The 72,089-nt window shown below is 43.1% G+C and overlaps 1 protein-coding gene across 6 annotated transcripts; it reads right to left on the bottom strand.

Annotated features, from left to right (window-relative positions):
• Positions 1-18,431: 18,431 nt before the first annotated feature.
• On the bottom strand, positions 18,432-67,461 carry SLC25A48 (solute carrier family 25 member 48). 6 transcript variants are annotated; one of them, XR_006581741.1, is made up of 10 exons: positions 67,170-67,461; positions 64,492-64,535; positions 56,550-56,621; positions 53,288-53,540; positions 44,554-44,802; positions 42,158-42,291; positions 37,282-37,411; positions 19,479-19,517; positions 19,336-19,362; positions 18,432-18,550 (listed from the first exon to the last, which is right to left on the bottom strand). XR_006581741.1 is itself a non-coding variant. In XM_045028176.1 (8 exons), exons 1-7 carry the CDS (start codon positions 67,213-67,215, stop codon positions 37,289-37,291), a joined length of 921 nt encoding a protein of 306 aa, XP_044884111.1. In that variant the 5' UTR covers positions 67,216-67,461; the 3' UTR covers positions 34,007-35,071; positions 37,282-37,288. The 6 variants fall into 6 exon arrangements, 2 of the variants coding, with proteins under 2 accessions (XP_044884111.1, XP_044884110.1); XR_006581742.1 differs by lacking the exon at positions 56,550-56,621; XR_006581743.1 differs by lacking the exon at positions 64,492-64,535.
• Between the last annotated feature and the right edge of the window lie 4,628 nt (positions 67,462-72,089).

Here is a 72,089-nt window from a genome sequence, read left to right as displayed (position 1 = left end):
CCTTTAGGGTAGAAGGGGGGTTGCTTGGCTGACAAGCAGGCATCATGTTCTCATTCACCCCACAGAACTAACTGACTTTACTATTTGAGATGTGGTTTCTTTGCGCAGCGCTCCAAAGAATGGATTATTGCCACATGAATCCTCTTGGTTTGGTGTTACTTTAAGAAGGTGCAATAGCACCACTTGGTCACAAGAGGGAGCTCATATTACTCTAGTGACATATCAAATAGTAGGAAATCAGTTCCGTGAAAGCATCAGGTATTGGCTACTGCCAGAGGCACGATATTGGACCAACAGCATAAGATTTGTAATTATCCTATCAGATACATTTATTCTTAAAAATGGTAATTACAAATCTTATGCTTTCATGGAAAAACCCCACCACCACTTACCAAATTTAATGTGTCAATTCAGTGGTACAATACTGGGTGTTTCAATTTCTAATCTAGGAACTTAAATGCTATAGGCAGCATTAACTCCCTTTCATGCCTCCCCCACTACTGGAGAGGGTAGGTAGATCAGAGCCACAAGGGACAGTAACCCTAAAAACAGAGCAGAAGACAGGGCCCAAGATCCATAATATTTAGTTTTGTTTTTCCTATGGATCTGCAGGTCGATCCTCTTCCCACACTTCTTGTCTACACATCTACCCCTTTAGAGGTAAATATATATGAGGGTGCAGAGTCAGAGTAACAGCAATCTAACAATCTCTGTCCAGCAGAGGAGTACCTAGAGGACTGCTCTAGCCAGCATAATTTAGAGCAGCCCTTAGGTTCAGCCCCCAGTTAAGCCAAGGCTCATGTTTCCTCTACTAAATTCAGCTTAGCTATGCCCTGACTATTGCCCAGAATTCCTAATATTCTATTTTATCTCTAATTCTCTTTTATCACTATTAATTGTGTGCACTGAAAGAGGAGAATAAAACATAAATGAAGGCCACCCTTCTCCCAGCTGCTAATGGCAGCTATATTGGCTGAGTTTACTCTGTTTAGGGGACTTTTTTCTAAAATAAAATAAAAATATGGCTCAAGCCCACACCCAGAGCCCTACTCCTACTTCTATCTCTGAGAAACTGAAATACAGCTTCCCTGGTCCCCTCTCTAAGTGATTCTTTCCCACTTGTAAGAACTCAGAGTCCTTGAGGACATAGAATCAGAAGTATCTTTTATTTGGGGAAATGGGGAAAAACAGTAAAAAGACATAGGAGAACTAACTCTCTCATATTCAGGAAGCTGAACAACCCAAAACAGTGCATCAGGAGTTAGGTCAACCTCAGTTCCAAATAATAATCCTCTGATTTACAGAGGTTCAGAACTTAGTCCCATCACAAAACCCATTCATGGGTCCAGTTAGACTCAGTAGCAGTTAAGGGGTAGTTGACCTCTGCCACACTGCTCCAGTTCAGAAAGAATCACTCTGCCAGGTCTCCCTTCTGTATTAAGCTTGAGTTTTGTTGTTACCAAACCAAAGTCCACTACCTGGAAGGTCATGTTAACCCACCCACTCCGGAACACAAATTCCTATGCCCTTTCATCAGAATAGTATTAATAATAGTTATTTATACAATCAAAACAAACAAAATCCAAGCAGAGAAACAAAACTCGGTAGGTGGAATTACTGGTAAGCAATGTTATAACTGCTTTAAATGAAGGTAGCCCCAGCTGGTTTCTTCCTTTTTTTCCCTATAGAGGGAATATAAAGTTCCCTCCCTATCTTCTGGCTCTTCTCTCACTCCTGTAAGCCCCAGAAAGTTACACAAAACCAATCTGATTAACAACTGAATATTCTTGTACCACACCTGCAGGCCAATGTTTTCTTTAACTCCCTGTTGATAAATTTATGTGACAAGATTGTGCAAACAAACTTGTGTCAATCTATTTTAAAAGCTTCTCTATAATCCTGAAAGTCTGGGCTTCTTCTAGGAACACTCAATCTAATGAAGTTGGTCCCCAAGCCAGGTGTGCAGTTGTAAATGTGTCTCATGCTGTTAGGACTCATCAGCATGATACAGTAACCTGGAAATGTGAACAGACACACAATCAGAAAAGGCCTGGAGATTAAAATCCTGTCTATCCTATAACTTTTAACTGAGTTTGAAACCATTCTAAGGCATGGCCAACTCTAAATTTGGTTTGTGTCCTCAAACAAACATGCCTAACGCTTGTTTTGCCCTTGCTGGTGGCCTACGCTAGCATGCGGGTGTCTTCCTGTAACAAGCGCAGCCCACTGATTTTTTGCAGTATAGATAGGACCCCATATCTTAGTGGCCTGGTTGGAACATTTTGGATATATGGAGGACACTCCAGAGTACATTGTTCCACAAGCTGATGTTATTTCATCTCACCTTAACTGATCACTCTCATTAGTGTGTGTATGGTAACACCCATTGTTTCATGTTCTCTCTGTGTGTGTATATATATATCTTCCTACTATATTTTCCACTGCATGCATCCGATGAAGTGGGCTGTAGCCCACAAAAGCTTATGCTCAAATAAATTTGTTAGTCTCTAAGGTGCCACAAGCACTCCTGTTCTTTTTGCATTGTTAGGGTATCTAAAGAGATACTTCCAGGTCAGATTATTCTGCATTAGTAATGAACTTTAACAGCTGTTTCAGTAAACACTGTTCCAATGTGAAAAGACATTTTACATGACAGCACTGGATATAGGGAATTACTAACAAATATCTTGACATTCATTTAGATGTCAGTACTCAATATTCTCTCATGGATGTATCGTAGCAATGCTATCTAATGTAATGAAAATTTTAAGTTCAGCTTGACTTCTTTATACATTTCAGTACTTAGCAGCTGTATTTTTCATGTGCAAACAGACCCCCACACATTCCCCCCTCTGTGCTTACTTTGTTCACCCGGTGCCAATTATCACCACGTTAAGCTACACACCTCCAATGGCTTTAGCCTCTGACCATCGTGCTTCAGTTTTTAACATCATCTAGACCTACAACAGTATTACACATAAAAAAACTACATTAAAAGGACATTAAGGTTGCAAAGTCAAGCACTCCAAAGTTAGGAAATGCCAGAATTAAGGTTGCCTGTGCAACCTTAATACAGCCCCCGTGTGCATATGTATCATGGTACAGTGTCTGACTACATGATCACATACTGCTTTTTCCTGACAGCAGAGGAAGGGTGACACTTGGAAATCTTGGGTTCCATTCCAGGCTCTGAAGAAGTGTGCTCTAGTGGGCTCAGACTCCTCTGCCTCTTCCTCCCAATCTTGACCTCTTCTGCCCAGGCCCTGCAACCTGTCCCCATCCCAGTCCTGTCTTTTCCCTATCTCTGGTTCCTTGTCCAAGTCTTACTCTCTTGACCTATCCAGTCTCAGTCTCCCATTCAGGTCTGGTGTCTGAGTCCTGGTCCCCACCATTACTCCCAGTTTCTCTCCCTCCCCATGTCGGTTCTTAGTGTCTTGCCCCGCTGGTCCCAGTTCACCCCTCCTGCCTGTCCCAATTCTCCCCCACCCCCGAGTTTCTCATCCAATCTCTCTCTCCCCTCCCACTCCACTGATTCCTTGTCTCTCTCTGTCTCCCCCCATCCCTGGCTACTTGTCCCAGTTTCTTTGCCCAGCCAGTCCGAATTCTGCCCCTGCACCACAACCCCTTCTCAGATCTATCTCTCCTCACCCCTATTCCTGCCACACTGGTCTTAGTCCCAGTCTCTTTGTCTAAGCAGTTCCAACCCCCCTTCTTGCCCCCCCCAGCTCCTTATCCAATCTGTGTTCCCAACCAGTGCCAGCCTTTCCCCAGCCCTGGCTCCTAGTATCATTATCCAACCAGTCCCACTCTCCCACTTCCAGCCACTAGTCCTAGTCTCCTTGTTCAACCAGCCTCAGCATCCACAACCCTTCCGGCTCCAATTTCCAGCCTCTCCTGCTCAGCTCCCGGTCCCAAGCTCCCCTCCCCTTTAAATTCCTAATCCAAGTCTTCCCACTAGCTCCCAGCCCCTTACCCAACTAGTCCCAGTCCCTCTCCCCACTTCAGCTCTAGTGTCACCAGACTCCTTGCCCCAATCTAGTTCTTTCTCTACCCCCGATCTGTCTTTTGTCCTCTCTGCATTCGAATCAGATGGGTTCTTACTTCATGCTACCTGGGGTGCCAGCAAGTTGGGAGGTGTCACTAAGAACACAGTAGAAACAGGCTCCCTACAGCCAGTTTCTGGACCTGGCCTGGAGCAGCCCCTCCAAAAGGAAAGTCCTTCTGAACCCCTGTACTCCCTGAGCTGAAGCATGCTCAGTCACTCTGTGAAGGTGGCCCATGCACAGTCCAGTCACATATAGGAGCTATGAGGGGATGAAGCATGCTTAATAAGGACAGAATCTTTGGAGAGTTTAAATGCTAAATATCAAAGAAGTCTTTACTGGGCCTGGGTGTGGGCTACCATTTTTCAAAGGGCTATAACCTGGCCACATTTGCAGATTTGCATGGAAATAAAGGCACATCCCAGACACAAAGGCATCCCCCTACCACATTTCAAGTCCCTGCTCCAAAGCATGAAGGCACTACATCTGTTCAAGAAAGATCAAGAATTTTTTTAAAATAGGCAAAAAAAATGTTTTATTCCGTAGCCTCATTCTTGGATAGGGCTGAACCATTTGGGCTGAAATTTTCCAGTAAATAATCAGCCTGAGGCAGACAACTAGCATGGGAAATTTCAGCCCAAATGCTCAAAGATTTAAGCAACTGAAAACAGGGTCTTATAATGGGTCAACCTTAATAATAGGGGTGCTACCAGCCCTGCCTATAATACTTAAGCTCTGGTAACAAAGGTTTGGGGTATGCTTGTGTGTGAACAGAATTCTTTTCTATATCATTTTACTTCTTCCTTAAGGGGCCTCTTCATCCTCCTCTTGTTTATTCACACTTTATTCCTTGACCTTCTACACATGCCCCTTTCCTTATCTTTTTTTCTCCTTATTCTTCTTTTGCTCTTTTTTTGATATTAGTGTCCCCCCCCCTCACTTGTTAAAACACTCCCGCTGCTGGGCCTGTCTCTTTGTCTGTTCCGTATGGTTGGCCAACCCTGAGCAATTCTCTTACCATGAAGCGTGCTCCACTGTCACTCTGGAAGAAAATGTAAGTATTATTTAATCCAGCACTGGCAGGCATCTCCTACCACCCATGCCTGGAGAAATCTTTGAAGTTCCACCAGCTGGGGAGTCTATCCTCAGATAAGTTCACAGTTTCTTCTGTTTGTTGAAAGAGGTTCAGTTTATGTTTTGACTTCAGTAAGCAGCCCTTGAATCTTTAAAAGAGTTTCAAAAAATTTCCTGTTCGGGTTCTAATGTTCCAGCTGGCTTTCCATTCTGGGGGGTAAATATTTTTATTGTCAGAGTGTTCTCTATGCTTGTAACTGCACCTTGTATACATAAGATTATACATACTGTGACAAAGTTCCTCCTCTACCTTGGTGGGCCCTGCTCTTATTGGCAGATTTGCTCACCTCAGTGATCTTACCTACAGTCTGGATCAACTCCTCCTGTGTCTGATCAGGAGTTTGGAGGTTTGGTGGGAACCCGGGCTCACCCTCTACTCCGGGTTCCAGCCCAGGGCCCTGTGGATTGCAGCTGTCTATAGTGCCTCTTGTAACAGCTGCATGACAGCTACCACTCCCTGGGCTACTTCCCCATGGCCTCCTCGAAACACCTTCTTTATCCTCACCACAGGATCTTCCTCCTGGTGTCTGATAACACTTGTACTCCTTAGTCCTCCAGCAGCACTCGCACTCCCACTCCCACTCCCTCTCAGCTCCTTGTACCTCTTGCTCCCAGCTCCTCACACACACTTCCTCTCCTCTGGCTCCTCCTCCCCTGACTGGAGTGAGCTCCTTTTTAAACCCAGGTGCCCTGATTAGCCTGCCTTGATTGGCTGCAGGTGTTCTAATCAGCCTGTCTGCCTTAATTGGTTCTAGCATGTTCCTGATTACTCTAGTGCAGCCCCTGCTCTGATCACTCAGGGAACAGAAAACTACTCATCCAGTGACCAGTATATTTGTCCTCTACCAGACTCCTGTACCATACTGGTCTGGGTCTGTCACAATACCCAAGTAGAGATTAACGGCATTCCCTGGTGACTCCTTCCTTTCTTCATTCCCTCCCAATTGCTGCTGCTTGCTCATGCCAAATGCATGTAAAGTGGGTGTAAAATGCTACAAAATAAAAATTCCCCATTCAGTTACACTGGTGGTAGTTTTTACCTCCAGTTTGCATGCATGGGACTATTCGGGTAGCTGGGGATTGCTGGAGTGCATATCCTTTGCCCCCCTGCTCCCAACCGTGATGTAAACCCCAAACTGCTCTACACCACTGGAAGTTTCCCCTGTGTAGAGGGGATCCTCAGTTTTCCCACTTAGGGCAATTTAAAGATGTTTTACACGATCAGGAAAAGTGAGTGTGGACAGGTTGTCCTTATGTCCTGGTATTTCCAGTTGCTGGAACAGTCTCTGAGGACCATTAGTTTATAGCCGTGTTGAGGCTTTTCTAATTTGTATTGAGAGAGAGACTGGCCTAGAAGCTGCACCAGCCAAAGATTGTGTGTGGGGTGGAGACACAAACAGCACCTTTGGGCCCTATGGTAACGGACTGTAAATAGGTAATAAAAATTAAAGGACCATCTGCACTTATCTTTCCCTTAGCAACTAACAAATTTGACTCCTAATTGTATTGCTATTCTGACAAATGTCCTATGGTTTCCAGGAATGTTGCAATCTTCACAGTTTGCTAGGATACTTTTTTCCCCCCTGTTGCATTCTCCTTCTTTATTAATACGTGATTAAGTCTTCGGAAGCTTGCAAAGCAAAATCAGTTTGGTGGGAAATGCTTTTTCTGACACCATGGAACATCTGTATAGCCAGATGACTGATTTATATCCTGCCTGAAGTCAAATAAAACAGAACTTATCTACTCTCCCACAGGGTGCTTATAAAGTCAGAAGTAGACTGATTATTATCTGTACCTCACAAGTCATGATTTCCCTTAATATTTCACTCTATTATAATTCCATTGTATTGGGGAGGCAGGGGAAACTCCCATCACTCCTGGGTTTTTTGTTGACATAATATCTGGAAATGAATATTTGATACGAAAGCTTACAGATGAAAAAACCAACAATTATTGACTCAATAAACAAATCTAGCAAAGCTATTTTCCTGTGCAACCTCCTTTCTACTGGTATTCCTCTGCTTGCCTTTGAATTTGTGACAGTAACATAACTTTGTATTGTAAAACTACCAAAGTTTAGCATTTTGTTTACTCCGTGTGATGTTACCACTTTTTCTAGATTACATTCTGATACGAGCTTAGTATTATTTTCTTTCTTGATACAGCACCAAATTTAAGACACCAAAAATGATACTAGTACTGAGAATATGTGTGTGTTTGTGTGTGTTCAGTTTTTAATGCTATGTATATTTCAGAAATTTTTTTAACTCCGATGACAAGGATCAAGTGGGAAAGTGGCAGTATGAAGTATTTAGCAGGATTTGCAACCTTTAAGGCTGATAGGGACCGCCTGATGAAGGGACTGGTTCCCCACTTGTGAGGTACTCCCTTCTCTTCACGTGCCTGCATCTGTAACTTTCACTCCATGCATCTGAAGAAGTGAGGGTTTTTTTACCCACGAAAGCTTATGCCCAAATAAATCTGTTAGTCTTTAAGGTGCCACTGGACTCCTTGTTGTTCTAGTAGAGTAAAGCACACAAGGCTGTGCACAGATCCAAGACATCTGCTGTATGATATAATCACCAGCACTGAGTCGACTGAAATTACAACAAAGTTTTCTTGCTATCATTAAACCCCTAACATTGTCACCCAAACAGACAAGGGTTCAGTTATGGCAAACAAGAGTAGAAAACAACCGTGTTACCACCGGTGCAGATCAGCACTGGACTACATGCTGTTGCCTTAATCGACTCTGCACTGGAGTTGGCTGGTCTAGAGAGGCAACATCATTGGCCCCGATTCTTGTGACTGCAGAAGGGAGCCTGACTGAGTGCAAATGCACTTCCAGTGACCTGGCGAAGTGCAACTTTCTTATATTTGTGCTCCCTGATTGAAATGAATATGGGGAGAGAATGTTTAAAAGTGTTACTGGTTACTAGTTATCCATTGTGGAGTCTGTTGCAGGACATTGTTTGTCTGTATAGACAAACAATCTTGTATGACAAGCATTTAGCCTACTTTACACCCTTCCACTTCCTTTCGAGCAGAGACTGTAACATGACAGATGGTTTTACTGTGATTACTAGATAAAGATATTGGAGATGATAGAAAAGGTAACTTTGTTACAGTAACAAATGGAGACTGTATATGCAAGTCTTGTTTTCTTTTGGCAGCTATGCAGCGGTGGGGGCAAATTTGAGAGAGAGAAGTACCACAGAGAAAGTAGCAGTTTCTCAGGTCTGCACAAGAGGGACAGGTAGGAAGAACCATAGCTGTGAAGTAGAAGGGGAATACACTTCTGTACATGGAGGCTTAGAGCAGAGCCAGCCTTCCCAACAGAGTTGCCTCCAGGCTTGCAAAGTATCCCACTGACAGAGTGTTAGGATCTGCTGGGAAGGTGCAATTCTGCCACTGGGGAAGAAGCAATGTGAGGACACAGGATTAGATTTTGTGCTGCATCCCTCAGGAGAGGCAACACAGAAAACGCAGCCCAGGAAGAGCAAAGGCAAAGGGGTCTTGACATCACGTTTGTGCTGCCTGGAATCTGGATTGCTCTGGGAGCCAAAACTGCCCCAGCATAATTTACAGCAGGCTCCTCATAGCTACCTCTGGAATCCTGGTGGGCGCTCAGCACTACACCCTGGATCTTCTCCTGTCACTTCTGGCCCGACCCTTGGAATTCCCCCTGTGCCAGAGCCTGGGGCTACTTACCTCAGTCCTATACTGCTCCTGTACTGTGAGAATTCTTTTGGGCTCCTTCAGGGCACCTGTACACGGAGTGGTGTATAGGGGCCATACCAGGGACCAGAATCCACTCCAGAGTATGTAGTTTGAAGTAGTGCATTTGAAGAGCCTAACATTTGAGTTTACCTGTCTCAGTGTGGAGGAATTTCTCATCTTTCATGAGCTCCATTTGAAGGAGAAATAGCCTGGATATCCCGCAAGGGTTAGCTTATTGCAAGTGTAAGTGATAATACCACCTTGTGTAAAATTGCTCCTATCACAGTGGTGTCCTGAGCCCAAATAAGATCACAGGTAAAATTTTCAGAAGTGCTTAAATGACTTTGGAGCCTAAGTCCCATTTTCCAAAATGACTTAGGTGCTCGAGACTCTCTCTTGAAAATCACTTAGGTGTTTTTGAAAATTTTACCCACAGCTCCATTATACAAAAACACAAAGTGAGAGACAGTCTCTGCCCAGATGAGTTTACAATCAAATAACACAAAAAAGAGAGGATGGAGAAAAGGAAGCATTATCCCCATTTAATAGATGGGGAAGTCATGTGCAGAGTGATCAAGTGACCTGCCCAATGACACAAGAAGTCTGTGCCCGAGTTAGGAATTTAAGCTCAGTCTAATTTTTCTTCATCAAATGCTTTAAGCACAAAATCATCTTTCCTTTCATAATCGTGGTGTATGACTAAAATATTGCAAGCCAAGATGAAGTAGTAGAAATCTTGCAAACAGACAGATTTTGCAGATTGCTAAATATTTTTCCTCCCTTTTTCTCTCTCTCATTCAAGGAAGTTTCTCATTATGATGTTACAAAGGTAACTTTTCTCTGGATGCAGACTACATTCATCCATTGCAGACATCTGATGGTCAAAACTAAGCTTACCAGCTGTAGCTTGTGATAGCTACAGTTATTGTGAAATCATATGTCTTAGTTCTAATCAAAAGGGTTGTGGGACCAGAAGTGTCAGAGTTTGGATTCCCCTCACCCCTTTATTAAAGTAAACAAGTTTTAATAGTGTATCTGCAATCTTATGATCCCGGAGATCTTCCAGTCATCTATAAAAGTGCATCATTGTTTTGATTTTACATTTGGTTTTATAGAACATGTGTACAAAGTGCCACAATAGCAGGGTGATGGAAATATTAAAGCAATTTAGATGTGCAACTGGAGATACATGCCAGGAATCTATGTATTAGCAGCCAGATGAGGAATACTCAGAGTTCTGCTCAGGGTCTGACACTAGATTGGAGGCCTGATTCAGCAAGCTATCTGACAGCTGTGGAACTACTTATGTATTTAAAGTCAGATGCATGTATAAGTATCTTGCTGACTCAGGGCTTGATGGGGGAATCTGAAAGTGGTTTTGTCATAGGTCTTCTCCCCCACTTGGAGCTGTTGGGTTCCAAGATGGGGACCTGCATGGACTCCTCTAAACTAAAATCCTAGTTTAGATCTGGTTCTCGCTGCCACCAGTCAGTTTTAAGTGTCTGACACACTCCCTGTTCCCCCAAAAACTTCCCCTGGGGAACACAGATTCAAACCTGAATCTCAACACAAAGGGAAACAAACCATTTCCCTCCTCCCCTCTCCTAGTGCTTAGGAGAGATACCTTGATTCAAACTCCTTGAATCAAACAAAGAGGGATTTCCTATCTCCCTCCCCTTCCCCTGAAAATCCAAACAAGGGAAGAAATCAATCAAGTTTTAAAAAGAAAATATTTTATTAAAGAAAGAAAAAAAAGTACACTCTCTCTGTATTACCAGGATGCAAAAATACAGGGTCTAACTTATAAAAACTGGAGAGACTTCCCCCTCCCTCCTCCTCAGAATAATCAGTAACAGCAACAGAAATAAAGAATTTCCTTCAGCAAACACACAATTGCAAATGTAGAAATCAAATCATAAGACTAATTCGCCTTTCTAATACTCACTATACTGGATAGTAGGAAACACTCCAGGAGAACTTGGAGACATGTCTGGCCTCTCTTAGATCCAAAGAGAGCTTGTTAACCCTTTACAGGTAAAAGAGACTTTAACCCTTAACTATCTGTTTATGACAGGTTTATTTGGACTATTTGGTATAAATTTATAGAAGAACACAAAGATTGTATTACTTCCTGATTCCAGCTGTAGTGGGAATACCACAAGAAAAGAAAAAAGTCTCTCGTGGTATTTTGCTACTCCTCATCTTGCCTGAAACCCAAAGGCAAAGAAACCCAAAACACACACACAAATACATTGTATCAAGAAGTATACTTGGTCTAAAGCATATCCCATAAAATGCAATAGAAATTTAACTAATACTATACAGTTGTATCAAGTGCATTTTTCTATCTGTAATTCCAGGCTCGTTTAGTCATGATTGGTATTTATTCCTATACCAATGAAAAACTTAATGATATCATTCCTGCTACCATGCTGCATGTCTCTGGTAACCCAGTGCCCAACCTCATTACCAGGAGGCTTTATTTTGAAAGAAAAAAAAAGTGGGGGGGGACTACATCTGTGTCTGGGACTCTAGGTCTGGTAAAGCCTCTGTCAGGCTCCAGCTGAGATGGTGAAGAACTGACTTCCAGGAGACTTTTCCAAGCTTCTTGAAACTCTGAAGGCCCTGGATCAGATTTGTGGCCTCACTGCTCCCCTTTTGCTCCACTTTGAATACACAGTGGGTCAGATTTCATCCCTCTCTCTCCTGTTTGGGATTCCCCAGTGGCTGGCAGTAAGGTGGCATAGCTGGTTCCTATGTGACCTTCCCTCCTGCCCCTCATGAAAAGGTATGCTGGGGCTGGTGAGGTCTGCTGAGTGGAAGCTTGGTGCAGCAGAGAATCGGGCCCTAGTTCTCCTCAACCCATGCAGGATAGAAATAACTCCCATGAAAGTCAATGGGAGTTATATCCTGAGAAGGATGAGAAGAAAAAGCCACCTCAAACAGGGGCAGTTCTAACTTGTGCACTAGGATCTGATTCAAAGTCCAATGAACTCAAAAGGAGTCTTCCATTGACTTCAGTGGGGCATTGAATCTGAATTTAAGTTGTGTTAATTGCTACTTTGTCCCTTAATGATAACAACCTCCTTTTTAAAAATAAAACATAACACGCTGTTAGCATAAGGAACTCACTGCCAAAAGAGATTATTGATGTCAAGCACCAGATTGTTAAAGATATTTAAACACCTAAAGATGCAGATAGGTGCTTTTGAAAATTCCACTGCATCTTTAGGCACCCGTATACTTTTTAATATCTGACCTTAAGAGCCCATGATTTAGAAAGGACTGGACATGTAAAAAAGGGAGTCAACAGCTTTAGAGGATGTGGAGGAATTGGATCTTCCTTCATATATAGTGAGAATGCCCTATGATTATAGTATTTGAGGAAAACAGACTGAGTTTAAGATGACTAAAAAGCTAAGCTACCAAAAGACCCAATGGTGGTTCTGTCAGGTTACAGTCCAAAGGAGGTTATTGACTTGAGGAAGGTATCGTGGGATAGGTACACCTCATCAGGGGGTGTCAGATTGTGGGGGTTGTTAAAAATGGTTATTTGGTGGCCCAAGTAGCCTGGATCTAGATGATGGCCCTGCAGATCAGGAGTCTGCAGCACACATCTGCTGTCATCAATGGCCAGCCCAGACTGAGCTGAGCTACTCCCTTTTATACCCTGGTGGTCCCTGTTGGAGCATGCCCAGCAAGGGCAAGGGGGCGTGGTTTCCTCAGCCCACAGGGTATGGTTAAGACCTGCTGAACTGGTGTGGGGTAGGTACACCCTGTCACAGAAGGACTCATTGGATATGTCTATGCTGCAGTTAAAAACCCACAGCTGGCCAGTGTCAGCTGACTTGGGGTCACAGAGCTCAGACTAAGGGTCTGTTTAATTGCACTGGAGATTTTTGGGCTCAGGCTTCAGCCCAAATCTGAATGACTACACTTCAATTAAACAGCCCCTTAGCATGAACCCCAGGCGAACGAGTTATTTGCCACAGGCAAGCCAAGGATGTCTAATTGCAGCATAAACATACCCACTGATTACATACTTACGACTAGCAGCCTATGTGCAATAGCTCATTTTTGGAAATGTACAGATTCCCCCAACATAGTGTCATGGAGGAACAAAGTATATGAAGTCTTTTCAACCACCACCACCACCAGACATTATACCAGTATCACATCAATTTTATAATGTCTGGGTACTTTTTGGGAACAGAATAAGAGGTTGACCAGACACAAATAGATCTTTTAAAAAAGGTAACAAATATGAGTTATGAATAAGATTTGTTAATACTTGTATTGAAAGTTCATGTATGTTAACAATGAACAAATAAAAGTAAAACAAAATACAGATAACTGAAGTGGCATTAATTTTCTGCAGTTACTGAAACTAAACTGGATGTCACAAATGTCAATCAAATAAAGTTCCAGGAAATGTGCTGTTTTTATTGAGCTCCTGAGGAGGTTATATTCATAACTTTGTTAAACAGTAAAAATCATGGACTGAGTAAAGACACTGGATTTATGGCTCACTACAAACAGTCTATAATTCACTAACACTCCTTTGTCGTGCAACAGCAGAGATATGAACTGCCCATTTCACCTTCAATGGTCCCTTAGAATGTGTTAATTAATTTAGCTGTTGTACTTAGTACCTTTCTCAGACTTGAAGAAGAGCTCTGTGTAAGCTCAAAAGCTCGTCTCTTTCACCAACAGAAATTGATCAAGTATGAGATATTACCTCGCCCAACTTGTCTTTTTTTTTTTTTCCCCTCCGGGGAGTCAACCATGCTTGGCAGTCCTGGTGAAAATCTGCAGAGTCCTGCTACCATGGAGCCAAGAGGAGACCATGGGCAGTGTCCCACAGATGCCTTGAATTCCTAGGAACCACTTGCATCCAGGGCCGGCTGCAGGCACCAGCGGAGCAAGCACATGCCCGGGACGGCACATGCTAAGGGGCGGCATTCCGTCCATTCTTGGGGCGGCAGAGTCCGGGCAGCTTTTTATTATTATTATTATTTTTGCGCTTCGGCAGTTTGGGTGGCGGCAGTCTGAGTGGTTGGGGGTTCTTTTTTTCTGCTTTGGCAGTTCGAGCAGCTGCAGTCTGAGCGGTTTTGGGGTTTTATTTTTTGCGCTTCGGCGGTTCAGGCAGCGGCAATCCGAGCGGGGGGTTTTTTTTGTTTTTTTTTTCTGCTTTGGCAGTTCGGGTGGCGACAGTCCAAGACGCTTTTTTTTTTTTTTGCTTGGGGCGGCAAAAATGGTAGAGCCGGCCCTGCTTGCATGCAGAGAGATCTTATTAAAAAGATATTAATATGCATATACAGTAGCTGCTTTAAAATCTGATCCTCCAAAAAGCTCAGCGTGTGCAGACCCATATTAAAATCTCTGTATTTGTATGGCACTGTCCCTCCAAGGATTTCAAGCTGCTTTTCAAACAGTGCCATTATAATTTATTGTGGAAAACTGATTTTTGTTTTCTATTTGTAAGTACTTTGAGGAGTGAAGTTAGTGGAGCATTTCTTTAACAACTTCTGCAAAGAAGTGTTCTCTGACACAAGCAGTATGAGAGCAGCACGTCATCAGTGTATAAACAGAACAGCTTTATCACAGGTAAGAGTGGTTTTTCCCCTTGATTCCTTGGCCTTTGTCACAATCCCTCAACACCGCCTTGCAGCTGGGTGAAGTAACACAGGATTGCCATCTCAGTTTCTTCTCTCGGGCTGCTTAAAAACTCCACCACAAGTTCTCTTGCATCTGAGATTACCGCTGCCCAGGATCAGTTTATTATCCCACATAGTGCAAATAGTCCTTGAAAGCTCAAGACAGTAAATTTATCCCACACATAATGCACATAGTCTGTAAAATCCCAAAACACAGTCCAAAACCACACTTCACTTCATACTCCTACTCTAGCATCTTCTGGATCTTCTTTGGTCCCTACCTGGTATTTTACTAAAAGAAGCCATTCTAGACCTTCCAGCTGGAGTCCTTCCCAGGCTTTTTTCTGATTTGCAAACCTCTGCCTAGGAAAGGTCAGCAGACTAGCCCTTCTGCTGTTTCCCTTACCTCAGCCTTCTTCAGGAATGCTATGCCTCTAATTCTCTCCAGAGGTCTTCACCCCAATCACAGCTGTCTTCTTCTCATTTATTTACCCCAGATACCTGTTGTTTTAATCAGGTCAACCCGGGACACATCTGTGCTGGTACAATCACTGCAGACACATTTCACGGAAAGGGACCAGCAACCCTGTGACAACTATCACAAACTTTCAAAGTATTATTTTACAGTTTCTTTTTTTAACTAAAATGTCACATGACATCTGCAGCACAGGTGTGCCAGGGTTTGCATTAGTTTCCTAGTTTTGAATGTAAATGACCTTTTTATGTCCTTCTTTCTACTGGAAATTCAGACAACAACTCTCTGAACTATTGTTTCAGGCAGTCTGCGGTTTCAGACATCACTATTTTAATAAGTTTACCTTTATACAGTCTAATTACAGCCATAGGCTGCTCTAACTCATGCTAGAGGGTGGTTCAGCCTCCAGACTGGAGAAGGTGGAAAAGTGATTTAGAACTACCTTTTCCCTCCCTCTCACCACCACCTTAGCTGTGCTGAACATTAGCTTGGTTTAGCTAAGGATCAAGGATTCTATTGATTTCAATACAAGTTAGGAGCCTAAATAGTTTTGTGGATCTGGGCCCAAGCCTCCATATGACCAGACATAAATTCTTTTGTACCACTGGGGAAAAAAAAAGTATAAAAAAAGGATGCTTGAAAGTCATTGGTGCTCATGTAAAATATAATTTTATTGTTTTCATTCAATTACTGTCTTTTATGTTTTATTTAGATAATAAATACAATAAATAACATTTTTTTCTCCTTTGTCATTTTTTCCCGCTTTTCTCTTTTCTCACTTGCTGAAAGGTTGTTTTGACGAGTGTTAAGAATTTCTCTATGTTCCCAGTGGAATTTGTGTGACAGGGTCCTCTACAGGTTAGGAGCTGTGGTAGAAAAAAAATAAGACAATTAAACAAACAACAAAAAATGGAAAGAAAAAAAAAGTCCCTACCTCAACATTGTGGGTTTAAGTGCTTAGGCTCTGAATAAAGACGTGTAATAAGGGTGGCTGGGTTGAGGGTGCAGATGGTGATGGGTTCTATCACAATGTATCACCTTAATTCTTTCCGCATCTCCCTAAGGCCAGGTCTACACTACAGACCTATATGGGTATATCTACATCACTCAGGTGTGAAAAATCCACACTCCGACCGACATAGTTATACCAACCCAACTCCCCGTGTAGACCATGATATGTTGACAGGAAAGCTTCTCCTGTCGCCATAGCTACCACCTCTTGGAAAGGTGGATTAATTATGCTAACAGGAGAAGCTCTCTAGTCGGCGTAGTAACGTCTTCACTAAAGCACTACAGTGGTGAAACTTCACCAGTGCAGCTGCGCTGCTGTAGAGCTCTACGTGAAGACAAATCCTAATTCTTCTGGCAGTTTCAATGATTTGACCATTTCCTCAACTGATGTGTTCTAATCTAGCCACTATTTTTGTCCTATGGATACCAGTGGATTTTTAAAAATTGTATTTATGCAGATATATTTACTGTGAGCTTCAGATCAACATCTGGCTCATGACCACAAATCAAGTTCAGATCTTGAAATAATTTCTTTCCCTCAATCAATGTCCTACGACAACTATTCTTTCTCCTGGACATCCATGGAAAGCTATTAGCAATCTAATTATTTTCACATTAGAACTGTTGGAACTATTGATTTAATCCAACAGAGTTTCCAATATCCTTTTTTAATGCTGCACATTACTTTGGGTTAAACTGCCATCACTACCACCTGAGAGACAAAAAAAGGTGCATCAGTGCAGCTACACTGCTATAAGCTCTCTAGTGTAGCCATTGTCTCTCTAAGCCTATGTCTACACTAGCACTTTTGTTGGTAAAACTTATGTCACTTGGGAGTGTGAAAAAACCCATGCCTGACCAATATAAATTACACTGACAGAAGCACCTGTGTAGACAGCGCTATGTTGGTGGAAGAGCTTCTCCCGCCAACATAGGCTACCGGCCATTCATTGTGGGTGGTTTAATTATGCCGGCAGGAGAACTCTCTCCCATCGGCATAGAGCAGCTACACAGGAGATCTTACAACTGCGCAGCTCCATCAGTACAGTTGTGCAGCTGTAAGGGCCCTAGTGTAGACATAGCCTAATTACCAGGGACCAACACAGCTACAACTACACAGCATACAGCTAAATACAAGATGGAACAGATTGTTTAGCATAAGTAGTTAACACACATTTCAAGGGACCATTCAAGGTGAAAGATCATAGGGAGGAAAGGAATGGGGGTGGTGGTGGAAAGCATCTGTGGGGGAGCTGTTAGTGGGTTGTAAAATTAATGTTAACTTCACCTTGAATGGTCCCATGAAATATATATTAACTATTTATGCTAAACTAGCTGTTCAATCTTGTATTTAGCTATGACACTCTGAGTAAGTTTCCCAGACCTGAAAAAGAGCTCTGTGTAAGCTTGAAAGCTTGTCTCTCTCACCAACAGAAGTTGGTCCAATAAAATATATTACCTCACCCACTTGGTCTCTCTAATGTCCTGGGAATGACAGCGCTACTGCATATTGTTACCATCTGTCATAAATTTCAGATTGGCCAGCCGTCTACAGACAGAAGCCCTTTTAACCAACAGTTGGTTCATGAATCCTGAGTTCCCAGGATTTTTCCCTCTGTATACCCTTCACCTACTACTGTACTAAAAATGTATAGACCTCATTGGGTGCATCTACTCAGCAAGTGGCAGCCTGTGGCAACAAGTCTCAGAACCCAGGTTGACAGACTCAGGCTTGTGCTATGGTACTAAAAATATCTAGGTAGACATTTGGGCTCAGGCTGGAGTTTGGGCTCTGAAGCCTGGCCAGTAAAGCTGCACTGAACTGTTTTCAGAGCTCTAGTCACACTGCTCCCGATCATCCGGGAATTGTCAGTTGAACTGTCTAAGTGTAAATCAAAATCACAGCAAGTTTTTTTTTCTTTACACATCAATACTTTAAGAAAGGATTTAAAAATCAAATTGCCAAATCATCATTGAAATATATGCCCAAATTCTGGCAGGCAGCAACTCCAGGGGTATTCCCAGAACCATGAAGATTTGTCCTTTTAAGAGCCTGAAAAATCTATATAAGGGCCCATGCACAGATGTCATTGTTGAGTCAGGAGACACATGCTCTGATATAGGTCACATATAGGTATCACTCCAGAACACCTTTCTGTGCCTTCTGTCAATGAAGGACCATGTACAATCCTCTCTGTGGTTTTGAAAGGGGCCAAAATAGGGGCTGCCAATTTTCACACCTCTTTCCCACACCTATGCAAAGGGTTTGCTATTCTCTGGCACAAGAAATTTAGTCAAACACTTAATTATAAAATATTTAGGTTCAAAATCTCTTATGTAAAAGAGAAAATAATAAAAGAAATGTTTACATTTTTGCACGTTTTTTTCTGCAGTAGCGAAAGTGATCGATGAACGTGACGAATCGTATCCCTCACGTCGACACCTACTTGCAGTGTTTCATTCATTCTTTTAAATCCATCCACAAAGCACGACAATTCACAACCAGTCTGGTAAATGAAGAACGTATTATAGAAAACCTAATGTAGGCTGGATTACATTTACTTTAAGCTATACTCATCACAAGAAAGGAGAAGCGCTAATTCATTAACATAGCAGAATGTCACAACTGAAGTAATTAAGGTTCCATTATATTGCACACTGATTGAAGAACTTTGGCTAGTTTTTAAAACAGAAAAGCATCCTATCTTTAGTAAGAAACCAGTGCCACATTTCACTTAAGAGTTGGATATCTGAAAATGTAAGATATATACACTCAAACGTAATCCAGGCTAAAATCAATTTTTAGCATATCTGTGGATATTTCAAAAATATTGAGGCCTGGTGTTGCAGCTTAACCCTCACATCAGGAGTCTCGATCTCTAATCACTTAGCCTCTCTCCCAAGATTTACAAAGGTATTTGGGCACCCCAACATTCAGATAGGCACCTGGTAGGATTTTCAAAAGCATCTAATAGGATAGGCATTTAACTCCTATTGAAATTTCAGATAGGTTCCTGTCTACATCCTTAGGTACCTAACTACATTTGTAAATCTGGCCCATAAAGAACTTTTAACTGATTATGCACCTGATCCAGCTCCACTAACATTAGAAGAGCTTTTTTTGCCATTTATTTCAGTGAAGGCAAGATCGAGCCTTATATGTTTCATTGTTGCTCATATATTAAGAAACTTCACAAACTTTTAAAAACCAAGAGAAAGCAATTGAAAACATGCCAACTGAACACTTTACACAGTTGCAGTATTTAAAGAGAAATCTGGTATATTTACTTACCCAAGAAATGGGAAGACATAAACATGACTGAAAATGAAAAGAATAATCATTACAATTCAGTATTACCAGTCTAGTAAATATTTTGCATGCACATTGCAATGGAATTTTGTAATTGATTTCAAAGAGAGAGTTCAGCCACTTACATTAGTCAGACTACAGTCGCAGGTTTCAAAGTTTTCTGCCTAAAATGATAATGAGTGAAAGATCCACAATTACTATCATTTTATAATTTGAAAACATCTATTTTTACACAACATACTAAATAATCACATCACTTACAAGTAGCTCATGCGTATTCCTAATAATCTCTTCGACTCTGCAATACACGTGTGCTTGCACACAGAGCAGGCCACAACAGAAGACGATGTATGACAGCATTCTGGTGTTCAGGTGCAATGCAGTCTGATGGTTGACAGAAGAGCAGGCAGACTCTCCTTTAAATTGAGTCTTGCACAAAATTCCCTTTCTAATGGGGAAAAACCCTGCTACTAAACTGATACCAAGTGCCCACTATTTTTCCCTCTAAGTTTGGACTGCATTTGGAAGAATCAAATACGTAACTGAGTCACCTAGTGAAGTGGCTTTTCCTTCATGGCGGGGAAATTCGTGAATGCGCCTCTGAAGTGATTAATTTTTATCATTGTTTTGTCAGACCACAGCAGGAAACAAAGGTTGAAAAAAATCTTCCACAAAAGCATTTTTTTTGTTCAGATGTGGATTTTGCCTCTCACGGTAGTTCAAGTCACATACCATGAAAGCAAATACAAAACAACATTCCCCAATGCAAAGTGTCTGAGGAGACAGTCCAGAGGGACACAGGCTGTGGCTTTTCCCCTCAGTCAAAGAACTTTTCTGTAAGAGGCAAAAAGGGCTGCAGGATATTGTTGACAGCAGCAAGGCAGTAAAAATGTCCTGTCTACAGGTTCCACAGTGAACTACAGCTGCAAAGCTTGTGAGTGCCTCCTTCAGACACTTGAATCTGACCTCAGTTTCATGGGTGCAGAACTCTGACATGACCGTCCCTTTTCCACTCTCTGCCTGAGCAGGTAGAAAAAGTTGGATACAAAAACATGCTCAAACAGGGATTAGCCTGCAAATCCAGAACAATAGCAGAAGTTGTGAATCAGGCTGAATCTAATAGGACCACGGCTCCTGGGGCATAAAGACCCTTTCTTCAAACTGCACTCATTGGCAGTTCCAGAGTTAGCTCCCATCCCTTTTCCTTCATAGGTGTATATAGGTTTTTTAAGTTTCCCCCTTCTGTTATGCAACAAGACCTTGAATCCTCCGCTGGTCAGTCTGAGTGTACTCTGAGTAGAAATTTTTTGAAGATTGTCTTGAAAAGAAATGATCAGATTCCCATTTCACAGCTACACTTCTTGATTACAATATAGACTGTCTCTTGAGGAAAGAGCTTTCAGCTTAGGAAGAGCAATCAATGTGCCTCTCTCTGTTTCTTTGGACAGTACTGCCCCACAGCAAAATTCAGTGGTGTTGGCCTGAACTATAAATCCCTTAATAAAATTGGTGTCATGTAACATTGGCAGGCTACTCAATGTCTCAGGGAGACGAAAAGGCTATTTCACAGATTTTCAAGCAGTAAAGTTGTCTGGAGGCTTTATTCTGGGTAAGGTTCACAGGGGAATTGCTGTGGTGACAAACCCTGGCATGAACCTTCAGTAACAACCTGGGAATTCTATATCTGCTTTTCTGTGTTCAGAGAAGGCATGTGCATTAGATTTTGCTCACTGGCAGCCAGATTTGGCCTTTTCCAAGGGGATACCCTAGGTAATAGGTTTCATGCTTTCTGATGGAGTATTTAGCAGGGTTTGCTAGTAGGTCTACCTCCGTTAGGGATTGCAATATGGTCGCTATCTCCTGTAGATGAGTATCCAATTCAATGCGTTAGATGTCTATGTCATCAAGGTATGCAACATATATTGGTTATGAGGCTGAAGGATTTGATCCATCATCGGTGGAAATTTGGGTGCTCCATGAAAGCCAAATGGCATTGTCCAGAAGAGGATCTATTCACAGAGTGTGGAAAAAGCATGTTTCTCCCTGACTCCAGGGTAACAGGAGTCTGCCAATACCCTTATGTGGGATCTAGCATAGTGACATAATGCATCTTTCCCAAGCTACTTAAAAATTCATCTTCACAGGACAGAGCGTATAAACTGAATGTGTACCCAGGACACAGAAGCAGGATGTTTCTGTGCATGGAATGGGATTATGTCCATGCCTGGATGGCACAAAGTCAGAACAAAAGAAAATAGCTGTTAAAATGCAATATTTTACTCTAGGTCAATGGGACTGTAAATGGGTCCCATCTCCAGTCCTGGCTGGTAAGTCCTCCTGGTGATTAAACAGCATGCACACTCTACCAGAGCACCCACACCAAGTATCTTTATTATTATATTCTTGCCTCAGGCTCCAGAGACAACAGAGTGTTGCAGCAGACGGCAAGGGCTTCCTTCCTGCACCTTGTCTCAGTCTTTGATGCTGTTTGCTTCCTTCTCGGAGCTATCTACCTGGTGACCTAATTACCTCATTAGCTCATCAGCCTCTCTACAGGTACAAGTGATCTCCACTAACCTTCCAAAACCAATCAGTCTACGTATCTCCTTCCTACTCTAACTACCCATTGCCCTGTTCAAAGTGACCAAGGTGCTGCCTCCTAAAAGGGGCTCTCTTTACAGCTGCTAACAGCACCCTCTCACATACCTCTCCCCTTCATGTGTTTTCTCTAGTTATCTAGGGTCCACCCTTTCCACGGGGGCTCAGTTTTTCCCTGCCCATGCTCTGTCTTCCTTGTAGGGGCAGCAAACTCTCACCACCATAGTATGACTTTTTGTGGCCCACCAGTGAGGCTCTTCCATTCTCCAGCCACAGAATAAACACTGTTTAGGTGTTTTGGCCCACAGGTCATCACACAATGGACATCCTGCAGTCTTTTGCCCTAGATCTATCCCATCCTTCTCAATGCTCACCAGGGCTCTTCCCCAACCAGCACCTCACAGTCTGATGATCTGTGTTCCTCATAGGTATTAGGGATCTCTCATGGATCTCTCACTCCTCTGAGCCTTCTAACTGGGGTATAGTGGGCTTGCCTTCCACTCTTTCTTCGTGTTGTTTTTGTACAAAGTGACCCTTGCTCCTTCACTCATGTCTCCTCCATGCCGGTATTCTCCACCTGGGCTCTGCTCTCTCAGCCTGTTAATATCTGTCTAGGTTGTACTCTCTACAGCTTTTCCTCTGCTTTGGCATTTCCTACTTGGGCCCCACTTTCTTGGCCTCTTAGTATCTATCTAGGATTTACTTATGGGATCTTATTTTTGACCCTAGCCCCTGCTTTTTCTGCCATCCATTGAGGTTCCTTCCACATGGCCTCCCTTCACCTACTTAAAAGGAATGGGTTCCAACCCTAAGACCATGGGATAAGGTAACGTTTTCAGAACTCCAACACTTTTTCACCTGAACCTCCCTGTGCCTCTCATGGGACTAATTATTTTATTCCCTTGTATGCACTCAATGCCTAGAGTTTCTCTTTCCCATAACCACTGCCGTTCAACCAGCCTGCTCCACAGGAGCAAGCAGGCAGATGCGGTGCATAAACTGTTCTAAGATTATGGCATCCATGACTGCTTCCACATCCTGCCTCCTTAACCTCAGCCACTGGTTGACTCACTCAGTCAACTTCTGCGTAAAGGTTCTAGACTGTACCCCATAAGTCCACCTGGTGGTCCTAAATATTTGTCTGTTCCTTCCAGCTGACAAGCCTGCATGGTCCAATATAGCAGCCTTTAACACATTGTAGTTCTTGGCGTTCTCCTTGCTTAACACCATGTAAGCAGCCTGCCGGATAAGGGGCTAACCATAGGGCCCATAACCTTTTATCCCAGACCGGGCCAGTAGCTGTTCTCTCAAAAGTCAGTAAGACTGCACTGGTGTCATCCCCAGGGCTCATTGTACAGAGCTGCAGCCCTATCTCAGACTTCTGTTCCCCACAGTAGGACTTATCAAATTTTGTAAGTGCTGCTGTACTGCGTCTCTGTCTTCACAAACTCTTGAAACGCTCACTGCTCTGCCTGGTGCCTGCCATCCCAGCTGTCTGCCGGAATGCCTGCAGCATCCTCTGCATCTCTTTCTGTTGCTCAGCTAGCCCCTGTATCAGCTCCACCATCTTTTCTTGGGCTCCACCTGTCCTCATATTTGCCACTTCTCAAACTTTCCTGGCTCTTCCTGTATCACAGACAAGCCTCTGACTTGCAAATAGGTTTCCCCTCCAGCCTGGAAACCCTGACTCGTAAGCCCTTCTGGTGCCTAAACAGCACACATAGTCTACCAGGTACCTTCATCAAGTGTCTTCATTATTACCGTATTTCTTCCCTTAGGCTCCAGGTCTAACACAACATAGCTGCAGATGGAAGGGGCTCCTTCCTGCTCCCTAGCTCAGTCTTTTTTACAGCTTGCTTCCTTCTCCCAGCTGTCCAGCCAGTGACCTAATCACCTCGTTAGCTCACCAGATTCCCTACAGGTGCAAGTGACCCCCCACTAACCTTCCAAACCCAACTTGCTCCTACTTGGACTACCTAGTGCCTGGTGTGTTCTCAATAGGTGCTGGCTCCCAAAAGGGGCTTTATTTATAGCTGTTAACAGTACCGTGTCACAGGGACCAAGGCTGAATCTCTCGTCGGGGCTGGGCGTATGGGCAAACTTTAGTTCAACCACATTTGGTAAACCATAAAGAAAAGACACATGCTGCACTTTTGGTGTGGGTTCAAAAGTAAAACCAGAAAACATCAGTGAGAATGAAAGGAAATGACCAGCAGCATTGTCCTTCAAAGACACCCCAGCAGTAAAGGGTTGTGAAATATTTTGGACAATAAGGGCCTAGTCCTGCTCACAGTGAGGTCAGTGGCCAAACTCCCATTCAGTGCACAGCCTAGGTGAAACCGAGAAAGTTCGGTGCTTTCTAAAAAGCTGCGTGGTGGGGAAAATGACCTATTTTGCCCCATGCTTTTTGAGGAATATCTCCATTAATTTGCATAGAGCCAAAGTACTCATCACTTCTGAAACTGCATCACACCGGAGGAATGCGTAGAGGATAAAAGATACTTTCTCTTTTCATTTATGTGTTCTCAAGAGAAACTTTATCTACCTAATCTGTAGCATTCAGTCACTCTGACAGCAGGAGGTGGGAGGCTGAGGGTTAATCAGCAGGAAAACCTTAGAAATACACTGTGCGCTGAGAAAGATGGTTTCAAAAACGTTCAAAGAGGACAGGTAATTACTTCAATTAGATTGTATTCGTTGCATCCAACCCTCTTGTGTCAGGAGGGGCCCTGTACTGAGACTAGAGGTGAGTAAAAGGAGGAAGATGGAAGAGGATTCTGGAAGGTCTCCCTCCAAAAGGATTTTAGACAATATTTATGGTTTGCATTTCCTTTGTCCTGCTGTGAGAAGGGGAGAGAACCATGGAGGGTGAGAGAGAAATTAAAATACATCACCTGCCACCTGAGCCACATGACTCCTCCCTTTAAACTGCATTTGTTGGGAGTGCCAGGGCTATTGCTACATCTTTTGGTTCTTTCTCCCCTTCTGTCACTCCATGAGATCCTTGTCATGTCTGATTTGCAGATAAATCTGGAGCAACTACCATAGGTGCTGGAACTCTTGAAGCAGTAATAACAACCCACATACATGGTTTCCGCCTACAGCACCCCCACTATAAAAATTGTTCCAGCACCACTGGCAACTAATTTACACCTGAATCAGGTTCCTTATATCCATTATCAGTCAAGTTGGCACAGACGAGATATTCTGCTTGCTGTTAAAGTAACTGAACAGCAGTGTACTAAACATTTGAGGCATTGGCACTATTAACAACACGTTATATCAGGGGTTCTCAAACTGGGGGTCGGGATCTCTCAGGGGGTCACAAGGTTATTACATGGTGGGGGGTCACAAGCTGTCAGCCTCCACCCCAAACCCCACTTACCTCCAGCATTTATAATGGTGTTAAATATATAAAAAGGTGTTTTTAATTTATAAGGGGGGGTCACACTTAGAGGCTTGCTCTGTGAAAGGGGTCACCAGTAAAAAAGTTTGAGAGCCACTGGGTTATATTTTATCTCTTGAGCCCAGGATTTTAACTTCAGTTCAGCCATTAACTGCCTGAAGTCAACGGGAGCCTTCCGATAAACTTCAGTGAGTCTTTGGATCAGGCCCTAATTATTAGGGCTTGTTCACACTGTTCCTAAGGGTACATCTATACTTCCTGCCAGATTGGCGGGTAGTGTTTGACGTATCGGGGATCGATTTATCATGTCTCATCTGGACGCGATAAATCGATCCGCTAATCGACACCCATACTCCACCTTGGCAGAAGGAGTAAGCGCAGTCAATGGGGGCACCGTGGCAGTCGACTCGCCGACATGAGGACAGCCAGGGAAGTTGAACTAAGATATTTTGACTTCAGCTACGCAATTTTGTAGCTGAAGTTGCTTATCTTAGTTCAACCCCCCACCCCTCGCTAGCGTAGCCCAGGCCTTAGTCGACACCCATAGGAGTATAAATTCTAATGTGTACCAGCATACCCACGAGGACCGTGCTGACGCAAAGTTCCCCAGTGTGCATTACCGTAGCCCCATTTCAAACAGTACTGTGTTAACGTGCATTAGGGAACTTTTAGTGCACACCAGCAGGGTCCACGCTGGCTACTTAATGCACTACGCTCTGGTGAGCACAGGAATTTACACCCCTCTGCTGTAGACTAAGGCACCATCTAGACAAGCCCTTAGTCTTTTGTATTATTATTCTTGTTATTATTAGTAGTATCATAGTGCTTAGGAGCCCTCACCACGAACCAGGCCCCCACTGTGCTAGGGGCTGTACAAATACAGAACAAAAAGACAGTCTCTGCCCTAAAGAGCTTGCAATCAGTTATTAAATCTTTGTACTCTTTTTTTTTTAGAAAATCCTTAAGCCTCTCTCATTAGAATAATGTTGTGAAAATTAGTTGAGTAAATGATTCACAGACTATATTCTTTTCAATGACCTTCTTGAACTGGGCCTGATTCTGACCTTGCTTATACTGTGTAATGGTAACTTCACTGAACAGGAGAATTGCATTGAAGTTTTATTGTACAAACATTGGGTGTGATTCTTATCCTTTTAAAACCAATGATTCAGATTTTTCTTTCACCCTTGTTAAATGAACTCCACATTTATACTGATGTGAAAAAAAATATCAGAATCAGGCCTAATGTGTTTAAAATAAAACTCCCATATAATTATTTTCTGCATTGTTCCATGTTCTTTCTCTCTCAAAGCAAAAGGCTAGACCTTTGAAGTCATGCTTGAAACATCTTCCTGTGATGTTTGAAAATCCTTAGCTTTTGTATCTATCTATCTATCTATATATATAATCAAATAGGGTAGAAGCCCTTTACTTTGGATATCAAGTCTTCATCTATTTCATTCCCTTGGCATTTCTTTAAATAAAACATGCCAAAATAGATTGAGGTATTGGAAATTTGTGTATTTCAACACAGAAAAGGAAAGTGAATTCAAAGTAAATTCAGCATTCAAGGTGCTGTGCTCATCCTGCCTTCTGTCTCTCACATGGCATCACCATTGTTTCCAGGATATCCAGAAATACAGAAGTAGCAGTAGAACTATACGTTACTTTTGTTTAGGCAATGTCATTTCTGGCAAATGCCATCATTAGCTAGCAGAGTGCAATGACAGGCAGGTTACCGACCCAGGTTCAATTTACAGAGTAAGACTGGGATTTTTCAAAAGAACCCAAGAGAGTTAGGCATGCAAATCCTATTGAAATTCAGTGGGAACTGGGCACCTAACTCCCTTAGACAACATTGAAAATTCCAGCCAAAAGGTCTTTGATGTTCTGGCTTTATGTATCAACCCTAAGCAATATATTTTTATGACGACGCACAATACTATATGAATGTGTGCCACCATTAATATAGAGAATTGTAGGCCTAACATATCATGGGAAGTGAGTTTTCCAGATCAGTCTTTTAGGCTTTGGCTTGTGGATAATCAGGATAAGCATCCGGACTTTGGAGTGCTTATCATTGAAGATTACCTATCACCAAGCTTCTAAGAATATTCTTATAATTCTTTTCCTATGCAGTAGAAAGATTCCCTACAGATGGAAAACACCAAAATGACATGCTGTCTTGTTTTAAGTATCAAGAAAGTTTACGGTATACATTTATCAAGATGTTGCAGAGAGCATGCACTTTGCTAACCACAAATAGGACATGATAGTGTTGAATAGTTTACTTTTTCCGGAGATAAAGCTGCTTTGCCTTTATTTGTACAGTTGCAGCAAGGTGGTGGCACATGAGTTGGCGTCAGCTAAATGAAAAAAGTTCAAAGAGCTATACAATGTTTTCTCCACCAAAATGTGACTCACACATAACTAATGCTGAGATTGGCTGTGACTCAAAGTGACAAAAAGCAAGAAAAGCCCAAGTAAAACTCCCACTCTGCCTTTATTTCTAGACAATGAAGTGAGAGCTTACTATGAAGAGCATCTCCAGTTCTAATCAGTCACGTCACGGTCACTGGAGAGATCCTTAGAATTGAAATCATCTCTGTTGGTTTGGTGCCCCAGAAGCCAATTACTACTGATCATCAAATCTTTAGATATTATGAATAAATAAAGAAATAAATAGTACTTGAATTGGTCAGAAAAAAGAGGTGTTTTTTCCCAGCAGAAAATTTTGCCTTTTCATTGAAAAACTGACCTTCCCCACATTTCTAAGTTCCGACAAAACTAAAAAATTTTCAAGGAAAACATATTTTCTGTGAAGATTTTCATTGAGTCAAACCCCCAATTTTCCATCCATGAACATTTTTTAAACCAGTCCTACACAGCATAACTCCTCTTTTGTGGCTCCCTGGGCACAGGGGTCAAACCCACAGGGGCTGCCCTGCTAGGAGGCACAGAAAGGAGCAATGCCACTTCCACAGCATCATTCTCCCTTCCTTTGCTGAAGCCTCTTCACTGGGTGAGGGACCCCTGCATGGGGAGAAAGTGGGCTATGGGCGAGCGTGCATCATTCTGCACCAGTTCCACAGAGCATCCTCATAAAAGTCAATACTCAGTAGTAACATCTGTGCAGAACTTCTCTCTACAGCGAGGAACCCCCCAGAATGGTGTCATTCTAGGACCGACAGCAGGGATGCATCCCTTAGGGACTCCATATATTTCGAGGGGTGCTTAAGACTGTTCTTTTCACAAGTGGAGGAAGTGGGGACAAATCCTGTTTTCCTTGAGAACAAACTGGTAAGGACACCGTCGCATTTCCAGTTCCCTATGCAGGTCATTTCCAAAATACATTCAGATCTAAGTCATCCAGGTCTCACTTAACAGAACAGTAGAGGCCAGTGCAGTGACAGAGACCCTGAGGTCAAGCAACATTGCAGGTGATCCATTCGGCCCGTACAGCAGTCACAGGTCTGGTAACACTTGCGGCATTGCAAAGTATGAAGCCCTTGGAGCAATTAGCTTCCTCTACTGGGTATTTTGTTGCAAGAGTATCTCACTCCCAACTGACTCCAGAAGCAGAGGAAAGCAGGGATCACCAAATCTCACATTTTTTCTTATCTTTTAAGGTTTTCCTTTTATCATTTTCACTGCCAGCATCTGCTGTCACAGGAAGGAGTCCCGTGATGGTGGAACCTGCTCTTCTCATGCCTGAACCTAGATCCCAGATCACACTAGTGATTAAACAGGATTGTAGTGGGGAAGCTGCCCCACTCCCACAGAACAGGGGTTAAAAACAGCCCTGGAGAGGGCTGTGGCTGGGATCAAAGGAGTGAGAGCAGCTGAGGCAGTAGCTGACTACAGGTGTGGCCAGCTAAATCAGGGCCCAGCTGGCCCTGATAAGAGGGCTGGGGGCCAGGAGCTGGGAAGTCTCTCTCCAGCCTTGGAGGGAAAAGGACCTGGCTGCCTGAGAGAAAAGAGTAGTGTTAGGGAAGGGCAAGAGGAGCTGGGGAGCTCCAGCCTGGCAACCCCCCAGGCTGCAGGCCTTGTTAAAAGCCCAAGGCAGGTACTGGGGCTAAAGAGGTGTAGTCCGAGAATAGGCAGAGGCAGCTGGTCCAGCCTCCTTGCCAGTGATGAGTGGCCATTTCAGACTGCAGTTTGCCCCAGTGAATGGGGGCTAGATGATGACTGGCAGTAGCCACTGAGGCAAGGTGGGGTTCCTCTGGGAGGCGAGACCCAGAGTGGAGGTACTGAGGAGGGCAGAACCCTGAGGTAGAGGGCACTGGGGTCTGGGAGGAACACGGGGCCTGAGGCAGGCAAGACAGCGGCTAGCAGTGAGCGCTCCGGAGCTGGAGTTGAGCTAATTCCCAAGACGGCCAGCAGGAGGCGCCTCACCAGTGAGTGATCGATCTGTTACATGGATTAAACAGTTTTCATTTAGGAAGCTCACGTTCATCAGGCCCAGTTCTTACACTAAGGTTGGCCCCTGTCATTGGAAATCTCTTGGTCCTCTTCAGAACCAGGACGGTGTGGTCCAGCTAGTTGCCCAGGCATGGTCTTTTTCTCTATAACTCGAGAGCCTATGTATGTTATCTCTAGGAACTTGATGATCTATACTGAACCCTTAATACCCCACCTGCACTGCAGGATTTTGTTTTATTTTTTTGGCTTAAAGAGTCAATTACATATAAAAACCACTGAGTTCCTATTAAAAATGACATTCCCATTCTGCAGGACATGTGGATCTTAATAAGTCTTTTGCTCCTTTAACTTCTGATTCCAGAGTTTTCTTAGCAGATACAACTGCTGAAGAATTTCTTTGAAAATTGCAGTAATTGATGCAATTTTCTCTAAGACTTGGATCAAGCATCCACTGAACACAATGGCAAAATTCTCATTGTCTCAAAATATACATATAACACATTTATTTAATTTGTATTCTGGGGAGATGGGGAGGGGGCAGTGCATGCATATGTGTGTGCTTGTTCTGTATAATTTTAACAATTAAGATTTTTTTCCCCCACTTCTTACTCTGGAGTTCATTATTTTTTCTTAGAATGCACTTTTATTTTTCCTTTATGGTTACAAAAAGTCATTTGATGTTCTTCGCTCAAATCAGTGGTATGTTAGAGATGATAACTCTCTAGCTAAGCAGAGTGTTGTTTGCTATGAAACAACATGCCTGGATATTCAAAGAAACTGGGAAGATGACATTTCACTCTGAGTTGTAGAAAAAAAATTCATATCTTCATTTCTGACAGATTGCTTTTAAACCACAGATTATAATCTCAACATAAAGATGTAATGGGAGAGAAGATCAAATATGAGACACATGGTAAATTAATTTCATCACAGGGAATATTGGTTTATGTGGTGGTCTTGAAGATGCTAGAGATAAGAATGTAAAGGGCGTCATGCTATAGAATCCGTTGTTGAAGCTGTTTCATTTTGGTTACATAATTTGAAAACAATGGGCCAGCTTTTGGTCTTTACTGTGGTGTTTTTATACTGCTCTCTTGGAACAAAAGGGCCACCCAGCTGGGGATTCTTTAGATGTGGAAGAAATCCCTGGCTGGTGCAGTGCCATCATAGCTATGATTTTAACAGGATCTATAAAAATCACTAGGAGCCAAATTCAAAGGTGTTGTGCAAGAAGGGAATAAGTAATGGGTAGGAGCCAAAGTGAGTTTCCATAAGTGAATTTCAGTAAGAAGATCTCGAAGTGTCTATGTTGACGTATGCAGCATGGCTCTAAGAAAATGTACATTATACTACATTAGATTGTATCTAAACTCCCCTTGGATTTGGCCCGGTGCTTGGGCTGCCCCTACTGGACCTGCAGCAGCAGTTATCCCAGAAATACTGGCCTTAGGTCAGTCTGGAGTACTGCCTTAGTCACGTGGTGCACATGGTAACAGAGAGAGAGAGATGTAGGCGCAGAGGGCAAGACGTCCTATTGGCTGGCAAACAGGCCAGTCCAGGACCCCAACCAACTCACCAGGAATGGACTACTTTGAGACTGGTTCAGAGGACTTTGGTTTAACAAAAGTTTTACTTCAAGTCCTGAGTGATGACTAGAGGTGAACTTTGGGGGCTGGTCTCCAGTGCAGTCAATGGGAGTAGTACCAGTGACTTTGCTGGGAAAGGGATCGAGTCCATAGGTCCTGGATGTACCCAGCTACCGCATGGTAGTGCAAGTAGGGGCTGGGAGTTCATGAACCCCTCGCATTCTATTGCATCCCTACTCAACAGCTGGGCCCCGCTCCCTATGCGTACCAGCGAACTCCATAAGGCACAATTTGCCCCAGCCCCCAGTAACTTTTTAAAAGACAGAGTCTTTAAATTAAATATCCAGGTCGTTAGGGAGAAATTTGGCCTTGCTCCTAGCATCTGTGGGAGATCAGGCCCTTAGTTCAAAAACACACGAAAACAAAGGATTTTTTTCTCATTTTAAATGGGGTGGGGAGTACAGCAGCCTATGAAATGAGCATCCTCAAGCCCCTGCACAAGGACTTCAAAAAGATCGTGAATGCTGATCTGCAAGTAGAGTTATAACTACCCTATGCTGCACCCACATCATACCTTTCAGCCAGGAAAGCCTAAAATGGTCAGGAGAAGATAGAAAAACAAGTATCTGGGAGATGTTATCATCCAGAGAAATTTCCAATCATAACGTCAGATACCGTAACTGGACTCAATTAAAAAGTGAGAACATTTCGATCACTCATTTTCTCTACTTCAGTCAACTACAACAACAATAGTAATATCTTAACCATTTAAAAAAAAAATCAACTCACGACATGTTTTAAGCCCTTCATTCTTTATTACTTTGAAGACAACCTTTAAACCGTTTCGGAGTCAGTCTCCATAGACTTGAAGGCCAGCAGGTACCATTATGATTATCTAGTCTCATCTCCACAACCAAGCCGTAGAACGTCACTCCCTAATTTCGGCATCGAGCCCATCGCAGAACCGATGCTTTGGCTGAGACTCAAAGCCAGACCACCTGCATGGCTGACAAGAATTCTGTCACTGAACCACCAATGCTGCAAAAAGTCCGAGCAGCGTGAAAGTGTCATGAAACGACACTGCAGTGTTTTGCTTAGTTTATGGTTTTGTTAAACTCAAGCTAAGCTCATCAAAAGATTTGTACAGTGCCTGCAAATGATTCTGTCAAACTGGGCCACGTTTTGATCAGACCTGTTTCTTGCAAGCCTGGTCAGCATTTTGAATGAAGCCAGGCAGAGTTCTGTGTGTTCTCCTCTTGCAGCTATTTTGTAATAAGCTGCCTTTTTCCATTTCTTATGACAGGGTATGGCGCCATCATGTGGTCAGTGCTTTCACCTGTTTAATATTTTACTTTTTTCCCCCACCTCGTCTCTTTTCTGTTTTATTATTTAACTTTCTCTCCCCTCGCCCTTTGCCACTAGGGTAATATGCTACTATGTTATGGCCCATTCCTGCAGGCTTCTGTTTAATGTGAGTTTGGCTGAGTAAGCACTGCAGGACCTATCTCAGGCCGGCTTATATTGCTCCAAATGGAAAAACACCAATAAAAACAACTGTGAGAAACCCATGTTGTTCTCAGTGCTGTCTATGCAAGGAGGACTGAAAAGAATAAAGCACAAGAACAAAGGATTTTAAATACACATTGATTAGCACTTTTACAAATGTTGTAATACAAGGAAATTCTATAGTGAGATTCTGTTCCCAAATCCTCCCATAGGCCCCACTCCAGCAAAGCACATAAACATTTGCTTAATTTTGTCTTAAATGTTTTTGCTGGATTGAGTCTTTCCCCTACAATAGCCCCAACATTTTTAAAATGCTTAGCAGTCTCAGGGGACCTGTGTCCTAGCCGAAAGTGCCTATTCCACTTGAGTCTGTTTTTTTTTTCTTAATTGAACAATATTATCCATACACTAAAAGGCCTACAGCCTTAACATCCCATCTGCCCTGTAGGAGATTTCCCGTCGTGCACTGCTTTCCAGGAGCACAAGTGGCTCCAGGATGTACCTTTCATAAACACGTAGAACCTATTTCTGCCTACTTCCTCATGCGCTTATTCAGACATGTAGTTCCAATGTAGGGTTGCCAACTTTCAAATGGCACCAAACTGAACACCCCTGCCCCTCCCATTCCCTCAGGCCCCACCCCTGCTCATTCCTTCCCCTCTCCCTCTGTCTCTTGCTCTCTCCCACCCTCACTCACTTTCACCAGGCTGGGCCCAGGAATGAGGGCTTTGGGATGTGCGAGGGGGCTCAGGGCTGGGGCAGGGGGTTGTGGTGTGTGTGGGAGCATGGGGTGCAGGAGGGGAGTCCAGGCTGGGAGAGGTGTGTGGTAGGGGTTTCAGGGTCCCAGTGGCAGTTACCGCAGCTCCCAGGAAGCGGTTGCCATGTTCCTGCAGCCCCTAGGCACATGGGTGTCCAGAGAGGCTCCAAGCGCTGCCCTCACGCCTGCAGGTGCTGCCCCCACAGCTCCCACTGGTTGCAGGTCCCAGCCAATGGGAGCTGCGGAGCCGGCACTGGGCTAGGGGCAGTGTACGGCGCCTCCCTGGCCACCCATGCACCTAGGGGCCCCAGGGACCTGGTGGCCGCTTCTGGGAGCCGCACAGAGCTACGGCAGGCAGGGAGCCTGCCTTAACTCTGGGCCCCTGCTGTGCCACTGACTGGACTTTTAATGACCCAGTCGGCAGTGCCTGGCAACCCTATTCCAATGGGATTATTCACCTACTCAGCATGAAGAAAGGTGGCAGAATCAGGTCCTTAACTGATACGATGCATTAAAAGAAACCCTAAGGCACAGTGAACAGATGTAATAACATTGCAGATATCAAGCAGTCTTGAGCTGCTTGTATTTCTTAGCTCATAAAATTCAGTTCTATAATGCACTGGACCTGAGGCATGTTCATACATCATTTCTATCACAACTATTCACATTTTTACACAAAAAATAATCAATAGATACACACATCTACTCTACAGGATGAAATGGAATATCTAGATACATTCGGTACTTTTTACAAATTGTTTCTCTATATAGCTAGGTGAATAATTGTTTGCTTTTGTTCTGTTTATTTTGATCTATATTTTCGTCTTTCCATTAAAAAAACGTCCCTAGAAATAAAGAGTTAAAGGCAGAACATCTACATTGCTCTCTGCAATGCCATGTGTCAGAGCTAATCACATGTTAATGTGCAAGCTGCTGGAAAGCGCAATTTTTGGTGCCCTCCTGCCGCTTCCAGCTTTGAGTTAATATTTAGGCCAGTGTTTCTCGAACAGGGGCTGGTCTTCTGTGTCCAGTCCTGGAATAGTACTGGGAGAACGTTGGGGATGGGAGCAACCCTATCCAGCCGTCCTTGGCTGAAATGGCACTACAGGAATGGCCAGTTACTGAGGCTTGGAGGGTGAAATAAAGGCGACAATAGGGAAATCTTGCAGGGCAAACAAATGTGAAGGTTTTATTGGGATCCAGCAGCAAGAGTAGCTCCAGCCACATGGATCCATGACTAGACTGATGGTGGAGACATTCTTCCTCTGGTAGAGATGCGCATGCTCAGACATGGGGATAGCAGGCAGCATGTTCTGCTCGCTCGTCCCCGTTTCCTCTGCCGGGGCTTGATCCTGTGCTCATTGAAGCCAATAGTAAAGCTCCCATTGACTTAATGGTGCAGGATAATGGGTCTAGTTTCTAAGTCTTCTGTGCTCCTTTACTCTGTGCTTGGAAGAGAAGGGGAGTGTGTTGGCTTATTCTTCTCTTTCCAGAATTTTAGCAAATAAAATCAAAGTCTGGCTGTTTAAGGCACAGATGCCATGCAGGGCAGAACAATTCAGACACACAGTTCATAGCAAATCTTCCCTTGACTTTCCATTTTAATTCATTCATGTTCCATTTTATACAGAATCGGCAAATAAATGACATAATTTAGTTTGCATTGAAAAGGAAATATTCCCAACTGTCATCCCAATGGGCTCATGCAATATTGCGTCCTTGGATGAGAACGATGTGTTTAAAAGTAGGTAATGCAGAGAGAATGATGCTTTGAATGTAATCAGTGATGTAAGGACTTTTGCTCAGAGGGTGCGTGCACTGGATGTATTTTGTTATTCATTTATGGAAAACTGACTGCTCTGGTTAATCTCAGCAGTAGCAAATGCTAGGCCCAAGAGCAGGCAGCAAATGAGCATCCTAGCCCAGATAGCCACCTCCCAGCCTGGCTGGTCCTCAAGCAGAGTGAGACTTTGGCCTTTCTTCTGTTCCTCCTTAGGCCCTGTGGTAGAGGGACCCTCTTGGCCCCACTCCCCTTTTGTCTTGGGCCCAAGGGGAAGGACCCAATTCAGTCTCAGGGCATAGGGAAAGCCTCCTAGAGCCCACATGCTTAGCAGCTCCTTTCTGGGTTTAGGGGTGGGACATTTTGGCCCTGCACCTAGTCACTGCTCTTCTAATGTTGGAGGGAGGGACAGAGGGAGGCCTGTAACTCCCTGTTTCCTTCTTCAAGCTCGGTGGAGGGGAGTGGGAGCACCCTCCTGGCTGTTACTCCATTCCCTTCTCAGCTTGTCTTCAGGACCCACAAGGAGGGGGAACTTCTAGGTATAGTTGCTCCTGTTGTCCTCTCCCCCCCCCCCAACTCATGGAGCAACTTGAGGGAGGGGACCAAGGGGACTATATCTCAGAGCTCCCAATCTCCGCTCACATAATGCACTGTCCTGCCCACTATGCTTCTGGCCCCACAGCCCTTCCCCCTAGAGGCACAGGACCAAAGTGGGTCCTATTTACTCCAACCTATCACCAGAAACCTTGCATCTGCCTCTTGCTAGCCTGCACCAGACACCTGCCCCTTAGGAAAGGTAGCATGAAGATGTTTTTAAAAAGTGTAAGCAAGGGCAGTTATGGTGACACAAGTAAGCTAAAGGCTCATGGGACACAATAGATCAGATTGAGATCTGATATGAGGAGGTTCTGCTCCATGGATTTAAACGGGATTACAGCTACGCGCACTATGTTTGAAGCTGAGCCATATTTTAGAGCCAACATTTTGGGTCTACTGGGAGTTTTGTCACCTAGACCAGTGGTTCTCAAACTAGGGCCACCGCTTGTTCAGGGAAAGCCCCTGGCGGGACGGGCTGGTTTGTTTACCTGCTGTGTCTGCAGGTTCGGCTGATCGCGGCTCCCACTTGCCGCGGTTCACTGCTCCAGGCCAATGGGGACTGCAGGAGGCGGCGTGGGCTGCGGGACATGCTGGCCGCCCTTCCTGCAGCCTCCATTGGCCTGGAGCGGTGAACCGCGACCAGTGGGAGCTGTGATCGGCCGAACCTGCGGACACGGCAGGTAAACAAACCGGCCCGGCCCGCCAGGGGCTTTCCCTGAACAAGCGGCAGGCCTAGTTTGAGAACCACTTCCCTAGACTGTCACTTAGGCCAAGGTTTTCAATGCTGGATGGCTAAAGTTAGGTACCTAAATCCATATTTAGGCATCTTAGAGTACATCTAGACTGCAGTTGGGAGAGTCCTTCCCAGCATGGGTAGACAAGCCCTCGCTAGCTCTACTGAAGCAAACATGCTAAAAATAGCAGCATAGCCAGGATTAGCGTGGGCAGAGGCTCAGGGCAGGTTTGTACTCAGGCTATCCCAAGCTGCTGCTGTGTGACTCTAGGCATGTCACTTATCCTCTCTGCACATCAATTCTTCATCTGTAAAATGGGGGAAATAGCCCTTCCCTACCTCACAGGGGTGTCATGAGGATAAACACATACAAGACAGTGAGAGGCTCAGATACTATGGGGAGGGGGGCCACGTAAATACCTTAGATAGAGGGTTTTCAGAAGTTCTGGGCAACCACAACTTCCTCTGATTTCAGTGATGAGGTCTCTATTTTTAATAGCGTTGGCAGCTGTGAAAATCAATAAAGATCTTTGTGAAGCTGACCTGGCTGTTAAGGATTGGTCTCAGCTTGGTCTCCTCTTAGTGCTTTGCGTGAAAGTTCATATCCAAGAAACATGGCTGCACTCATCGGGAATCCTCGCACTGCGTTGACTGTGATGCCCCTAACAAAGACCTGTTCAGGACGGGATAGATTACAGCAAAGGAACAGATCAGATATTTTCATGAAGGCAACACAGAGCTAAATCATAGTGGAAATGAGAATAAGAAAACATGGTAAATTGTGATCTGCTCATAGACATTTTGTGAGCTGGAGGAGTTATTGCCTACCTCCCATCTCATGCATCCGTGCATTTTCTATCTGAGCACCAGAGAGTCAAAATACAACAGCAAGTTGCTAGTTTGACAGGGCTGCATACGTATTCTGCTGTTTTTATAGAATGCCCTCCAAACAGATACATTAGCAGCAGTGAGAAGCAGGAGGAGTCTCTCAGAAGTTTCTTTTCCTGCAGTGGGTTAAAAAGTTGGCTAACTAATGTGTGTTTAAATCTTTGCGACCAGAAAACAGGAAATCTAAATCTTCTTCTTAATCTCCCCTCTCTTATCTGTCTCTCCCTTCCTCTCTTGCATGTGCATTGAAAATTATATTGAATGAGCTGAGAAAATGAAAGGCAAGATTGCAGAGCCTCTTGCCTTTGCAAATGAAGTGCTCAAACTTTATGGGCTAGTCTTCGGTTGCACCAGAGTTCTGCGTGAGACAGCTGGGACTTGAGGAGAGAGAAGAGGAGGTGTTACAATCTGGGTTCAGTCTCAGCTGCAAACTGGAGAAGCCAGAGGTTTCTTCCAAGGATAGCTGCAGTGCCCCTCACCTCTCCTATTCTCAGGAGACATGAACACACCATCCATCCACATAGCAGGGAAGCGCAGGTGGCATAAAACCAGCTACACTGGCTCTATAGGACTCTAGGAACATAGAGTTTTCCTAGCCTGGCCCTGAACGCAGTCACTTATGACGGGGCAGTTCCCAGTTTCTCTTTCATGGCAGCTTTAAGGCCCTGACCCAGTAAAGCACTTTAGCACATGCTTAAAAGTTAAGCACATGAATAGTCCCATTGACTTCTGTGGGGTCACTCGTGGATTTTAGGTTCAGTGCATGCATAGATGCTTTGCTGGATCAGGACCTATATCCCCTTGTCTTTGCTAAGTGTTCTATCTTAGTGAAAGTAGAATATTTTGCAGTTTTCTCTTCTTCTTTCACAAAACAGTTTCCAATCTAAGGAAAAATGTATGATTGTTCTGTGCCTTATTGAGAATTAGTTCACATGACTCCAGAACAGACTTAACGGCAATATTTCATATAGGCCAACACTTCCAAATCTGATTTCCTAAAGTCAGGGGCCTGAGTCCATATTTAAGCAACTCTTATTTGGGTGACTAAATATGGATTTAGGTATCCAGGTTTGATACTTTTGGTCATCATATTTTGAATTGATGATGTGTTTCTGAGAGTGAAAAAGGATGCATTGTTTGATTGCTTGAACAGTAAAGTGGAATTGTATTAATAACATACTTCACTTCTAGTGCTAACTTGTTTCCTGTTTTAAAATTCTGCCATCCCACATAGCACTATTGCGTAGTGCTCACTGTACTGAAAACCAATATCAGTTTGATTTTACGAACATTCCATTTAACTAGTGACGTTTTAGTGGAGTTTTTCAGTTAGCAAGCGACTAACAGAATCATATTCTTAAATAAATTCTTAAATCATATTCTTAAATAAATTCACTGATTAAATTCAGATTATTGAATTTTGGAATAGGAGTGGGGACTAAAATAATTGAATCATAGAAGATTAGGGTTGGAAGAGACCTCAGGAGGTCATCTAGTCCAATCCCCTGCTCAAAACAGGACCAACACCAACTAAATCATCCCAGCCAGGGCTTTGTCAAGCTGGGCCTTAAAAACTTCTAAGGATAGAGATTCCACCACCTCCCTAGGTAACCCATTCCAGTGCTTCACCACCCTCCTAGTAAATAAATAGCCAACCTAGACCTTCCCCAATTCAACTTGAGACCACTGCTGGTTGTTCTGTCATCTGCCACCACTGAGAACAGCCAAACTCCATCCTCTTTGGACCCCTCCTTCAAGTAGGTGAAGGCTGCTATTAAATCTCCCCTCACTTTTCTCTTCTGCAGACTAAATAAGCGCAGTTTTCTCAGCCTCTCATAAGTCATGTGCCTCAGCCCCCTAATCATTTTCATTGCCCTCCACTGGACTCTCTCCAATTTGTCCACATCCTTTCTGTAGTGGGGGGACCAAAACTAGACGCAATACTCCAGATGTGGCCTCACCAGTGCCAAATAGAGGGGAATAATCACTTCCCTCAATCTGCTGGCAATGCTCCTATTATGCAGCCCAATATGCCGTTAGCCTCTTTGGCAACAAGGACACACATATCCAGCTTCTCGTCCACTATAATCTCCAGGTCCTTTTCTGCAGAACTGCCGCTTAGCAGTCAGTCCCCAGCCTGTAGCAGGATGGAAGAATCCCATGCACTAAGTACAGGACTCTGCACTTGTCCTTGTTGAACCAGATTTCTTTTAGCCCAATCCTCCAATTTGTCTTGGTTACTCTGGACCTTATCCCTACCCGCCAGTGTGTCTACCTCTTCCCCCAGCTTAGTGTCATCCGCAAACTTGTTGAGGGTGCAAACCATCCCATTATCCAAATCATTAATGAAGATGTTGAACAAAACTGGCCCCAGAACAGATCACTGGGGCACTCTGCTTGATACTGGCTACAAAATAAATGCATTAAAAACATCCTTCAGTCCTTACAAAGGGAAAACTTACAAAAGAAAAAAGGATTTTTGCCTGATTGTAGTCCAGTACTAGGAAGTCTATAATTTAAAATAACTATCCAGCATTTTCTTTGAAATTCAGAAATTTGCTAATCAAATAATAAGGACCCAGGGACTAGAACACAGCTTTGCAAAACTCAGAACAACCGATAATCCCACAGTGCCACCAGGAGGCCAAGCAATGATACATGCAGAGAGCAGTATGCAGAGTAGGCCCTGCAGGATGTACTGCCCAAGAGACCCAGAGTGATGGTACCCTGTGGCCCTCCGAGTGGCCAAGCGCCCTGTTTAACTTCAGGGGTTGCCCCAGGAAGTTGTCTAGACAAGCGCATAGACTTTGGCCTGCTGCCACACCAGACTTTGCTTGATCTCCTAATTTCTGGTCTTCAATTCCAGCCTGACCCTGACCCTGACTCCGACTCCTGCCTCTCAATTCTAGCCTGGGACTGCTTCTGATCTCCAATCTTCAATCCCAGCCTGACTCCTGTTTACAGAACCTGGCTCTTGCGATTCCCCCAGCTCCTGCCTGGCAGCTACCGCCCATGGTGGGCAGACCTGAGCCCAGCTGGAAACGCTAGGCCAGAACACCTACACCCCAGTCCCTTATGCCACTGAAATGTACGATAGAGCATCTAAACATGGTGGAGTTTGTAATATGGGGCGGGAGAGTTGTGTGTTTTGTTTTTTAGAGATGATGGAATTTTTATGACAAAGGTGTAACTCTTGTCCGCATTTTTTAAAAGTCACATTCAAGGACAAAGGTAAATATCAACTGAGATTTACAGAGAAAGGCCTTAGGACTTTATCTTCTTCTATTCAGAATGAACACACAATACTGAGTGGGCAAAGGGGCCACAATTCTTTCTTGTCCACTCTGAGGTTACTTAGGGCTTTAACAACCCTGTTTCTATCTCCCCTAATACAAACATCCAAATCAGGGTTCAACATCTCCTAGCAACGCTCCGTGACTTTGGTTTCACCCAATAGGAAACTGACGTAAATAGGTTTTCCTTATGAAACTGTCCTTGTATTCAGCTCTCTGGCGGACCTGCAGATTCCCTTTCCCAGCAGCACAGCCATGACTGGCTGCAGACTCTGTACATTGAAATTTGGCTATTGGAGGTAGTTGGGGTAAGATCAGAAAGACAAAATGCTGATGTCCCGCAGCCCTCATTCCTGTGAATATCCAATCATTGTTTTATATAGTTACTTGCTGCATACTTGTCCATGCCCCATACTCCCCTGTGTCATATGAGTGAGAATAAAAGGTGGAAACAGCCCTCATCTGGGAAAAGGGTCAGACTATGAGCTTCTGTGGCTGTTGGTCTGACCTATTGGCATGCTGCAAAAAAATGCCAAATATTTAACAGGTGACAATTGCAAATTTGCCAGTTATTTTTCTTTTTATAATTGTTATTTTTCCTCTCAGAACTTGGAATTTAGCACTCTTTAGTTATGAGTTATATAATGTTTTGGTGAAGGCTTAAAATGCACCTGGCATTCAAATGTCAAAGACAATGATGCAATGTTCAGGCATCGTCGGTGTATAATACAATAAACCCAGTGGGCTTCATTCTCTGCCATTCCGATTTAACAGCTTTTTACACCCACTTTGTCCTTGTGTGAAATGACTGTAGGTGCTAAAGGGCACCAGAGAAACAAGACCTATCAAATCTTATCCAGGAATAACTAACTACATAATAATTCTGGGTGAAATCCTGGTCCTAGTGAAGTCAATGGTAATGTCCCCATTGACTTTAAAGGAGCCAGTATTTAACCTCATGATGAACAGCACTCTAGTCTCAGTTACACTTTTTTATTTCAACAGTGCTTCCCATGGAGTAAAGTACTACTCAAAATGGGTAGCAGAACCTGACCTTATATCATTTAAATCTTTGGTTCTTTAGGACGTATTATTGTCATCAATATTATGACTTATAATTAATTGTGCTGGCTTTAATTATCTATTGTCTACCCACAGTTTGGATAATAACAGCCATTACATTTTTCACTAAAAATTAATGCCTAGTAGCAATTTTTTCTCCTTGCAATACTACTTACTTTTAAGCCCTCACTATGGTAACTCTGGGAGATACAATCAATGACTCCTTTGTATTTGTTTAAATAAACCCCATCAGCTTGAAGTCGACTTTTCACAACATCCATCGGAGTAGCAGTCCCCCAGGAAATTGCTCCTAGAAATAAGGAAAAGATAATTCCTTCGTATACTGATGCTGTACAACTGTGCTGCAGTGATTATGACTGGAGATACGTAGGTAATAATATACTCTCTGCTAGTGCATGCCTGTACACACCCTTCCTTAACCCCAGCCTGCTAACCCCACTCATTCACCTCTCACCTAGTGCATCCAGTTGGTGGCACTTCCAGAAAGGATGAATACACTGGAATGATAGTGTAAAGTAGCATTTCTGGCATCAACATGACATTTCTGGGGATAATGTACCACATTTCTGGACAAACTGTTAGAGGAACTGCTTTTACAGATCCAGACTAACACGGCTACCCCTCTGATGTTAGAGGAACTGGTTGTCACTGTAACACAAGTAAGGAACAAGATAGGTAACCAATTACAGGCAGATCAGAAGTCCCCTGTGTGTGGATATACTGCTGCAGTGCCCATGACTAAGTCTTGAGAAAGTATCACTTAGTATAAGTTTGTGAAGAAAGGCTCTTCCCTGCCCCTTCCCCCAACCCCAAAACTTCCCGGGCTCCACAATCGACAAAACTACAATTTCCAGCATGTTGCTAATAGAAGCAATTTAAAAATAACTAGAACCCTGGGGGGTCTATTGAAAATGAGAGCATTGGGTTAAGAAGATGTGTGTGGATGAGGTACTGTTTCAATCACATGGGGATGGACTGAATCTGAGTCCTGTTGATTACTCTGCAATCGGATGGGATGTTTTTCCTGGTTGCAACGGTCAGTGGGGCTTATGTCGCTTACGACTGAGGTCTTCCAGTTACTCAGGATCTTGCTCACGTATAGAAAACCTAGTCCTCTATTTGCTCCCTTTTTTCCTCTGGAGTGTGATGTTTCCATGTTGAGAGATGTAATGGTTTGAGAAAGTCTCATGCGTATTGATTCGGTATTATAATGAAACCTCTGGTCTTTCATGCCAGACAGTGACTGTGTGATTAGGTTGTATGGGGGAGATGAATGAAAGGAACGTGCCTAGAGCTGTGCCAATGTCCTGACATACCAGAGAATTTGTTCAAATCAACCAGTGCTCTGTTTGTCTGCAAGTGAAACAGAGCCAGTGTGTTGTAATCATTACCCAGGCTAATAAGTAACTGTCTTCATTTGGGATCCAGAGTTTAGGAATTGTAAATAAATCATTAGCTAGTTTAAGGGCAATTTTGTGGATCTAAATGTATATATAAAAGTGGCACAGGCCAGTATAAACAGAGAAAGCCGGCTTCAGCCTCCAGCACTGAGACAAGATTAACGATGACTCTCTTGGTTTTGTGGCTTCTCCTGCTGTGGATGCATGTTTATCTTTACATACAGGGTAACATAGTGCCTTCCAGGCTTATGGGCCATTCAGAAAGCTGAAAGGCAAGAATGAACTGCAGTTCACTGACGCTGATACACCTCTACCCCGATATAACGCTGTCCTCGCGAGCCAAAAAATCTTACTGTGTTATAGGTGAAACTGCGTTATATCGAACTTGCTTTGATCCGCCGGAGTGCGCAGCCCTGCCCCCCCGGAGCACTGCTTTACTGTGTTATATCCAAATTCATGTTCTATTGGGTGGCGTTATACCAGGGTAGAGGTGTACTAATTACACAGGCTTAGGGCCTGATGCAGAGCCCACTGACATCCCTGGGAGTCTTTCCAGTTATTTCAATGGGCTTTGGATCAGGCCCTTAGTGAGAAGAAAATAAAAACCTGAAGCCCCAATCTTGCAAGTAGTTATACAGGTGCTTAACTTTGCTCACATGAGCAGTGCCACTGTACACAGAAATCCTGTGAAATCCTGGCCCCACTGAAGTCAAAGGCAATATTCCAGTTGACTAGAAAGGGGCCACGATTTCATCCTTAGTTCATAAGTCACTGCAGCAAAAGTAAAACATTAAAGGCCTGAATCTCCAGGGTAATTCCACTGACTTCAACAACACAAGGCCTGATTTACAGCGATGTAAGTGAGAGGAAAATAAGGTCTTAAAACAGTGACATTTTATGATTCAGATTGATTTTTGCAGAAGATTATCCAATGTATAGGTACATATATTGTGCCTAATACGCAAAGACTAAACCCAATAAAGAAATCTTACCCGGGCAATAAAATTAGTGCTTTGGCTGTTCTGCTTTTCACTGGTTTGGGGCATGGCTAGGATCCAACTATAGGATCCGACCACTATAAAGTTTCTGAAGTTTAGACTAAGCTTCATGTTAATTTGTTTCCCAACCTTGTGAAACAAAAATGACCATACCTGCTATACCTCCTGCCATCCACACAGAAGAGGGACTAGGAGATATACATCCCTCGGGAGTAATCCAGCCACAGAGAACTGAATAAGGGATGAAGTATAGGCAATACCCAGGAACATCCCTCAGAAGCATTGCGCCGGCACCTCGGTACATTCCGGCCAAGCCCTCCTGCCGAAGGATTGAACTAACACAGTGAATTGGGCCTCTGTATGCGGGAAACCCAAGTCCCATGTGCTTTAAGTTTATGTTTGCTGCAAAAACAGATACAAATCATTTTAACTATACATACTTTAAACAAACTAAAATGTGAGAATGCCCAACTTCCCTTACGTAGTTGCTCCTTTTAAAATTAATCCCTTGAAGTCTTTTTTTCCTCTTTATTATTTGAGTGAAATGTGAAAACCACCAGTGGGTAAAATTTTCAAAGGTGCCTAAGTGACTTAGGAACCTAAGTCCTGTGTTCAAAAGAGACTTAGATATTCAGGGCCAGATTTCAAATGTATTTAGACACCTAAAGATGCAGACAGGCATCTAGTAGGATTTTTAAAAATGCCTAAGAAAATTAGGTAACTAGGTACCATTAACTTCAACCCCACTCAGCACCTACTGACATCTTTAGGCACCTAAATCTGGCTGTGCACCATAGGCAGTTTTGACACCGAAGTGACTTTGGCGCTTTTGAAAATGTTACCCAATTTTTTAAATTAAAGCAAGTATGTAACATCTTGTAGTTTATATAGTATTGCTAATTAAATACCAAAAGCCCCCTTAATATTTTAACAACAGGATAGTTATTAAAGAAGCTGACAAAAGCCAGGAAATCCCAAGATGCAGAGTGCTTTGCCCTCATTTTTGGGTGTGTTTTTTATTAAGTATTTTTTCCCTCAAATCAGAAATTTGTTCTGTATTGGAGATCAGCAATATAAATCTCATTGAATCTCTACCCAAAGAAATGGGCTCATTATTATGCTGGCCTAGGCTAACTTGTGCTTGCCTGTGGATGTTGTGCCTTGGGTGTCATTTCCACCTTGTAGAAAATGTATTCACTTTAAAATTTATTGCTACAGCTACCTGGGCAACTATTTTTCAAATATATTTTTAATGTCACCATTCATTCCACTTGTATACAATGAACAGAGATTGTCAGGAGACCAGATCTCTCTAATGTGCAAACCTTTTGTGGATAAACACTTGAAATCAATCCTATAGGCAGTGATATAAAGTTATAAATGCATCTATCATCTATCAGGTACACATATGTCAAATATTGGTATTCTATCAGAATGTTTATCATTCCCCCTAAGGTCTTACAGTATCTCTCTTTGGTATGTATATGTATTTCAGTGAGATTCAGTAGAACCTCAGAGTTAGGAACACCTTGGGAATGAGCAAAAAGAACAGGAGTACTTGTGGCACCTTAAAGACTAAGTCTTTAAGGTGCCACAAGTACTCCTGTTCTTTTTGCGGATACAGACTAACACGGCTGCTACTCTGAAACTTGGGAATGAGGTTGTTCCTAACTCTGAACAAAATGTTATGGCTGCTCTTTCAAAAGTTTACAACGGAACGTTGATTTACTACTGCTTTGAAACTTTACAATGTGGAGAAAAATTCTGCTTTTAACCATCTTAATTTAAATGAAGCAAGCACAGAAACAGTTTACTTACCTTGTCAAATCTTTTTTTTTTAAACTTTCCCTTAATTTTTTTAGTAGTTTACATTTACCACAGTACTGCACTGTGCTTTTTATTTTTATTTTTTTGGTCTCTGCTGCTGCCTGTTTCCGTTCTTCCGGTTACAAATGAAGTGTGTGCTTGACTAGTCAGTTTATAACTCTGGTGTTCATAACTCTGAGGTTCTACTGTATAGATACAGATACTCTCTCTATCTCTCTCTTTCACACATCCTAATGAAATATATATACCTATCAAAGAGAGACTGAAAATCTTATATTAAAAGGAGTACTAGCAGCTAAAGATAAGAATTTTAGTAGGACACTAATATTTAGCCTTTGAGTTCAGAACTCACTACTTATAATCAAAATCATTGTCAGCCATGACAGCTTTCCAGGAGCTCAAGCGACGCTTTTATTTTCTGTCTCAGCTGTCAGCATTAATGATGATTCCAAATAGCTCTTCATTACAATAAATATTAGGCCAAATTCTGATCTCTGATACACCGGTGTAATTGAGCAACAGAGTCACGGATGTTATTGTAGTTACTCCAGATATACACTGGGATCAGAGAGATCAGACTTTGGACATTCTATAGGAGAGATTAGCTGAATCAGTCTTCTCGTACATCTGAACCTGAATGTTTGTTTGCAAAGAAAAGTTGTGTCCATGTAATTAGAATGATGAGACAATACATTGCTGGTTGTGGACTTTTTTTCAAGTATTCCCATAGGCTCAGCAAGAAGGCAAAACTATTGCCTATTCTTCACATGTCTATTTGGGACCTTTTTCTTTGCATTTTATACAGTATGTCAGGCGTGGTCTGTCTCTCAGCCTATTACCAGTGGTCTCTGGTCTGGAGTAAAATTCAACAAGTTGAAAGAGAGAAAGAACACAAAGGAGTGAATTAAAAGCTAATATTTTGGGTGCTGTTCCTGTAAGAGCCAAAGGTTCTAGAAAATCAGTTACAATTTTTAGAGTGCCATGTTACTGCTGATTAACCCAGCCACACTAGGAAACTACCCAGAAGAAGCCCACCTTCTAAGGAAAATCGTTTGTTAGTGCTGACTCAGACAATCAGGCAGCTGACTTACGTGACACAGCTGAACTTCTGCCTCCAGTTAAAAACAGACAATACAAGACAGAAAAGACCTGTGGTCTCACCCAGCCCACCTCCTGCTCATCAGCAGTATGCCATAAAGCACGTTTTCTATTAGTATTTTGTCCAGGCTAGTATTAAATGCCCCAAATGAATGCCCTTTAACCATCTGTTGAAGTGATGGCAGCACTATGTTCCAGAAAAAGTGATTTAAGTCTCATGCCACCATTGTATGGGAGACAATTCCACCACCTAGTGCATCTTCTTCTCAGGATGCTTTGCCTGATACCAGCTCAACTTTTCCCCTTCTGAATTTCATCTCATGAAGACTAGGAATGGTCTCAAGTGCCATGCTATACATCGCCCAGTGTTTATAGAGTATCAAATCCCTACTTATCCCTAAAAATCACCCTGTGATGCCCAGAAAGTAATGCAATGAAGCTATACTGATTTACACCAGCAGGGGAGCTGGCTCAAGAGTCTAGATGCAATTGTTCCAGATCCAGAGGGAGGAGGGCTCCTTTTGGCTGAAACGTGGACTTTCAGAGTCTGAATTCAGCGCTAACCAAATTTAACTTCAGGAAGATGCTTACGGAGAGTTCTGGTCTTAGAATTAAAACAATGTTTCAGTGATTCCATATACCCAAAGGCATAAAGCCATTTTGACCAACAGTTACCTTCATACGAGAACCTGAAGCCTGAAATCAGATTCCTGATGTAAATTCAAACTTGCCCTTTAGAATACCTAGTTCACTGTGATAGCTCATTGGTCATTTGCCTGAGCTGCGTGCCTAAGCAAACATATCCCAATACTGTACAGTTCCATCACATCTTTGAGAGATGACTAACCTAATCTCTAAAACATCCGTGGGCCTGAAACCCAAAATTTCCACATTGTTGACCTTACCAGGGAAAACATCAGGCTGCATTTCTAAGCTTTTCCATGCCTCAACAATATAGTTAATATCACCTAGGCTACTCATGGGCATTTGCCATTATACTGTCATTTATAGCAAAACATAATACAATTAATATAATCCACGACCACGGCTTTGATGTCAGTTAATAGATAGACTGTAAATATTTTAAGTACCACAGATAGCCAGAGTCACTGCTGGACTCATGAAAATAATATTCAGTTTTCAACAGCACCTCGCTCTTTTCTCCTTTTTGTTTTTAATCATCATTTGTATTTTGGTAATGCCGAGGCACCCCGGTCATGGAACAGGACCCCATTGTGCCATGTACTGTACAAATACAGAACAACAAACAGTTCCTGACCCATACAGGTTATTTTTGGTGCTCAAAAAGTTGCAGGACTTACAGTAGCTGAACCCTGTATCTTTGAGGTTTACCCTGCTGACAAAATGCCACCTCCCTAACACAGCAACCTCCTGGACATGGCAATAGGTTTCCTTTTATATATAACGCTTGTGTCAGATGCCAAGTACCCACGTGATATCTTGCCCTAGTTATTCCCAGGTTAAAGGGCATGCCATTTTCTCTACTCCTCAGTCACAGCCTCCTCTCTGGCCTATTGCTCTGTGATTTGCTAGAGCAGGGGTAGTTACAGAAAAACACCACTTTTTTTTTTTAAACCTAACTCATCCGTCTGGAACTCTCATACCCCTCCCCACAGCCCTTAGTCATTGACTTTGAAACCTTTATTTACTTGGACTGAGAAAAACAAGAAAAGAAAAAAACAAGAAAAAAAAGGAACAAACTGTTTCTGTGTTTTTTATATATTTCTTGCCGCCTCTGGTCTCCCTCCTCCTCCTCTGTCACTCACACAATTTGGGGTCAAGGTGCAGGGCTCTCTTTTTGTGTGTTCAGACCATGCTCATTTTTATGAGAAACAGTTGACTCTTCCCTAACCAGGAGCATCTTTTAAACCTCTTTAGCCCGTTAAACATGTATCCTCTTAGGAAACACTTAGCTCCTTTATCTGGGGACACACAGTACAGCAAATGTTTTGCTCCTGGGTGCCTGCCCTATACACTGCTGGAACACACTCAAAACTATGATCGAACAAAAACCACAGTTCTGCTCCCCTTCCAACACTAGCTACCCTCTAAATATGGAAGTAAGTCTTCAAAGAGACCTAATCACTGCTTCTCTCTGTGTGTCGACAACCCTTATATTTAAGCTCCCCAAGTTTCTATCACAGTTTTGCCTGCTCTCCCCAGCATACATAGAAACAATTCAAGAAAATAACCCTAGAAAATAACCCAGTGTCCTTTGTATTTGTCTTTCCAAATCTCAGCAATCCTGTATTTGCAAAGCCTCACATGCCAACTGAACCATCCTGGAAACAGACAGAATCTGGTCCAAGATTTTTAGAAATGAGTCAAGTTGTCATGGCTTTTATACCCAGTTTTCTGTTTTTCATCATTTCTGATATCTTTGTAATTTCACAGCAATGACCGATCTCAGCACCTCTGTGCTCGAAGGTATTAACTGTATTAGACACATGGTCTCACCATTCCTAAAACATGCCTTCCCTCTCTGTGATGCATAAGGGTTTGGAATATAAACAGTAATGTAAAAATAATATAATGAAAGAGTCAGACAACACCCATACAATGGGATTTGCACAGTCATTGGCACTATGATTCCTAGGGACCCAAGGCCAAATTAATCGAGCTATTACAGTTCCTACAGTGAGAATGGAACACCAACAGTAGCAATTGTATTATCCTAGTCTAGAACAATGAATTATGAGAAGTAGGAAAAGTTAAATAATTCAGAATTTTGGCAGTACCGAAGTCAATGGAAAGCTTCCAATGGACTTCAGATCAGGCCCTTAAGCAGTGTATTTCTATAATGATTTTATTTCTCATAAAAAAATCAGGACATTCCCCTTTAACCTAAAAAAATCTTGCAACTGCCTGCAGTGACGGAAAGCTTCTGACTGTTGAAGGAATGAAAAGAGGTGGGAATCATGTTTATGAATCATGTATAACCAGAAATGCTCAGGCCTTTGGCAGGTTGCACATGGCAGCTTTTCAGGACCAGACGCATCATCATCACCGCTTTTGGTTTTGAGAACCAAAAAAGTTTCTATATATAAAGAGCTGAGGGGAGGGACTGGGACTTTGTCCTATATTGGGGAGGAATGCCAGGCAAAAATAGGCCAGGTGGCTGTATTCCACTGATGGGCAAGTGGGAGAATTTGCTTTTTCCCTCAGATAGAGAAGTCTGTTTACAGATAAGCTCAGCGTCAATATTTCATGATGATCAGCTGGCACAAGGTTTTGCTTCTGAAAACTTTGTGTAATGTTAGATTTTGTAGAATGCCTTGGGACTGAATAGTCCGGGGTAGCCAACCTAAGCCTGAGAAGGAGCCAGAATTTACCAATGTACATTGAAAAAGAGCCACAGTAATACATCAGCAGCGCCCCCCCCATCAGCTCCCCCACACTGCTCCTAGCGCCTACCACCCACGGACAGCCCCGCCGATCAGCACCTTCCCCCTCTCTCTCCGCACCTCCCGATCAGCTGTTTCATGGTGTGCAGGAAGCTCGTGGGGGCGGGAGGGAGCGAAGGCACGGCAGGCTAAGGGAAGGGGGCAGGGCCTGTGGCAGAGCCAGGGGGTGAGCAGTGAGCATCCCCTGGCACATTGGAAAGTTGGCACCTGTAGCTCCAGCCCTGGAGTCGGTGCCTGTACAAGGAGCCGCATATTAACTTCTGAAGAGCCGCATGTGGCTCCGGAGGCACAGGTTGGCCACCCCTGGAATAGTCTATGGGCAGAGGGATCAAATAGGTCCAAGGTTTCAAAGCGTTTCCTGCTTTGAAATAAAAAAGGGTGAAGCCAAAGGAGTGGAAATAGTGCTAGAATTACTAACAGCTACAATCTGAAGAAGAAAAGAATCTAGGTTCATCAGTCCCTTAGGGCAGCAAGCAAAATTTAGTCTCGCCACCTCCCTCACAGGAAAAACGGCGTCACTGATATTCTGGGCAAGCGGCAGGATTCAGCAAATACAAGTTCATTTGGTTTTGATTCCCCATTGGGCTTCTGTAAGAGACGTTCTCTGACATGCACAGAAAAGTGGAGCATCATTAAATTCAGCGGTGGTTAAAAATATTCCACTGGATAACCGCCATACCCACTTTGAAAAAAAACATATGTTAAACCGAGGGACTGCAAAAATCTTGTTGTACCTAGTTGGTCCCAGGATATGAGAGAGACAAGGTGGGTGAGGTAATATCTGTTCTCTCTCTCACCAACAGAAGTTGGTCTAATCAAAGATAATTCCTCACCCTCCTTGTTTCTCATAGATCTTGTTGGTGTTTGTGAGGGATTGTACTTAACTTCTGCAGGAATCTGACTCAAGAAAACAGCTCCTGACTGATTTGATTGGAAGTGTGTTGTACTTGTTTTAAAATGCTCAGTGGCAGGACAATAGCATCATTTGCTGCAGATGAAGGACTGCACCTCAGAACATCCCCCACTGCAGGGTGGGTGTAATACCCATTGGGGCCAACAGACAGGAAATTCAGGCCTCTAGCATTGAACTGAGGTGTCAAACCCTAAACCATGCATACATTTTGTCTCCAGAAAAGCTGCTTTTCTACAGTCCCAGGCAGGAGTAAGCTTTCCTGAGAGAGGTGGAGTGGTGAAAGTGGACAAAGAACAAACTAAATTTGTTAAAAATGCAGTTAGTTCCTGTCCAAAGTTTTAATGTAAAGGGGGCTTCTGTGCCGATAATTCACTAGGACTTTATTTTTAACAGTCAGATGCAATGCCTCCCAATTTCATATCTTTGTCTCCTTTGCAGACTGTGTGTGTCATCTTTATGAGTGCTCAGCTTTGGGCCGACTCTACTCATTTTGACATCAATTTATCAGTGACTTCAATGGGAGCAGAGTTAGGCCAACAAGGAGCACTTCCAAAAATCCCACCTTGAACTGCATTAAATGTGAACTAAATAACTGAGTGGGTGGCATGCTCTGGAGATACTTTGTATTGACCTAGCACACAGCATTGACCCAGTGACAGAACTGAATTAGAGAATTCTTTTACCCTGAGTGTTCTGTTTTCCTGTAGCCTAGATTCTAAATAATGTGCTTGAAAATGGAGAGTTTTTTTAATCCACTCGATAAGCATAGTTGCTCTTTTTAACATTAATGGAAGTTATATGAACACAGAATGTTTGAATATTCTCTTGCTTTCTGTCCCTAGAACTCCTACGGACATTAGAGGCAGTTTTTGCCTATGGAACAAAGGATGAAAATGCCCATAAACTAGACTCCATCTTGCAGTCTCAGTTGCATTATACAATGCGTTCTTGTGTAGCAAATCTATAGGGAAAAATATAATAATTCTGAACAATGTGGATCTTAATGATAAATGGTAGGAAGATACCACCAGCATGAGCCAAGTACTGTAGTCCATCATCAGTGCTTATTCAGGCAAAATTGCAATTGAATCTTGAGTAAAGACTGCTACATAAGATTGTCACTTGCTCCACAAACAAACATAAAATCAGACTACAGTATTACTGAAAACAGTTACCCTGTGTCTTGGGTGACTGTGCTTTTAGTGCTGATCACCTCTCTTTCAAGGCCTGGCTGGTGCAACAGCTGCAAATTAAAATCTTTCTGGATTCGTTGTGGTTTATGAGAATCTTATGGCATACAATTTAATTTAGGGACCATGGACCTGATTCCCTGTTGCCTTGCATCTGGCATAGTCATTTATGCTGGTGCAACGTAGTTGTAGAACACATCCCTCGCTGTAAGGGCCTGATCCAGAGACAACTGAAGTCAATGGGAGTCTTTTCAATGGTTCCAATGGCCTTTTGATCAGGCTCTGGGGGATTGGAGAATTCTAATTGATAGTGCGTTTGCATAAGTGTCAAGAAGCACAATGGATGCAAGACGGTGGAGAATCCAGCCTTGAATCACAGCTTCAATTAATCTGAATAAGTAGAAAAGACTGAAAAACAACCCTTGCCTTCTTACCTTTAATTAATGGCTGTGTCTGCATCTGTAGTCTTATCTTTATCAGGTCCACAGGACCACCAATTCCTACTGAGACAACCCCTGCTACCATGCTGGCAACAATCAAGTCCGAGAGTGCCGGGGCATGGTTAGAGTCTCCATAGCGCTGCTGGCTAATAAATCTTTGAGTATTGCTGAAGACACCAAATGTCACCGAGCTGTAGACAGCAATGCTGGCCAATGGGAAAGACATTCCTTTAAAGAATCCGACAACCTAACAGTGAAATAAAGCAAGAGTTAAGGGAGATGTATCAATTTGATTATTTTTCCTAGTTGGTCACACTTCACAGTAAACCTCAGAATTCTATAGTCTCTGTGTGACACATGACCAGAAATGATTAAGCATCCTGCAGGCTAAATAACCCAAATTCAACCCTTAAAAACATATGGGTAGATAATATTTGTGTTTTTGTGTATTTACATATATATTGGTAGAGGTCAACAATATAATCAAACAGTCCCTGTCTATGCTGTATTCTGTTAATTCAGAGATTAAAAGGACATCTTAACATTTAAATGAACTGTAAACATAGGATATCGCTGTATTCATCTCTCTTTGAAATGTATAGCAAATTGTCTGCAAATGGTGGAAAAACAGGCAATTGCTTTATGTGGATCTGTGTAAATAATTACCGGTGACTACTCAGGAAATGAGTGTCTAGTGTTTGCCGAGGGACTCTGAGCTGTCATAAGAGGGCCTGAAACTGAATAAAAAATGGCTTGGGTCCTGATCCTGTCATCTCAGATCTGCTTGAGGCTTCATGCAGATGAAGCCTAAGCCACAAGGACTGAGATCCCAGTGCTGACTGGACCACCCTGAATACAAACATTGACTATAACCTATGAACTATTTCTGACAGAACTCTTTGCATCTACAAAGCTCAACATCTCTGCTGTGAATCTGAAACTCAAGATTGTACTCATGTCTGTATGTATACTGATCTTTTAACCTATACTCCCCTTCTTTTCTTTTTAAATAAATTTTAGCTTAGTTAATAAGAATTGGCTGTAAGCATGTACTTGGGTAAGATCTTGAATATTCATTAACCTGGAAGGTAATGCGTCTGCTCCTTTGGGATTGGTAGAACCTTTTTTATATGATGAATAAGATTTTCAGTCATCTTCATCATTTTTGACTTGGGTGTCTGGGTGTAGGCCTGAGGCTGGGTTACTTTAAGGGAATTGTGTTGTTGACTTCTGAGTAACCAGGGAGGTATATTAGAAGCTGATTTGTGCTGGCTTGGTAAATCTAAGTATTGGAATACCCACCAGCTTTGGGGATTGCTTCCCCCATTCTTTGCAGTTCACCCTAATTGAGTGACCTCAGCTGGCTCCCCTGGGATTCTGGTCACACCCTGCTATACTTGACTTTGCATATCTCCACTTCAATTCAGTTCCCCAGGAATTATAAGTCTGCTTTTGTACAGTGTGGGAAATTGATCACTGAATACTTCTCTTGTTTTCTTTGATCCTTTCATAGAGCTAATTGGATGTGAAATGTAATGCCCTAAGTAAGTTCTCAACAATTCTTTAACTAATGTCATGTCAGGCTAGCTAGCTAAAACCCAAGGTGGATGCCAGACCAAAAATGCAAAAACTGAATAGCAGATGTTTTGGAGCAGAGCAGTTACACATTGTAGTTGAAACAATACACGTAGAAAATGGAAGCAAGTTTAGGACACTGAAAAATTACGTTCAGTGCTTTTCATAGATTATGTAGCATAAGGGAATATTCTTAACACAGCAAAACTGGAGACATAGGAAAGTACTATAACTATTTAGGGCCAAATTCTTTCCTGGCATCACTCCACTGGAGTCAATGGACTGACACCAGCAGAGAATTGTGCCTGTAAAACTTCAAGGAAGAGGCACCGCAGCTTGCAAAATGGTGAACAGGGGAAGCTGAACCATGCACGCAAGAAAAGAGAGTCATGAATAATGATATGTTAACTATGCTGTACATAGAAAGCAGATGGTGGTACACTGTTAGTTCAGCATTATTAACCTTTCATTAGGTTGCCCCCTCCTCCCTCATGAATTTATTATCATAAATTATACAGGTCGAAAACTTGCCGATATCCTAGGCCATATCCTGCCACACTATTCACTAAGGTGAAACTCCCATTGAAGTGGATTGGACAGCACACTGAAGGTACCGCAGTGTAACGTCCAAGGTAACCTTATTTCTAATAATCATTTGGCTTAATGTTTAATGGGAGTTTTGCCTGAGTAAGGAAGGTAGCTTCAGACCATCAGTGACATAAAACCTAAATCTGTGTCATGCTTATGAGCCAGTTTCTGTACTGATTTACACCCAGGCCATTCCTTTCACTTCCGTGTTGTCACATGGGGACTAAGTCAACACAGAACTTGGCCCCAAATTATCTTCAGCAGGCCTGGCTGGCTGTTCTAACAATGCAGAATCTGAACAAGAGGGCGCCACAACTTAGGGCTTGTCTACAGGGCGCAGTACGACACACCAGGGTGACGTGAATTCTAATGCACACCAATATGTTGCATACTCACTGGCCCACGCAGACTTGACTGGCACAAGCTAAAAGTTCCCTATTGTGCATTAAACCTAGTATTGTTTGAAACGTGCACTAGGGAACTTTTAGTGCATGTCAGATGGGTCTGCATGGGCCAGTGAGTGTGCAACATGTTGGTGCGTATTAGAATTCACGCCTCCCAGGTGCGCATTAGCTCCCCATGTAGACAAGAGTTCGGCTTAGGAACAACTTTGGGTTCCTCGGTAAGAGTAACAAGAAAGGTGCTTAGTTTGCTCCCAGTGAAGTCCAGGGACGCTCTGTGAGTGAGGTCAGTAGGAGCAGGATTGGGCATAAAGTCACAGTCCACTTCTGCACTTCCAAAGTTTAGGCTCTAGGTCGGACCTGTGTCAGAAAAGGTCGTTTGCCCTTCCACTCACAAGCAGGTTTATTCTGGGAAAAACAGTGTTCCAGAAATAAAAAGGAAATTAAAAGTCATACACGCCTGTATCCTGCCCACTCAAAGGGGCCCAAAATCCTTAGGCACTTCCTTGAGGAGGACGAGGAATCTCTCATAGGCCAGGGTTAGCTGGGGCAGAGGAGAAGGACAGATGCTTGCAATTCTTCACATAAGGGCTTTGAATGCTATTGCACTGAATGCATGCTGTTTTGTAATCACTTATAATATCTTTTTCATTTTCTGTTCTGGCATGTTATAGACAAACCAAGGTACTTACACTTTCATTTCTGTACACGGTAAGGATACAATTAAGTGTATTTCCATATCCTTGTCCGGCTTGTAAACGAGTCTGCAAAAATGTATTGATGAAATGTAATTGAACCAATGCGTTTTCAGTTCAGTGGAAGCTCGTGCTATGCAAACAATGCACATTTTGATTTGAGAGTAAATTAAGGCTTTGCTCCTAGGACAAATGGGACAGTAAAGTAAAATAAACATGCAGCAGCCCAGTTTGCACTGTGCCAGTGGCAGATCCAAACAGAACCTCAGACATTCGGGGCTCTTTGCTTCATCCAGAATCCATGATTGTCCCACTGGTTTGAAATATAGAAAGGCAAGGCCTCCCAACTCTGCACAGAATCATCAGTACGTGTTATGCAGAATAATCTCATTTGCAAACGAGACTATTAGCTACCCAGGAATGCAGTGGATTCTCTGTTACTTGAAGTCTTTAAATCAACATCAGATAGATTTCTGAAAGATTACTGTATGTCAGCCAGAAGTTATAGCTTTTATGCAGGAATCACTGGCTAAAATTCTATGGTCTGTGTTATTCAGAATGACAGATGAGACCATAATCGTCCCTTCTGGCCTTACATTCTATTAATCTAATGTCAGTGGAAGCTTGACTATGATTTTAAGCCTTTTTTTATTAGACTTCAGGGAGTGTAGCAGGTAGTTCATTCATTTACCACGTGTTCTCCGTTAAGTTAGTTGATATGCTGGAAAGAAACCTGGAATAGCGGGAAAATTTACCCTCTCTCCCAAAGCCCAAGTAAATGGCAGGAGAATTCAGACTCTCAACATGTGTTACGTCATTGTTCCATGGCTTCTACATCAGCATATGTGTTTGAATCAGTGCCTCAAACCTTAAACCCCCTCCACCAGGGATTCTGGCCGCTAGATCATAGATCCAATGGCCTTGCCCCATCTGCAACCTAACTCATTGCTGGTGGAGCTGGTGCAGAGCCCAGCTGCACTTTATGTAGGGTGTGCAGGGTACCTCACCCACCTGCTCTTTAGCTGCCCATCCCTGCAGATCAGACCTGCAGCAGTTCTGTTGTGGAGGGTGCCATCCATGGCCCTGACAATGCTAGGTGAATTTCACGCTAACTGTCTAAATATTAAATGGAGCCAAGGCAATCATTCCAAGCCTCAGAAATATCTAACCTCTAATGAAAAAGAGGTGTTTTATATATTGCTTCAAACGAAGACGATTTGTTTCTGGAAAGAGATATTTATATGTTTTCTAAAAGGATCAACAGCAGTAATAAAACCCAGCACATGAACAATACAGGGTTTGTCATGGTTAAACAGATATTTCACCTCTCACATATATAGCTCATCCATCAAGCTGCTTTCATGTTTTTAATAGAAAAAAGTCACTGTAATCAACTAACAAATTTTCTTAGCTTGCGGGTTTATTTTAGGGGAAATTCAGTCCCTGTTTTTTATCCTAATATCAAGATCACTACCCCTTTTCCCCTTCCGTAAGTGGCTGCACAGAATGATGGCCTAAAATGACCTTGTAGTGTTTGCATCCCTCCCTTAAATCTACAAAGACATTTCCCCCCTTGTCATGACTCCTCTGCACAGGATGCCCTATCTCTAGCTATCTGCATCACCCTATCTTGCCCCCAGTGTATAGCCACAGTGCAATAATCTTTAGCATGGACACGTCAGTAGGTGGTTTGGTAGGATCTCTCTGAATAACAGAACCAGGACAGTTTCCAAACTGTATTTCAGAAAAGAACAGCCAGCTACATATAACTGGCTTTAGTGAAGTTACACCATTATACTCCAGTGAAAGATCTGGCCCAATTGTTATTTACAACATATAGAAAATTGGAATGTGCGACACTGGCAAGTTCTTCATTTGGAAAGAGGTTTGAAAAACAAGAAACAAAAGCTTACATGAAACAGAAGGAATTTTGCGACTGGCCTCAGTAGGATCAGGATTTAACCATCACTAATGCTCTCTGGCCTCTCTGTTGCAAACAGTGATTTCCCTCATCCCAGCCTTCGATTCCCATTATTTGATTATGTTTTTTCCATATACAGGAACCCCAGATTTGGCAAAACTCCTTTTCCGCTTTTGCAGACTATTATCCATCTTCCACCAATGCAAACCCTCCATCCTTGTTACCTACTGCTTCATCTCCCCACTCCCTCTTCCTCTGATCATCATCACATATGGCATCTCACTAATGGCTGAGAAAGCAACGCATGCCGTTTTCTCCAGATCAGGATAAAAGTTGCTTCTGAAATACGTATACACAACCATATCCCTACTCAATGTCTACAGCATTCCAGTTGCTCCAAAATCAGAATAGCTGGCAGCAGCAACCTCTCTCTCCAAGAATTAATGGGACGTTTCACATTGCACCCAATTGCTTTAGCAAGCAGAAGTCCCCAGGTATTTTACTCTGGCTATATCAATATCGACCAATGCTATATATTTCAGATAAATATTGAGTACTCACTGAAGGACATGCTACAGACTAACCATGGAAAGGAGTTTTCACATTGAAAGCATTGAATGAGCTACTCCAGGAATCATTACTGGGATCCAAGCCTCAGAGCTGTGAAAGACTAAACCAAGTCTTTGTAGGTTTATCTAGAATACTGAGGGGAGTGCCATTGCCATATGCTGTTGTCTTGATGTATGGGACATGATGCACATAACTCCTCATGTAATAAAATGAGTCCATGGAGGAATGATCCATACTTTTTTTTTTTAAAGTGCAATCAAAGAGAAATAGTTTCACCAGCTTTTTTAAATACTTGCAATTTATAGGCAGGTGGCAGCTGTCATTTATATACGGCATATATTAGGTCCTGATTTCAAAAAGTCAGACACAAAATTGCAACTGCAATTATGTGTGTATAGTGGCATACCTGATTAGTGCATCCAGTTACCATTATGACATGAGTAACTCAGATATTTGCATGCATGAATGGCATGATATGGGCCTGAATGGCTTTTTTGCAAGGGTAAGCCTTGCACTTGCAATCATGGTTACTGTTTACTGTGACTTTGAATTCTTTTCTGTACTGATTTGCGTCCTTAACTTGGGTTTTCTCCATTGCCTCCCCTCGGGTTTGTTTTCTTTTCTTTTACACACTAACCAGGTTCCTAAAGGTTAAAGTTAATGCATTTTGGAGTAACAAAGGATAATAGGGTGACCAGATCACAACACTAAAATATCGGGACACACTGGAGTGCTGCCAGCCCCACCCACAGTCCACCCCCGCTCCTCCCAGGCTCCACCCCCACTCTGCCCCAGGTCCCGCTTGGCCCCCGTTTCCCCAACGTGCCCTCCCTCATCCCCCAGCCCCCTGCTGGCTTGCTGCATCCCTCCTAGTCCCACTGCTCACTCGCCTCTTCACCCCCCTACACGCCCACCCACCCACCGCTCGCTCACCTCTTCACCCCCCCGCCCGCCACTCATCCCTACGGCGCCGACTTCCCCTCTGCCAGGTGGGTGCTTGCTCACCCCCCGCCTCTTCCCGCCCAAGCATCCACCCTCGCTCCGCCCCCATTCCACCCCCTTCCCCAAAGTCCCCGCCCCTGCCCTGCCTCTTCTCCACCTCCTCCACTGAGCATGCCGCATCCCTGCTCCTCCCCCCTCCCTCCTGGAAAGCGCTAAGTGCCGCCAAACAGCTATTAGGCGGCGGGAAGCTCTGGGAGGGGGTGGAGGAGTGGGGACATGGCGCACTGGGGAGAGAGGGGGAGAAGGAGACGAGGAGGGCGGAGCTTGGCTGCAATTTCTCCTCGTGGGTGCTCCAACCCTGGAGCACCCACAGAGTCAGCGCCTTCCTCCCGCTCGCCTCCTTACCTGAATATCGGGACAAATGGCGTCCTAATTGTACATTGATCGGGACGCAGGACAAAGGGTTAAATATCGGGACAGTCCCCATTTTATCAGGACATCTGGTCACCCTAAAGGATAATCTAGTGTCAGCCATGCCATTCCTCATCACAGGGAGTATTCTTTAACTAAACTGTCCTCTGTGTACTAACCGTGAGGGTTGAATTCTCTGCTGATGTAATTCTATTGAAGTCAGTGCATTTATACTAGTGGAGAATATGGTCCTGAATTTATTACACTAGTTTTCTTTGGAACTTATTCCTCCATATTACATTTTAATTTACAGCACAACAAGGATTTCAGACTTGAGTAGCCTTGCTACCCTACCAACCAACGATACCTTTTAGATTTCTGTATTCCAGGTTTAGAGTAATGTATCTCCTATCCCGGAGCCTTAAAATTCCACTTCCTGTTCCGTACAGAAACTCATTGTCATTCAATAGCAGTCACTCTGCTGTGCAGGAAATCTGCAGGAGAGGTAGTGTTTGAAACCTCCTGCAGTGTAACGAGATTTGCTTCTGGAAATAAGGAGGGATGAAAGTATTCAGCAAAGTATCTTGTTACACTGAGGCTGCTCTGACTTACCCCAAGATCTGGGAGCACATAGCTGGTATAAAGATCACATTGTCCCATACCACTCTAACACCTGCACTTGAGTGCAGGTCAGCCAGTCTTGAGGATCAGGGCCATCATCACTGTATGCTTAAAATGCAGAAGTGATTTTATACACGCTAAAGGTTCGTCATGGTGCAGGAATGCAAAGAATTATATTTTCACCTGGAGAACTCAGACCTGCATGGCCAGTGTGTGAAATTGGCTCGTGATATATAAGAGAGAAGAATGTAAACTACTGTCTGTGAATCAAACAAATTCATGAATTAAAGCACTCCTCAAAAGCTGGCAGTTAGGGTAACTGCAATGGCATGTGAATACAACATTCAATGAGTTTCTCTCCCCGGGAGTGAGCCGTGAAAGCATTGCAGGCATAGCCGTTAAAGCTTATTCTGAGTTGAAACGGACTCCAGTTCAAAATGACACTGATGTCATGCCCTTGAAGAAGCTGGATAAGCGTGTTCTACTGCTACGATGCATATAGTGGCTTATTAGAAATGAAAGCCACCTAAAATGACAAAAGTAACAGTCACTAAAAATAAGCAGAGGCAAGGAAAAGCAACCAGTGGCCTAACAGAGATAACACAAGTGAAAGGGAATGTCCCAGCAAATGACTAGGGAAGGCTCTCTCTTTAACAGAGTCTTAGAATGATCCTTTCTTTGGGTTCTAGTTTGGAACCCTGACTTTGGACAACCATAAGGAGATAGCTTATGCAAGCTGCTCCTGTCAGCATGGAGAAAGATGTGAAGCCATTGGTTAGAATAAACAAAGTGAACAGACCAAAAGGGGATAATTGCGAATTTGAAGGTGCATGTGGAGTCCTCCCCTGACATGAGCACAGGAGCAGCTTTCTAGTTTATTCTCTGGTTTCATTAGTGAAATTGCTTTTGTCTTGGAGAAGACCCAGAATCTCGACTCACATGCAAAAGCTGAGAACAGCAACAGCGCCTAAATACTACTCAAGAAGGTTCTGGCGTATAAAGGGTAAAATGAAAGATGTGGAGTGAAAGGTGAATGAAGCTAAGACCGTTTATAGACATGACCTCATAATGCCAGGGAAAAAGCTTGCCTGGATTTTAGGGGATGGGGAAGGGAAAGGAACTCCTGAACCAAGTGTTTGGTTTGTTTGTTGAGAATTGCCATGCTGGTAACTTAATGTACATGAAATAACGCACGTATTTACTCATGTTTTTCATCTCCCAGAAAGAGGAAACCTTCATTCCTTATTCCACTGGACACTATGTTCATAGGTAAACACTGTTCAGATGCTCACGTCGTAGTTCAATATTGGTTAGAGTCCTTCCCCCTCTAATTTGGAAAAGTAACAAAACTGCCTACTTGGTATTCCAAAACGACATCCAGAACCAAATGTAACAGAGGGGTCAACTTGACAGTTGTCTTTATAAGCCCTGAAAAATGCACTGCTTGTTACTTGGCAGTTCCTGAACAAACATAACTCAAACACTCCTACCAACATACATTGTCAACTTCTATCACCCACACACTATGATGACAACAAAGGCATATATTGCCAAACTTAAAGAAAGACACTTCTCTGGGATGTAAACAAACAGTATTTCCAGGGGAATTCATAGACAACATGTCCAATACACAATTCCTGCTTTACATTCTCGGCTCTGAACATTGGCTTCCCAATGTCATTTGTTAATGCACTGGCACTGCTTCTGCAGTCAGTGACACATTTCAGTAGTCAGCACCATGCTTCCCTGAAGAAACCCAAGTACCTCAAGCAACAATGATCCTCAGTCTGATGGTATCTAACTTCTTAATAAACACAAGATCAGCTCTCCTGGAGCAAGAGCACAAGGACTATAAACTGAGATTCTCAAAGCCCTATTCCTGTTCATTTTCATTGCAATTTGGCAACCAAATCTCTTAGCTGGCTTTGAAAATAGCAGGAAAGTATAACAAAATGTGCCATCATGTAGCCACATGTTGCACAGGTCCCTGCACAGGTTTGCAGGGGCTGGGAAGATGATGGAAGAAGCCCTCCTACCCACCCCGCTTCCCTTCACCCCCCGTCCCCCGCCATGCCCATACATAGGGGCTAGATTCTTATTACACAGCACTGTGATTGATCCAGGGTACTAGTGATATCAGCATTAGCTTCCCCGCAAAAGAGAAAACCTGGCCCAAATTCCCATAGCAGCATGTGTGAGTGGGAAAATCTGCTTCAACCTGTAGAAAGGGTATTGCATAGGCCACTTTGGTCTACACTTCCCTCAGCGTTCTCAGAGCCACTGTTCTTTCCCAACAAGATATGTAATCCTCTCTCAGCCAATGGTGCATCTCAGTGACTACTCTGCAGCTCATTGGGCTGTAGCAGTGACTATGGTCCTTCCTGAGTGCCTGATCCATGCAGTTCATTTTGGATTCTTGACACAACCCTCCCCTGCCCATCCACAACTCCTCCATGCAGTTGTGGAGATAGCCACCATGGAACATTTGATGAAAGTGCTTCAGAATCTTTGTGGCCTGACATCCCTGCTGCAGAGCCATGATATTTCTACTGGCTACTGGGCCTTGCACTCGGATACAAGTATAATGACCTCCATTGGGGGTCATCAGCGGGGTTGGAATCCTGGCCTAAAGAACAGGCTTCTTCCACTTGAGTTGAAGGAGTAAATTCACTAGCTAGCAGCAGTAGCAGATGACTATCCCCTGTAGGCCAGCCACAGAGAGGGATGTATAACACACTTTGTCAGTGGAGCAGGAGAGGGAGTGGTATGTTCTTCTAAAGCTTCAATGACTAGAATGAAATACTAACATGCCCCAATAGTTGTGTGTTCAAGTCAACCGACTTTATCTGTGTTAACGACTATGCTGCCTTGTCTGCACTGCAGCATAAGAACCTGTTAACAAACATCTTCTAACACTACACCTGTAAATCCATCTAGAAAAAAACAACCTGATTTCCCTTGTAGGAAAAAGGATGATAGGAATGGCTATTGAATAACTGCAGCTCCTAGCAGCAGGATAGCTATATTTGTACTTTGTCCTTACAGTATTGCCAACTTTAGGAAAACCTTTAAAAAATACCTCTTCAGCAAAGACAAATACAGTTTGCCTTTTGCCCTTTGTAAACTCAACCATTGCATTGGTTGATAAAGTATGTGCTGACCTTTTCAGTCTGTGGAACATTGTATAATGGGTAGTTTTCACTTTCAGTTTTGATCCCATCCAGGGAATTTATCTGATAATCACATTTTCATATCTTCCTTTTGAATGGTCTTTCAACCATTTCTCTGTGTTAAAATCAGACGTGAGAAAAAGAAAAAACACAAAGAGAAATATCACTAAATGTGGGTGTATTTTTCTCAGGGGTTAAATTTATCCATGGGCAGGAAGCTAGTGTGTGGGTTGTTTGCTGCCCCCCTGTAAAGGGATGAATCTCAAAATCTGTGTAAGTGAAAGTGCGGCTTAAAATATTTTACCTTTACTGTGTCCAGAGGATGCCCCACAATTACACTTGCAGCTCCTGGGGATTAAAATAAGGTCATTAGACAAAACACAATTGGGTGAGTCAACTAAAAGGAGAGACTTTTGTAACATTTACCCAATGAAACTCAAGTCCGTGCCCTGTTGCATATGTGCTCCCCTCAGCGAATCAGAGCACTCGCCATCATTCTGCTCATTACCTAGTTGGTGAAAATTCACTCATCAGTAGAACCAGGCAAATTGAGGGTACGTCTTGAAGCAATGATGTCAGTTGCAGAGCAGATGCACAGGGAGAATTGGCATTCCCTTTGCGAGATGGAGCTAATCTCTGCACCTGATCCACGAAACCAACCCAGAGAGGTGGTGAGACCACTTGACATGAAGGGCACAGTGCATGATTTACAGAGGATACTGCAGACCACGGGCTGGAATAGCATATGTGGAGGGGCTGTGTAGCTGTCCCATGCACTGTCTGCAACATGGAGGACAGATTTTTATACTCAACCTCTGCACTGTTCCCCATTCAAAACCTATTTTCTCTTAACCAGGTTTTGTGCGTGTGTGTTTGAGGCTGCGTGTGAAAATCTCTGTCATTCAATGGTGTCAGCTGACCGGGACAAGGGCAGTCTAGCCTAGTGATCAGAGTGGGCATCAGGCTAGAGCAGATGTCAGGAACCAACAATTAGGGTCAGAACTGGAGTCAGTAGTTGGAAGGTGGAGCCAAGAGTCAAGCTGAAGGTCAAGCACTAGATGCTGGAGCTGAGGGGCGAGTGAGTCAGTAGTCAGAGCCATGGATCAAACCAGAGGGCAGGGACTGGAAACCAGCACCGAGGATCAAGCCGTAGTCAGAAACCAGAGGCATGGGTCAAACCGGATGCTAGGAATTGGATAGCCAGAGTCAGTAGTCAGAAGCCAAAGCCATGGGTCAAGCTCAGGGTCAGAAACTGGAGCAAGTCGGGTAGTAGGCAGTCTAAAGGGGGTCCAGATTGGGGGCAGGACAAGTCAGGCTGGATGGAAGGCAGGAGTAGCAAGAACAAGGTAACCCAGCAGCAGGCACAGTGGTGGCCATGAGCACTGAGCAGCCAACCAGCTGCTGCTGGCGTAAGAGCGGGCTTGCTAGCTCCAGCAGCCAATCAGTTAGCATGGCCAATGGTGGCTGGCCAATCAGGCAGCCTGCTGCAGGCCAGCTGTACTGATGAGGCTGCCTGGAGACTAGCTCTGCTGCAAGCCCTGGCTCCTGACAAATGGCTTCATAGTTAATTGACAGCTCTGTTGATAATTGGAATATTACCACGTTACTCAGTTGTGGGAAGTCAGCCAGGGCCCTCCAATGCCCATGAGAAACATTTCCATTATAACCCATCAAAGGGAGAACAACAAGAAGAGGGAGGAGAGATGCAAAGTGGGGGTAGAGAATAAGAATCATTTAAAAACTGCTCCAGAAGCTTAGCTCAGGATCACATGCATTCATGTACTTGATTTATGTGAGTATTTAGTACAACCGTGCATGACAATTGCACATGCAACTGGCAAATTTTATCCCTAACTGGCTATTTGCTCACCCAGTTTTCCTGCCCCATTTATGCATGCTTTTGCAGTAATAGACACGGGCAAATTAGCCAAACTACATCACAACCGACACTCGAGTCTCCTCAGGTTTTGGAAATCAAGCCTCACCCTTTCTCCTGGTAATTTGGCAAGGATTCCAGTTTTTCCTGGATAAATGAGGACATTGACCTGCACTATTTAGTGGTCTCACACCCTTGTAAGATGCCAATACAAAAGTCTCATGTGCTCTGTGTGGACATTAAAAATCCACGACAGTAGCACTTTTTGTAACAGTAGCCACCTGCTCTTAGCCAAAATGTCCTTCTCTACCCTGTCGTGTTGTTCACCTGCCAGCTGTCTTCCAACCCAGTGAGAGCTGCATTGTAGTGGTGCACTTTGGGATCTTTCTAGATAAAAGGAGCTCTCCAGAGTGCAAGATACATCTGCAGGACCTTCTTCCTACACTTTCTAATTGAGATGGCACCTATTTTACAGAAGGCCAGAATCATTTCTTTCAGAAAACTGCCTGATTAATAATTCTAGTCTGCTTGTGACAGTTGTCCTGATAATAATCTTATAGCCTTATCAGGACTATTCACTCAGAACCAGATCTGAGCCTTTCATAAAAGGGTGTGGATTAATGGAGCCATCTGATTGGCTGGTGAGGATTCCCAGCTGTTTAAATATGAAGCTGTATGCACAGTGATCTGAACTCAATAGGCAAACCCTAGAATGCCTTTACAAAACCATAATCTTATGTGTTGGGTTACAATATCATTTTACATATTTCTCAGCTAGAGACGTTCAGCCTTGCAGGTCATGCACTTACCTCAGGAATGTGTAATGTAAAGATGACACCATAATTTCACATCCCACATCTCGTTGCATATTGGTAGTCTTAGAACAGACAGATAAAACTGTGCAATGTTCTATTACTGCTTAATTGAAACTATCCTCTCTGTACAAATGTGGCAAATGACACATACAAACACAAACATGAATAAATGCAGACAACTTGATAAATGCATCCATCAATAGACTTCATTTTTAAAAATGGACATACACTTACCTATTTTTATATAACTCTGTTGTTACTGTCCCAAAATATCCCACCAGTGTTACTTACCTCCTATCCAACCAGCTACAAAATCTTCTAATTGAAGACTGCCCATGTTTTAAAACTGCTGGACAACTCCTATTCAAATAGTTTCTTGCAAGTTTGCAATTCACATTCAATTTCTTCAGCATATGCTGTCGAGGGCTGCTTGAATGTGTCTCTTTGACTCTGTTATGTAGAAAAGTGACACCAACACCACCGGGTGTCCCAATGGGATTGTAGTAAGAGTGTGTGTCTTTCACATGTTTCAGCAGTATTAAAACTGCAGCAACTCTGACTCTAACCTCTCACATAGCCTGTCTCAAAGTACCTCCAAAGCCCACTGTGACATCATTCCCCCAAACCTTAAAGGCACAGTACAACTAGAGCATAGGAATTTCCCCACTGTTTTTTTTTCTTTTAGAGACAAATGGGGAAGGTTACTAAGTACAAATCATGCATTTATTTCAGGTGAAATTACTTTGTGTTCTAATTGTACCTTTTGAAAGAAGCATCTGTAAAAGGGATTTTATGTTACTGGCACTAATGATAGTTGATGATAATTGCATTTGAAAAGGTGAGGTTTTTCCAAAGACGTAATATTTTAAAAACATGAATTAATATGAAAATCCGGGTATGACATGAAGTTAGGGCCATAGTATGAACCACTTACTTATGCCGGTGGGCAGATACTCACACATGTCACAATATAATAACAACAACAACACTTGGTTCTTATATAGTGTTTTAGTCAGTAGATCTCAAAGAAAAGTCAGTATCACTCTTCCCATTTTACAGATGGGGAAACTGAGGCCCAGAGATCTGCCCAGGTCACCTGCTGGGAACAGAACTTAAGTTTCCTCAGTCTGAACCCTCTGTGCTATCCACTAGGCAACACTGCCTCTCGTATGATACCTAGCAGCATATGCTATCACAATATGAGTAAAGGGTTCATACTGTGGTCCTTGAATGCTAGGAAAGTGACTGTGGTCCAAAATGCCAACTGATGTAAATAAAAGTAGCTTTATTGAGTTCAACACAGCTATCCTGAGAATCTGGCCCTTTAAGTACAGACTAAGACACATAGTATATCTATCCCGAGGGAAATTGTACCTCTAGGGACTAATCTTGCCAACTTTTACTCGTATGAATGGACCTTACCCACACAAGTTGTCCTGTTGACTTTGACATTTCACACATGAAGCCAGTGGGACCGTTCACACTTTAGGATTTGTCTACATAGGGACATCCAGGAAAATTAATTAGTTAAACTTCATTATATCCCTGTGTGGACAGTTAGTCAGAATTAAAGTGGCCTTAATTCTCAATGACAATGTTCACACAGGTGTTTAATGTCATTTAACTAATCCACTTCAAATTCACACCTTTAGTTCATTTGGATTAATTTTCCTGGCTGTCCCTTAGAGACCAGCCCTTAATGCCCTTGCACAAGGAATATCGATGTGAGTAAGGGTTTGTAGGATAGGGCCCCTACTCAAACCTAAACTTGTTGGTCTTGAGGAACAGGGAAAATGGAACTTACTCTTATTCAGTCAACTAATAGCCAGGAAACTTTACTTCAGTATATTAAAAACCAGGAACTACTGGATTAGGATTTAGGTGCAATAGGTCTGATTAAAACAGTTGAATCTATAAACTCTAAAGTTAAAAAATTAGGCACGTGTTTAGCTGAGTTAGCAAGTGTTTTTCTCAACTCTGAACAAGTGAGATCTAAAGAGATGACAAAAATGACAAGAACAAAGTGACCCTTCATGTACCGCTATTAAGTCTGTGGGATGCTGTCTCAAGAAAGCACACCATGAGCCAGCCAGAAGGTCTAGCTAGTGGGTGTGCCATGCCCTTGGCGGGGAGGGGGAAGAAAGTGAGAAAAAAGGGAATTTCCCAAAGGATTATCCCTCCCCCACCATCAAAAGTGTTCTACATGATGAGATACTTTACACAATAACAAGCTAAATTTCCACTGGGACTAGGGCTGACTGGAAATTTTATCAAAACTCTTTTGACAGAAAATTCTTTTTTTGGAATAAATTAACTAAAACAGAACACGTGACAACCAAAATAATGTGGTTTTCAGACAAAAATTTTCTATATTTAAATTTTCGCTGAATTTTTTTTTCAACTTGCTCTAATAATAAATAAAATAATAATAATTAATAAATAAACAGATGCACATGGACTTTGTGTGTATTATTTTCATGAAGACCATTGAAAAATCTGGCCAAATGGGATAACTATTAAGAAGGATGGATGGATGTGAATTAGCCATGTCTTCTGTTTAACTTAACGAAGTCACACAGTTAAATTTCCCCACCACATTTTGAATATTAAGTGTGAAATAGTTGGTGTTACTGTAAAATAGAATTGCAACCAGCTGTTATTCAGACTTTCCTGTAAAGAACTTGGATATAGTTCAGAAAGAGTTGGGAAGCTAGAACTGAAATGGCAGATGAGCTCAATTTCTGGAAATGTATCTCCGAACACATTGGGTGCCAATCTATTTGCAGTGGGCTGGGCAGTTGCCAGCACTTGGAATAACAATGAATTAGATACTTCCCATTACTATTTCAAACCAGCCCTGGAAAAGGGCTGAGCTACCTGACAAGGAGCTAATTAGATAGCCACTTTACAAGTCTTTATATCAGCAAAAAGTTAGGAGGGGATTCACTGGGAAGAGTAATGGGAACTTGGAAGAGCCTTCATTTATATGACTAGGAGATTTGTAGGATTTTGTGGAATGTGAAGAAGTCTCCTTCCAGCCCTGGAAAGATCCATATATTTTCTATGGAGGTCATCTCTGCACTGTATGTGCCCAAACAGACTGGATACTTCAGTCCTGGCCCATGCTTTAATCATGATGGAGGCACATCAGCAAGTGCAACATGGGTTCCCAGGCTTACAGTACAGGTTAAACATTGATTGGGCAAGTGTAAAATATTTCTTTATTATGATGCATTCCATTTCAGATACGCTAGTCCAGGATTAACTCCTCTTTGTACATTAACCTCTTTATAAAAACATTAACTGCAACCCCAATACTGCAAACAGATACATGGGTGCAAAGCCTTCAGCCTTCCCAGGGTCTACAGCATTGCATCTCTGAACATGACTGGGACCTAAAATAATTGATCAAGGGCAGTAGATTAAAAAAATGATATGAAGCCCCAAAATGACAAAAAAATGAATTTAATCAATGTGTAAATGAAGTAAACCAGACATCATATGGAAAGACTGCCAGCTAAATCCAAACTGTATGAAGATTTGGACCATGGACACAAGCGACCATGGAACTGAGGTGCAAAAGTGTGCCACAGTTGTTAGCCTCTCTTGTAGTTAACAAATCAGTACACTCTAGCGGAGAGAGGGTTACCACTGCTTGGCTTTGTTACAGGAGTGCTCTGTCTATGTAATTAGTTAATAGAAATGTAACGCTCAGCTTTTAGATAGCATTTTCAGTCTTTAGATCTCAAAGCACATTACAAAGGAGCAGCAAAGAATCCTGTGGCACCTTATAGACTAACAGACGTTTTGGAGCATGAGCTTTCGTGGGTGAATACCCACTTCGTCGGATACAAAGGAGGGTAGTCTCATTATACCCATTTCACAGATGGGGAAACTGAGACATCAGGAAGGAAATGCCTTGCCCAAGGCGACAAGTGGGAACTCAACCCAAATCTTCTAAGTGTCAGTGCAGGGCCCCATCCAGTAGGCTATACTGCACACCACACTCTTTGTGACCACCTGCAAAAGGCTTCCTGTGTGCACCTCTTCACAGGATTTGCGGGAGAAGTACATTCTGGAGAAGAGTTTGAAAATCAGAAGGGTCAGAGCTTGTCACCAGAGAAGCATAGGGAGAGCATGCTGAGCATGGGGGCTTAGTGCAAAGAGGCAGAGGAACAAGAATGGGAGGAGACAAGAGTACTGGTCATATGGGAGGTGTTGGTGGAGTGAAGAAGGTGATCTGAGGTAAGTGATAAGGCTGGGGATGTAGGCCAGAGCCTTGACGGTGGGAATGGGAAGGAGCTGAAACCTGATGCAGAAGTGGATGGGAATCCAGTGCAGGGAATCACAGAGAAGACATGATTAAGGACAGTGATTGTGGGAGAAAGGGCAGTGGAGAAGGGAGGGGATGAGGTGGTAATGGGAGAACGTATATATAATATAGTCAAGAGAGGACCAAGACCTGATAAAGGCTTTGATGCAGGAGTGGAGAGGAAAGGGCAGCGGTTAGAGACACTATATGTCAAGAAGTGGAAGAATATTGCTTTTTTTAAGTAGATTTCTCCCCATGAACAGTATCCCTTCCTTAATTAGTCTGCTTATTATCAGTTTACCAAAAATTATAAATTTATATATATATACAGGGCCGGCTCCAGGCACCAGCTTACCAAGCAGGTGCTTGGAGTGGCCACTCCAGAGAGGGGCGGCACATCCAGCTATTCGGCGGAGGGTCCCTCACTCCCGCTCGGAGCGAAGGACCTCCCGCTGAATTGCCGCAGATCGCAATCACGGCTTTTTTTTTTTTTTTGGCTGCTTGGGGCGGCAAAACCCCTGGAGCCGGCCCTATATATATATATATATATATATATACATATATATATATATATATATATATATATACACACACACAGTAAATATAATGCAGAGAGAGAGAGAGTTAATGACACCTAATATGTGTGGGGGGGGGCGGCAGATTATCCCACATCTGCTATTGAGGAGTTCTGAAGCATCTGGTATTGGCCCCTGCCAGAGACAGGATACTGGACTAGAGGGACCATGGCTCTGATCCAGTCTGGCTATTCCTACATTGCTGTCTCAGTGCATTCCATCCAGGACAGGTGTCTATATCGGAAAACATAGGGGTCTTTGAATTCCAAGGCCAGAAGGGACTACTGTGATCATCTAGCCTGACCTGCTGTGTAATAGAGGCCA

The sequence above is a fragment of the Mauremys mutica genome, chromosome 8, assembly GCF_020497125.1.
Source record: "Mauremys mutica isolate MM-2020 ecotype Southern chromosome 8, ASM2049712v1, whole genome shotgun sequence".
Lineage (NCBI taxonomy): Eukaryota > Metazoa > Chordata > Testudines > Geoemydidae > Mauremys > Mauremys mutica.
Note: the sequence above shows the minus strand (reverse complement) of the source record. Positions and strands in the feature narration are given on the sequence as shown.

Coding starts and splice junctions, on each gene's coding strand:
- SLC25A48 (XM_045028176.1), bottom strand. CDS start 67,215: ATGGGCAGTCTTCAATTAGAAGATTTTGTAGCTGGTTGGATAGGAG. Junction 44,803..53,287: donor GACACAGCCATTAATTAAAG/GTAAGAAGGCAA, acceptor CTGTTTTTGCAG/CAAACATAAACTTAAAGCAC. Junction 42,292..44,553: donor GATGGCAGGAGGTATAGCAG/GTATGGTCATTT, acceptor CCTTATTTCTAG/GAGCAATTTCCTGGGGGACT.